The sequence below is a fragment of the Misgurnus anguillicaudatus genome, unplaced genomic scaffold, assembly GCF_027580225.2.
Source record: "Misgurnus anguillicaudatus unplaced genomic scaffold, ASM2758022v2 HiC_scaffold_29, whole genome shotgun sequence".
NCBI classification, from domain to species: Eukaryota; Metazoa; Chordata; class Actinopteri; order Cypriniformes; family Cobitidae; genus Misgurnus; species Misgurnus anguillicaudatus.
The window spans coordinates 10,199,164-10,266,423 of NW_027395279.1; the positions used below are offsets into that span (position 1 = coordinate 10,199,164).

The window sequence follows — 67,260 nt, forward strand, 5'->3', positions numbered from 1 at the left end:
AATACCATTTGAATGTCTTGTCTGTGTATTTCTGTTTACCGGTCCTAACATCCTCATCGAATTTTGTATATACAATAACACCAGTATACACAGAAATGGCAATTAAATGATCTCTTTCCAGATTGTGTTTTGGTCCAGAGATCTTTTTTTTACTGTTTTCCCAAACTGTTCCAAAGTCTGATATGTTAGCACGGATTTCTTCAGGTAGATATTTCTTCACCAATTTTTCCATTTTCCCTCTACAGCCATTATACTGGTCATCAACTGAATCCTCTTCCATATTTAATGGATATCTCTGTCTTTTAATACCCAGTCGGTCATCCTATATCCAATGAGAAACATTTTAATACGCTTAGTAATAATGTAATCATGATTGTATACTAATATACAGGCTCTTAATTTAATCTTACCTGTCCTAGGACAACTTTAGTGGTGACAATGAGAATAAGAGCTGCAGTGATCAACATCATGATTTAGTCTGAATCCTCAGATGAACAACGAATGGAGATCAGGTATGAATATAATACAGCGAAGAAGCTGCAAATGACAACAAATACAACATTGTGTTATAAATCCAAAATCTTTGCACAATAGAAAACAGCACATCACAACTTTTTATAGTTTTAAATGTACACATGAAGATGCATTCAATATACTTTATAAAGAGCCATTTAAAAAAAGCAAAAATATTTCTTTAACTCAAGCGTTACCTGCCCAGACAGCAGACGACTAGCGTGAATGTCTAATAATATCTGCAAACTATTAGTTAAAATTCACAGGCATCTTTGGTGGACAAAATCATTTACAGTAACAAACCTTTTCAGATGTTCAGACTTCAGGTGATTTTGTTCCAGTATTCTTCAATTTTCAAAGTATCAAAGTTCAGTAAAGTGGATATAATGTTGAGATCTGGCAATGAGCAAGAAACTAAGAGGGTTTTATACTTTTGAAAGTAGTAGGCGGGTCAAAGGTTTCCAAGAAAATGACATCTGAATATTTAATGAGTATTTTTTATAGTTATCATCTGTATAATGAAGGCTAGATGTCTTACAGTGGAGTTTAACGTCATTGCCTGGCAGCCATCTATCTCAGACAACTTGTAGCATTGTGTTTTAATGGTGCAGGTACTTTTAAATGATCATAACTTGCTCAATTTAAAAATCTTATGAAAATGATCATACTACAGTATGGCCTGCAGCCATATCACCCTGTAGCCCAAGACTGGTTGCACACTGAAGCTAAGTAGGGTTAAGCCCTTCTGGGATGGGAGACCTTCTTGGAAAGCCACGTTGCTGCTAGTGAGACCAGCAGGGGGTGCTCACCGTGTGGTTTGTGTGGGTCCTAACACCCCAGTATTGTGATAGGGACACTATACTTTCAAAAAGCACCGTCCTTCGGATGACAAGTTAAACAGAGGCAGGGGCGGACTGGCCATCTGGCACACTGGGCAGTTTCCCGGTGGGCCGACATACTTTTTGGGCCGATACATCTCATACTATCTCTGTCTGAGCAGCCCCGTTAGCGTCTTTTTTTCTAGACAGACCGGCCCACTGACATTTAAGCAGCAGCCCATTGTGACATTAAGCTGGTCCAATGACTGACCAGCCCAGTCATCGTTCTTTTTTAGTAAAGTCACTATTATGAAACATTTAATTGATGACAACAAAATAAAAAATAATGATTTAATAACTCCATAACAACGAATCAATCAATCAGAGTGCAGCTGCTCAATACAACCTTTATTTAATTACAGTTTATCAAACATACCATAAACATATTTGAAATGCAATGTTTGCACTGTCTAGCAATGTGTGTTTATATGTAAACTAAAACAAAATTTTGCATATCATAAAGTTTATTGAGTAGGCTTGCATGTTTTTCGGTTGGAGGGCTTTAGAAAAGGTCAAGTGATTTCCGGTAAGGGAACATAGGGACCATCTATGCTCACTGTTTTTTTGCGTTGCTTGGAATTTTTAGGTAACTAACGTTTGGTGTAATGGCAGACTCCCTAATCACAGTGCCCTGACTGAACAAGGCAGCTGATTGTTGAGTGGAATAAACTCAACATGTATAACATTAAAGCATGTCTGATTTATGAAAGCTCTTTAATTGCATTTTAATGTACTAGATTGAAATAAAGGCAAATCTTTATCACTTCATGAGTCTGTTTAAATTATTTCTGCAACTACAACCTACAGTACAGTACATAATCTAGCTGTAATACAAATGTTCACAGCAGGCCACCTTCTGGTGAAAGTTTATACCACTGTTTAAAATAACTAGAGATAAACAGCATAAACTATCAATATTATCCAACCAATGACAAACTATTTTAATAACTGATACTGCAGTAAAGTATTGACACTTAATGTTATAAAACAATAATATTAGCTCCAGAGTTTATCCAAGAGTTTTTGTAACTACAAATCTTTAAGTAACACAACCCAACTTTAATCTAGAGATCCTCTTGAATTTTTAGTGAAGTATTCTTGAATTCTTTTGAGAGTTTTCATCTCATGAAACTTCCGAAATAAGATTTTCTGGTTGGTTTTTTGCACCAATCAAAGCCAAACATTAAAGGAACAGTATGTAAGAAATGTATATCAATTAATCATAAAATGGCCTTGATATGTCACAATACATTAAGAAATCATTTTCATTTCAAATACTTATATCACTCACAACAGTGGTCTGGCCAGGATATTGTCATTTAAAAAGTGAAGTTGCAGCCCTCAACAGATATTGTCATGTTGTGTATTGGCCACCAGTTGTGTGATTGCAGTACCAGTTTTGCCCGCAAATGAGTTAAAATCTCCCAGAATCTAGAGCGTGCGAACAAAAGTGTGCATGCGACACAGTGCTCCAAATGGCAGAGAGGGAGGGGGAGACCTTGCGTGTGTGCGCTAGTGTGCCTCATTAAGCGCATGTAAGACAGAGAGAGCATCCTGATTGGCCTGTTTCGGTAAATCAACCAATCAATTTTCAATGTGGGCGGGTTTTTATCTCTTCTCCCAAAGCAAATTTATTTGTGTATCTAGAAACAGAAGCTCCATGGCAGAGGGACAGTGCCCCAAAAAATGAAAATATAAAACGCATTTTACACAAAAGTGTACCCCTGTCTAATAAGTGTAAAAAATAATGTCAACCTTGCACGCTATGTAACAGTGACTTTAGCTTTGCCCAAGGTGGGTTATATGATTGCAAAAGACATGTTGAGGTGAGTTCAACAAGTTTAATTTCATGTGCATTTTTTTTAGGCCGGCTAACTTAGGTGCCAAGGCTACATAAAAACAACAAACTCCTTAGACCTGTTTAAAGTTGCAATGGAATATAAATAAGAACAGTAACAATTGATCTACTTATTTTAATATAGTTAACAAATAATTGAGTAACACTACAATAAGGTTAATTTGTTAACATAAGTTTACTACATTAATTAACATGAACTAATGAATTGCACTTCTAAAGCATTTTTTTATCTTTGTTAATGTTCATTTAAATATTTACTAATACAGTATTCAAATATTGTTAACATTAGTTAATGCACTGCGAACTAACATGAACAAACTATGGACAGCTGTATTTTTTTTAACTGATGTTAACAAAAATTAACAAATACAGTAACAAATGTACTGCTCATGGTTAGTTCATGTTATTTAAGACCATATCGGCATACAAGTAAAGTCATGTTCTTTGGCTAAATGTTATATTCTTGTCCTTATTTCTTTTATTCTCCTGGGGGGAGTGGCTGGGTGTGTGGAAGGGGTTTTCAAGATACCTCCCTGAAATGACTTTTTGCAGGTTGGGATGTCTGCATCATACACAGCTCACCACCACAAACAGCATCAATGTATAAAAGCATGTCAGCACGGTGAAGAGGTTCAATTTCACAAGACTAAGGGGTGGTTTCCCGAACAGGGATTAGACTAGTCCTAGATTAAAATAAATGTTAGAGCTGTCCAAACTGAAAACAACTTGCAGTGACATATCTTAAAATACATCAGTGCCCTTTGTTTTGCCTCAAAATGCACACAAGTAATGTTTTCAGTAAGGCATGTTTGTTAAAACTAGTTATATTTCCTAATTAAACTAAGGCCTAGTCCTGGCTTAAGCTAATCCCTGTCCGTGAAACAACCCCTAAAAGTTCACTGTGAACATCAACACCTGATCTCAATCAAACAGAGCTCTATTAGGATACACTCTTAGAAAGATTTACACATCTTTGTGCATTAAGCTTTTAACACATTATGTGTCGCTTTGTGTTGATTTTGTGTTAAAAGTAACACAAAATGTGTTGTTTCAACAATAACACAGAAATGGGTGGATTCCGGGAAAACACATTTAATGTGTTGTCCCAGAATCAACTTTAATGTGTTTTTTAACATGTTTGTTCTAAGAGTGTAGATCAGTAAAAGCTGATGATCAACACTTCCTTTAAAATGCAGTTAGATATTAAATAAACTGATCTGAAATCAGGAAGTTTGCTTGTTAAACAAACCAACAAGGAAAGGTGGCGCTGAAAAGCTCCATGATAAAAACCTTTAGGTTTGGACTGGCAAATACCGATTGCAATAGGATTTCCTTCACTTCCACACAAAACTCCACAAGAAGTTTATAAACATACAGTACAGTGTTGGCAGAGTCGGCTGATTTTTTGTCTTAATCCATCCCTGTTTATAGAAAACACACACACAAACAGAACTTCCAGATTTTTTTCCAAGCATGTATTCTGGTCTTTATACCAAAGCGGTGTTCGGTGTCTTGTTAATGTCAATTTAGTTTTAACCTAAAAAAATATTGATTTAATGCTACCAGCAAATACACATTTTACCATCACTGCCATGAAACAGAGCTGTTTACATCACAAAAGTTTTGCTTCCACCTCCAAACTAGCAGCATGTTCAGCATTATAGACTGAAAAATAAAAAGTTTTTTTATTATACAGAAGATGCAAAAAAGTAATATATTACTTTCTTAATAAATAAAGAAATTAAGTTTAAAAAATCAACATTTTATGGATCTCTTTTATAAATGACACATACAGGCACATCTCATCAGATCTTGACTTATCTTATTTCAGTATCATTTTACTCCACTGCAGTTACATAAGAACAGAAAAAAAACTCTTAAATTCGATCAGTTAATAAAGATCTGTGAGATTAAACATTACTGGCAGATATGTTTGGATCAGATTAGGGTTGGTCAGTGGTCTTCTAGGAGACAGATTGGATATCACTGAAATAAGCATGCATGTTTGGTCTTATCACCATAAGTGTGGTTACTTCATGATAAATCAGCAAATGCTTTAACTTTTCAATGTTAAATGAAATAAACTGATCTGAATTTGGTGCATGGATTAATCTGGGGACTTCAATACTATTAAGTCCGTTGCATTCTCTTTCCTATTTTCTTACCATTTTCGCGTCGGTTTAGGGTTAGATTTACATAATGACATCCCTACCCAAACCTTTCCCTAACCCCAATGCCAGGCGACAACTGTTTAATTTTGCGTACCTAATAGTATTGAAGTCCCCAGTTCGTCAAAAAATGACGCGAAAGGTATACCCTCCGCGTCAACATATTGACGCATGGTCAAGTGTCGTCAAATATTGACGCCATGGGTGTGAGACCGTGTTAGCTTTATCTTCCTGGTCGGAGACCCTTTATAAAGCAGAAGACGACTTCACTGTGCTTCACACATCGCTGGACTGAACAGTGACTACAATAATATATACTAAAAAATAATAAAGTAAAATAATATACTATCAGTGACATCAAAACATCTATGCATTGGTTATAGAGTTAATTTGATCAATACCACATTTTCAATGACCTTGTTCTTCTAATAGAAAAATTTAGTTTTCAATTTTTAACTAAGCTTTTATAATTCGTTATAGTGAAGTTTAAGAAGGAAAGTTTGTGTTTTGATGTCACTGATAGTATATTATTTTACTCACTCTTTTTTTCAGTGGGTAGCCGTCAAACCCAAAATCTTCCTTATCAAAAATCCACCATATGCTGTATGTGTTTGTTTGTCACGAATGTAGACCATGTATGGGCGGCTGTGTGGAATGGACTCCTTACCGTTATTTCCTCCTATTTTAAGACTTTTAAATCTATTTAAACGGTTATGAGAAACTGTTATTAGTGTAGTCTGATGGGGTGCAGGAGTGCAGCAGTAGCAGTGTAGTTATGAACCAAAAGATGCTCATTGTAGTCACTGTTCAGTCCAGCGATGTGTGAAGCACAGTGAAGTCGTCTTCTGCTTTAAATACAGAGTCAAGGGTCTCTGACCAGGAAGATAAAGCTGGAAATTAATCCATGCACCAAATTCAGATCAGTTCATTTCATTTAACATTGAAAAGTGCTGATCTTATTTATCATGAAGTAACCACACTTATGGTGATAAGACCAAACATGCATGCTTATTTCAGCGATATCCAATCTGTCTCCTGGAAGACCACTGACCAACCCTAATCTGATCCAAACATATCTGCCAGTAATGTTTAATCTCACAGATCTTTATTAACTGATCGAATTTAAGAGTTTTTTCTGTTCTTATGTAACTGCAGTGGAGTAAAATGATACTGAAATAAGATAAGTCAAGATCTGATGAGATGTGCCTGAATGTGTCATTTATAAAAGAGATGTTTTTTTAACTTAATTTCTTTATTAAGAAAGTAATATATTACTTTTTTGCATCTTCTGTATAGTAAAAAAACCTTTTTATTTTTCAGTCTATAATGCTGAACATGCTGCTAGTTTGGAGGTAGAAGCCAAACTTTTGTGATGTTTCATGGCAGTGATGGTAAAATGTGTATTTGCTGGTAACATTAAATCAATAATTTTTATGTTAAAACAGTTCAAATTGTAGAGATATCCTTTGTAAGACAAAAAAAAAAAACATTTATAGTAACAAACCTTTTCAGATGTAAAGACCCTCGGGTGAATTTGGTTCCAGTAAGAAGTTTCAATGTATTAAACTTGAAAGTTCAGTAGAGTTTACAGAATGTTGCATACTTGCATGCACGAATGAGAAACAACTTATTGGGTTTTATATTTGAAATAATATTCAGACCAAAGGCACTCAATTATAAGAATCATAGTTTATTATCAAGATATTTCGTAGTTTTCATTATTTTTGTAATATTTTTTGTAATAATTACATAAAATCTGTCTAGTTATGCCAAGCTCTAGTACAGGTGTAGGCAACATCGCTCCTGAAGTACCAACGTCCTGCCGTGTGTAAGAAACTATGGTAATACGAATTGTTATCAATCTGTCAAAAACCTTGTTACTACACTTTAACTACCATAATTTAATTATCGCTTATTTATCACATTATTATAATTGCATGAGGGCGAGTAAATGAACGACTACTTGTCACGTAAGTGTTCCTGTAGCTCAGCAAAAGGTCATGGTTTCCAACCCAGGGAACACGCATACTGATAAAAAATTATAGTTTGTAATGAACTGTAAGTCTCTTTGGATAAAAGCGTCTGCCAAATGCATAAATATATATGATAAGAAGTTGACACAAAATATACATTTGAAATATTTTATTTGGTTTTTGTAACAAATTCAAACATAGCATGAGAAACCAGACAGCGGAGTAAAGCATTAAACCTAAGTAGTACCGGTCAAGATAACTCATCAGGGTTATCAGGGTTTGTTATCAGGGGTAAAGCTGTTTAAATAAGAACTATATACAAAAAATATAAATGTATTTATTTATTCTACTGTACCTACTTTATTTTATCTTGTCAAGAGATGAGTTGCTACAACAAATGAAGTTGACTTATTTCAACTATATTTTGTAATTTTTCACAACTCATTTCAAGGTAAATAATAGTAAATTAAAATGACTTGTATATCCGATTTTATTAAACTAAACAATTTAAGGCAGCAAAGATTTTTTACAGTGTACATAAGTGACAGAACAGCTAAATATGCAACAAATGCATTTAACTTTGCATATAATCGAGAAAAAAACCTAAATGATTATCATTCACACAAACTACTTAAAGCTGCAATCCTTAACCTTTATAAAAGCCATGCTTAAATCGAAATGAAAATATGTAAAGGCTGATCAGTCAGAAATAATGACATTGTGCTATTTAATTTACTTGAACAATGCACAGTTTAAATTACTTTTTATACCAGTGCTCTTCAACTCAAACACAGTGTTACACCAGTCACCCTTCTGACCTGTCCTGATATTAGTGACTTTAAATTTCTCATATGGGGGAATCAACACCCCTTTCTGATTAGGAAACTGGGAGTATTTTGACACATCAACACCGTAACAAGTCTGGATTTCAAAACAAGATTCATTTCCGAAATTAGTTGTTTCATTACGATCAATAGAAGAGGTCGCAAATGAGCCAAAACGAATCTCTGTGTTATTGACACCTTCAAATGTAACATTGGTACTACGAAAAGTTAACTTGCATCCCTGTTGCGTTCTCTTCAGAGTCTCTATTGCTCGTGTCAACCAAAAATGAAGCGAATACCATTTGAATGTCATGTCTGTGTATTTCTGTTTACCAGTCCTAACATCCTCATTGAATTTTCTATATACAATAACACCAGTATACACAGAAATGGCAATTAAATGTTTTTCTTTCAGATTGTGTTTTGGTCCAGAGATGTTATTTGTACTGTTTTCCCAAACTTTTCCAAAGCCTGATATGTTAGCAGTGATTTCTTCAGGTAGATATTTCTTCACCAAGTTTGTCATGTTCAATCTACAGCCATCATACCGGTCATCAACTGAATTCTCTGACATATTTAATGAATATCTCGGTCTTTTAATACCCAGTCTGTCATCCTATATCCAATGAGAAACATTTTAATATGCTTAGTAATAATGTAATCATGATTGTATACTAATATACAGGCTCTTAATTTAATCTTACCTGTCCTAGGACAACTTTAGTGGTGACAATGAGAATAAGAGCTGCAGTGGTCAACATCTTGATTTAGTCTGAATCCTCAGATGCACAACGAATGGAGATCAGGTATGAATATAATACAGCGAAGAAGCTGCAAATGACAATAAAAATACAACATTGTGTTATAAATCCAAAATTTTTGCACAATAGAAAACAGCACATCACAACTTTTTATAGTTTTAAATGTACACATGAAGATGCATTCAATATACTTTATAAAGAGCCATTTTAAAAAAAGCAAAAATATTTCTTTAACTCAAGCGTTACCTGCCCAGACAGCAGACGACTAGCGTGAATGTCTAATAATATCTGCAAACTATTAGTTAAAATTCACAGGCATCTTTGGTGGACAAAATCATTTACAGTAACAAACCTTTTCAGATGTTCAGATTTCAGGTGATTTTGTTCCAGGATTCTTCAATTTTCAAAGTATCAAAGTTCAGTAAAGTGGATATGATGTTGAGATCTGGCAATGAGCAAGAAACTAAGAGGGTTTTATACTTTTGAAAGTAGTAGGCGGGTCAAAGGTTTCCAAGAAAATGACATCTGAATATTTAATGAGTATTTTTTTATAGTTATCATCTGTATAATGAAGGCTAGATGTCTTACAGTGGAGTTTAACGTCATTGCCTGGCAGCCATCTATCTCATACAACTTCTAGCATTGTGTTTTAATGGTGCAGGTACTTTTAAATGATCATAACTTGCTCAATTTAAAAATCTTATGAAAATGATCATACGATGGTATGGCCAGCAGCCATATCACCCTGTAGCCCAAGACTGGTTGCGCACTGAAGCTAAGTAGGGTTAAGCCTGGTTAGTACTTGGATGGGAGACCTTCTGGGAAAACCACGTTGCTGCTAGTGAGACCAGCAGAGGCTGCTCACCGTGTGGTTTGTGTGGGTCCTAACACCCCAGTGTTGTGAAAGGGACACTATACTTTCAAAAAGCACCGTCCTTCGGATGACAAGTTAAATAGAGGCAGGGGCGGACTGGCCATCTGGCACACCGGGCAGTTTCCCGGTGGGCCGATGTACTTTTTGGGCCGATACATCTCATACTATCTCTGTCTGAGCAGCCCCGTTAGCGTCTTTTTTTCTAGACAGACGGGCCCACTGACATTTAAGCAGCAGCCCATTGTGACATTAAGCTGGCCCAATGACTGACCAGCCGAGTCATCGTCCTTTTTTAGTAAAGTCACTATTATGAAACATTTAATTGATGACAACAAAATAAAAAATAATGATTTAATAACTCCATAACAACAAATCAATCAATCAGAGTGCAGCTGCTCAATACAACCTTTATTTAATTACAGTTTATCAAACATCACAAACATATTTGAAATGCAATGTTTGCACAATGTGTGTTTATATGTAAACTAAAACAAACATTTTTCTTAATAAAAGTTTGCATATCATAAAGTTTATTGAGTAGGCTTGCATGTTTTTCGGTTGGAGGGCTTTAGAAAAGGTCAAGTGATTTCCGGTAAGGGAACATAGGGAACATCTATGCTCACTGTTTTTTGCGTTGGACTTTTTAGGTAACTAACGCTTGGTGTAATGGCAGACTCCCTAATCACAGTGCCCTGACTGAACAAGGCAGCTGATTGCACCTGCACTCACTTTTATTTATATGATTGTAAAGTAAAATAAAGTTTAAGGGGTGGTTTCCCGGAAAGGGATTCGACTAGTCCTAGATTAAAATAAATGTTAGAGCTGTCCAAACTGAAAACAACTTGCAGTGAATTATCTTAAAATACATCAGTGCCCTTTGTTTTGCCTCAAAATGCACACAAGTAATGTTTTCAGTAAGGGATGTTTGTTAAAACTAGTTAAATTTCCTAATTAAACTAAGGCCTAGTCCTGGATTAAGCTAATCCCTGTCCGTGAAACCACCCCTAAAAGTTCACTGTGAACATCAACACCTGATCTCAATCAAACAGAGCTCTATTAGGATACACTCTTAGATAGATTTACACATCTTTGTGCATTAAGCTTTTAACACATTATGTGTCGCTTTGTGTTGATTTTGTGTTAAAATATAATACAAGTTGTGTTAAAAGTAACACAAAATGTGTTGTTTCAATAATAACACAGAGATGGGTGGATTCCGGGAAAACACATTTAATGTGTTGTCCCAGAATCAACTTTAATGTGTTTTTTAACACATTCGTTCTAAGAGTAAAAGCTGATGATCAACACTTCCTTTTAAATGCAGTTAGATATTAAATAAACTGATCTGAAATCAGGAAGTTTGCCTGTTGAACAAACCAACAAGGAAAGGTGGCGCTGAAAAGCTCCATGATAAAAACCTTTAGGTTTGGACTGGCAAATACCGATTGCAATATGATTTCCTTCACTCCTACACAAAACTCCACAAGAAGTTTATAAACATACAGTACAGTGTTGTCATTTGAATTGGTTCTGCACTTGCTCAAATATTACGCCCTAGTTATTTGAGTTAAGTGCTCATTGTAAATATGTATTCATTCAATTATTTTTTGAATTATTTTATTGTCGGCTGATTTTTTGTTTTAATCCATCCCTGTTTATAGACAACACACACACGAACAGAAGTTCCAGATTTTTTTCCAAGCAAGTATTCTGGTCTTTATACCAAAGCGGTGTTCGGTGTCTTGTTAATGTCAATTTAGATTTAACCTTAAAAAAATATTGATTTAATGCAACCAGCAAATACACATTTTACCATCACTGCCATGAAACAGAGCTGTTTACATCACAAAAGTTTTGCTTCCACCTCCAAACTAGCAGCATGTTCAGCATTATAGACTAAAAAATAAAAAGTTTTTTTTTTTTATTATACAGAAGATGCAAAAAAGTAATATATTACTTTCTTAATAAATAAAGAAATTAAGTTAAAAAAAATCAACATTTTACGGATCTCTTTTATAAATGACACATACAGGCACATCTCATCAGATCTTGACTTATCTTATTTCAGTATCATTTTACTCCACTGCAGTTACATAAGAACAAAAAAAACTCTAAAATTCGATCAGTTAATAAAGATCTGTGAGATTAAACATTACTGGCAGATATGTTTGGATCAGATTAGGGTTGGTCAGTGATCTTCCAGGAGACAGATTGGATATCGCTGACACAAGCATGCATGTTTGGTCTTATCACCATAAGTGTGGTTACTTCATGATAAATCAGCAAATGCTTTAACTTTTCAATGTTAAATGAAATTAACTGATCTGAATTTGGTGCATGGATTAATTTCCAGTTTTATCTTCCTGGTCGGAGACCCTTGACTCTGTATTTAAAGCAGAAGACGACTTCACTGTGCTTCACACATCGCTGGACTGAACAGTGACTACAATAATATATACTAAAAAATAATAAAGTAAAATAATATACTAACAGTGACATCAAAACATCTATGCATTGGTTATAGAGTTAATTTGATCAATACCACATTTTCATTGACCTTGTTCTTCTAATAGAAAAATTTAGTTTTCACTTTTTAACTAAGCTTTCATAATTCGTTATAGTGAAGTATAAGAAGCAAAGTTTGTGTTTTGATGTCACTGATAGTATATTATTTTACTCACTCTTTTTTTCAGTGGGTAGCCGTCAAACCCAAAATCTTCCTTATCAAAAAGTCCACCATATGCTGTATGTGTTTGTTTGTCACGAATGTAGACCATGTATGGGCGACTGTGTGGAATGGACTCCTAACCATTATTTCCTCCTATTTTAAGACTTTTTAAACTATTTAAACGGTTATGAGAAACTGTTATTAGTGTAGTCTGATGGGGTGCAGGAGTGCAGCAGTAGCAGTGTAGTTATGAACCAAAAGATGCTCATTGTAGTCACTGTTCAGTCCAGCGATGTGTGAAGCACAGTGAGATCGTCTTCTGCTTTAAATACAGAGTCAAGGGTCTCCGACCAGGAAGATAAAGCTGGAAATTAATCCATGCATCAAATTCAGATCAGTTTATTTTATTTAACATTGAAAAGTGCTGATCTTCAGCGTTTGCTGATTTATCATGAAGTAACCACACTTATGGTGATAAGACCAAACATGCATGCTTATTTCAGCGATATCCAATCTGTCTCCTGGAAGACCACTGACCAACCCTAATCTAATCCAAACATATCTGCCAGTAATGTTTAATCTCACAGATCTTTATTAACTGATCGAATTTAAGAGTTTTTTCTGTTCTTATGTAACTGCAGTGGAGTAAAATGATACTGAAATAAGATAAGTCAAGATCTGATGAGATGTGCCTGTATGTGTCATTTATAAAAGAAATCCGTAAAATGTAGATTTTTTTTACTTAATTTCTTTATTTATTAAGAAACTAATATTACTTTTTTGCATCTTCTGTATAATAAAAAAAACCTTTTTATTTTTCAGTCTATAATGCTGAACATGCTGCTAGTTTGGAGGTGGAAGCAAAACTTTTGTGATGTAAACAGCTCTGTTTCATGGCAGTGATGGTAAAATGTGTATTTGCTGGTAGCATTAAATCAATATTTTTTTTTGTTTAAAACTATATCAATTAAAATTGTACAGATATCCTTTGTAAGACCAAAAAAAAACATTTATAGTAACAAACCTTTTCAGATGTAAAGGCCTTCGGGTGAATTTGGTTTCTGTAAGAAGTTTCAATGTATTAAACTGAAAGTTCAGTAGAGTTTACAGAATGTTGCATACTTGCATGCACGAATGAGAAACAACTTATTGGGTTTTATATTTGAAATAATATTCAGACCAAAGGCACTTAATTATAAGAATCCGTTCTTAAGAGAACTGAATATTTCTAAATATGAAGTTCCCACTATTGCAAGTGTGGATGTTTTCAGGACACAAATAGACTTTTATGCTGACTTCACAACATAAGTACACATGCTTTTATTGTGTTCCACAGTTACAAGAGCAGATAAACAAAACCCTGCTGCATTATATTATTTCTCATCAGTTCTAATAGTTTTTTTTTTTTTTGAGGCAAAAATGACAAAAGCAAAAAAAGTAGCATTTATCGGACTAAATACAGAGCATTTCAGTTATGCACTGCAAGTTGGTTGGAATAAAAGCGTCTGCCAAATCCATTAATGAAAATGGAATTAAAAAATAGGCATTCAAGTACAGTTACTTAATAAGAAACGACCTTAAAATGTTTTTCAATATTGCTTTAAAGAGCATCTATTATCCGATTCATGCTTTTAAATTGCCTTTGGTGTGTAAGGGTGTATTGGTAAATGTTAATGATATGCAAAGGTACGAATCCCAAAGTAAACAATGATGTGAGTTACAGTTTAACCTCCAGCTTAAATCTCTTTTCTTGGACTACAATAAACACACAGATTGTAGGAAAACCAACCGCAAAACAGTTTCCTTCCTCAGCCTGCTGATGTTGACACGACGGTCATTATCATAATTCCTCCCACTTCTGACATTCCTGTAAGTAGTTTATGTTTTCATGTTTAAAACCTTTACTACAGACTAAAACACGAGTTTTGTGCAGGGCATAGTAGCGCTTGTTTGTCGTTTCTACAAACACAAATGCAGACATGATTTTAATGTTAAAGGGCCCTATTTTAACGATCTAAGCGCATTGTCTAAAGCACACAGCGCAACGTCTAAATGGGCGTGTCCGAATCCACTTTTGCTAATTTAACGACGGGAAAAATGGTTTGTGCGCCGAGCGCATGGTCGAAAAGGGTTGGTCCTTTTTTTAATGAGTAATGGTAGTATTTTGGTCGTAATGTGCAATAAACCAATGAGAGTCTCAGCTCTCATCCCCTTTAAAAGCAAGTTGCGCTGGTGCTATGTCTAATATTTATTTAGATTACGGACTTTGTAAACCGAAAAACTAAACGGAGGAAGAAGATCCCTAGTTTAAGATTAATGTTAAATAATTGTGTTGTTTTTCACTTGTATTGAAATTGTTATTTTTTATTAAAAACTTTAAAACCCTTTTTCTTTTAGTCATGGAAGTAAAAAAGCAGGCTTGTAATTGCTTTAAATGTATGGCTATCCAATATCATCAAAAAATAATTTACAAGTATGTAAAAAAGGTTTGTACTTATTTGTAACAAACAGGAGATAAAGAATTTACAAACGTGCGAAAAGCCGTTTCAGCACTTGGACAGCGTCAGTTTTTTTTAAGCATTACTTAAAAATGTTTCTCATCTTACCATATCCACAAGTACAGAGTCATCATATACAATAAATCCGTGAGGTAGCATTTAAAAAAAAACATTTAAAAAAAAACATTTCAAAACAGATGCATTTGTTTAAAGCAAAGCATTTATTTACTTACCAGGCCGCAGGTGAAGCAGCTCATTGCGCCTTCTATCGTCTCATAATCGGTCCTCATTTATGTCCAAGAGACTCAATAATAATCTTTTACATTCAATCTTTGATCTTTCATATTTAAAAGCGTTTTTGTGCTGCTGCGAATTCATGTTTGTGATATGCAAACCCGCGTATTCGTCCCATTTATAGGCACATATTACTAATGCGCTCTTTAAATAACAAAAAACACTATTGCGCCATTGACTTTAGACTTTAGATCAGGTTTTTGTTGGTCAATGGCGTAGTCTATTTTAGTTGCCTCAAAATAGCAACGCGCCAACAATGCGCCTGAACACACCTCGTTTTCAGACCAGAACGCCCATGGGCGCAAAAGGGGGCGCAAATGCATTTGCTATTTAAACAACGTTGCGCTAAACGTGAAAATTATAATTGTGCAGGGTGGAAACTAGCAAACGACACTTGCGTCGTGCATTGCGCTGCATTGCGCCGGCTGTAAGATAGAGCCCTTAGTATTCTTAACTTACCAATCTGTTACGTTCTCTATACAAAATAGTAGCAATGTAATATTCGATTTTATTTCTGTAGCGCTTTTCACAATTGTTAATCGTACCAAAGCAGCTTCACATAAGAACACAAAAAAGCAAAGAACAACAAAGCATATCAGTTTTAAATATAGTTTAGGATGGAGTACTTGAAGTTACATGGAGTTATTTCTTATTTAAATAATGTAATAATTTTCCCACTCTAATTATGAACACACATTGAATACATAATAAAAGTCTATTTGTGTCCCTCGAACGTCCTGACAGATAAAATATTGTGTAATATAATTTTCATGATTCACTTTTGTTAGAAATAGAATAGTGTTTTATGTAATATTTCAATTCCTAACTATACACTAGTATTTATGTAATAATAAAGAAGTTATTTGATTAAGGTGATATCTTTGATTTGCACTGCATTACATAGTTAATAAATGGTATTGAGTAGGCCTGCAACAGTGCAGTAGTGTCAAAATACATGCATGCAGGACAAAATGTGCATGAGTGGACACAGCCACCCAATTGACTCTACAAAATGTGGAAGGGAAACTGTTTGTAGGTGGTGCTAAATTTGACAGTGAAAGTGAACCTGCTGAGTATCAAATAGTGAAAATATTAGAATGATAATAGATTATAGAATTAAATAAACAGTATGCAAAATACTATAAAACATTTAGCTCCAGTACCTGATTCTGATAACAATAAGGTACTTGAGGCAAGTAATGTATTGTAAATAAGTCACGGCTAAAGGAGTTGCAGTCACTTTGCTTTGTTGCCCTTCAGCAGTGACAAATTCACAATACAACACAGCCTCCTCTACATTATTGCTTATACATTAACTTGTAATGTGCACTGTTCATTTGCATTGTAAGGTCTCGCTTTATCTAGAGCAGTGATTCTCCTCAAGCGGGCCTCAATAAACTTCCAAGGGGGCCTCGAAATGACCTAAAATTATTTAGAATAAGACAAAATAATACTGAATATCAAGATATTTTGTAGTTTTCGTTATTTTTGTAATATTTTTTCTAATAATTACATACAATCTGTCTAGTTATGCCAAGCTCTAGTACAGGTGTAGGCAACGTCGCTCCTGGAGTGCCAACGTCCTGCCGTGTGTAAGAAACTATGGTAATACGAATTGTTATCAATCTGTCAAAAACCTAGTTACTACACTTTAACTACCATGATTTAATCATCGCTTATCAATCACATTATTATAATTGCATGAGGGCGAGTAAATGAATGACTACTTGTCACGTAAGTGTTCCTGTAGCTCAGCAAAAAGTCATGGTTTCCAACCCAGGGAACAGGTATACTGATAAAAAAATTATAGTTTGTAATGAAGTCTCTTTGGATAAAAGCGTCTGCCAAATGCATAAATATATATGATAAGAATTTGACACAAAATATACATTTGAAATATTTTATTTGGTTTTTGTAACAAATTCAAACATAGCATGAGAAACCAGACAGCAGAGTAAAGCATTAAACCTAAGTAGTACCGGTTAAGATGACTCATCAGGGTTATCAGGGTTAGTTATCAGGGGTAAAGCTGTTAAAATAAGAACTATATACAAAAAAATATAAATGTATTTATTTATTCTACTGTACCTACTTTATTTTATCTTGTCAAGAGATGAGTTGCTACAACAAATGAAGTTGACTTATTTCAACTATATTTTGTAATTTTTGAAAACTCATTTCAAGGTAAATAATAGTAAATTAAAATGACTTGTATATCCGATTTGATTAAACTAAACAATTTAAGGCAGCAAAGATTTTTTTACAGTGCACGCAGGCGATAGAACAGCTAAATATACAACAAATGCATTTAACTCTGCATATAATCGAGAAAAAACCTAAATGATTATCATTCAGATAAACTACTTAAAGCTGCAATCCTTAACCTTTATAAAAGCCATGCTTAAATTGAAATGAAAATATGTAAAGGCTGATCAGTCAGAGATAATGACATTGTGCTATTTAATTTACTAGATCACTGCACAGTTTAAATTACTTTTTATACCAGTGCTCTTCAACTCAAACACAGTGTTACACCAGTCACCCTTCTGACCTGTCCTGATATTAGTGACTTTAAATTTCTCATATGGGGGAATCAACACCTCTTTCTGATTAGGAAACTGGGAGTATTTTGACACATCAGCACCGTGACAAGTCTTGATTTCAAAACAAGTCTCGATTTCAAAACAAGATTCAGTTCCAAAATTAGTTGTTACTTCACGATCAAGAAAAGAGGACGCAAATGAGCCAAAACGAATCTCTGTGTTCTTGGCAAAATGATATTTAACACTGGTACCACTAAAAGTTGACTTGCATTCCTGTTGCGTTATCTTTAGAGTCTGTATTGCTCGTGTCAACCAAAAATGAAGCGAATACCATTTGAATGTCTTGTCTTCGTATTCCTGTTTACCGTTCTTAACATCCTTATTGAATTTACTGTATACAATACCACCAGTATACACAGAAATGGCAATTAAATGATTTCTTTTCAGATTGTCTTTTGGTCCAGAGATGTTATTTTCACTGTTTTCCCAAACTGTTCCAAAGCCTGCTATGTTAGCATGGATTTCTTCAGGTAGATATTTTGTCGTCACCAATTTTTCCATTTTCAATGTACAGCCATCATACAGGTCATCAACTGAATCCTCTGCCATATTTAATGGATATTTCGATCTTTTAATACGCAGTCTGTCATCCTATATCCAATGATAAACATTCTAATATGCTTAGTAATAATGTAATCATGATTGTATACTAATATACAGGCTCTTAATTCAATCTTACCTGTCCTAGGACAACTTTAGTGGTGACAATGAGAATAAGAGCTGCAGTGGTCAACATCCTGATTTAGTCTGAATCCTCAGATGAACAACGAATGGAGATCAGGTATGAATATAATACAGCGAAGAAGCTGCAAATGACAACAAATACAACATTGTGTTATAAATCCAAAATCTTTGCACAATAGAAAACAGCACATCACAACTTTTTATAGTTTTAAATGTACACATGAAGATGCATTCAATATACTTTATAAAGAGCCATTTAAAAAAAGCAAAAATATTTCTTTAACTCAAGCGTTACCTGCCCAGACAGCAGACGACTAGCGTGAATGTCTAATAATATCTGCAAACTATTAGTTAAAATTCACAGGCATCTTTGGTGGACAAAATCATTTACAGTAACAAACCTTTTCAGATGTTCAGACTTCAGGTGATTTTGTTCCAGTTCAGTGAAGTGGATATGATGTTGAGATCTGGCAATGAGCAAGAAACTAAGAGGGTTTTATACTTTTGAAAGTAGTAGGCGGGTTAAAGGTTTCCAAGAAAATGACATCTGAATATTTAATGAGTATTTTTTTATAGTTATCATCTGTATAATGAAGGCTAGATGTCTTACAGTGGAGTCTCTAACGTCATTGCCTGGCAGCCATCTATCTCAGACAACTTGTAGCATTGTGTTTTAATGGTGCAGGTACTTTTAAATGACCATAACTTGCTCAATTTAAAAATCTTATGAAAATGATCATAGGATGGTATGGCCAGCAGCCATATCACCCTGTAGCCCAAGACTGGTTGCACACTGAAGCTAAGTAGGGTTAAGCCTGGTTAGTTCTTGGATGGGAGACCTTCTGGGAAAACCACGTTGCTGCTGGTAGAGGTGTTAGTGAGACCAGCAGGGGGTGCTCACCGTGTGGTTTGTGTGCGTCCTAACACCCCAGTATTGTGATAGGGACACTATACTTTCAAAAAGCACCGTCCTTCGGATGACAAGTTAAACAGAGGCAGGGGCGGACTGGCCATCTGGCATATAGGTGCATAAAACCAATGACCAATTCATTTGAAAGATCCTTCTTTTTAATTTAAGTAAACACACTTTATTTACTAATTCATTCAGTGACTTAACATAATTACACCTGAAGATGGCGATCAATGAACATTCCCTGGCCATATGCATAAGGACACAACATTTTAAAATAACAAATAATAAAGAGTAAAATTGTATTGTGTAATAATTCTAAGAATGATGTGACTTTAATCTTATTTCCAGACTTTGGTTCATAAGGGTCCCTTAATGTCTTAACTATTTAAAAATGCTGGATAGCTGTCCTAACATAGTTAGGAGTGACAGCAAAGAGGCAAATATGATACCGTATGAGCACCAAACGACAATAAAACTGGTCTAGTCATTGTGTTTTATATAGTCATGCTCAGGGGCGTCATGCACCAATTTTTTTTAAGGGGGCACAGTGTCAACAGCTCACAGAAATTTGTGCATACACAGACATCAAACGAAATATTATAGAGCTTTCAGTCTTTTCCATGGCACTTACATTTCTAACAATCTGAAAACCCCTGCTTTCATGCAAAAACCTCCAAAATAAGAGTGATGACTAACTTTAATATCAAATACTGTTCAATCGGAATAATGACACATTTGCATCATTTACGTCCAAAACGGCATGTTTTATTTAAGTCTTAATGGCTTGTTTAATTGTGTCATTAATGCATTTTGCACAACAACTACATTATCATATAAAATTAATGTAATTTTAAATCCATAAAGTATATAAACAACAAAAATGACATAAGCTATAGCCACGTGATTGATTTTAATGTTCAATAATGATTTTAACAATATGTTTAGATAAAATTATTAGAGGAACGCATTTTTGAATAAAATTTTACCTCATGTGAGCATGTGAGATTGCATTTAATTCTGAACAATTATCTCTTAGGTAGCCTACTTAAAGCTGCAATTTGTTATGAAAGCCATGCTTAATATAAAGAGAAATGAAAATATGTAAATGCTGATCAGTCAGAGATAATGACATTGTGATATTTCTTGAGCTTGACTGATGCCGCTGCACAGTTTAAGTTACTTTTTACACCAGTGCTCTCCAACACAAACACAGTCTTACACCAGTCATTCTTCTTTATAGCAGTGACTTTAAACTTCTCATATGGGGGAATTAGCACCTCTTCCTCTTCAGGATAGTCAGAGTATTTTGACACATCAGCACCTTCACAAGTTTTGATTTTAAAACAAGATTCATTTCCAAATTTCACAGTTTTTTCACGTTTAAGAGAGGAGGATGCAAATGAACCAAAACGAATCTCTTTGTCCTTAACAGTGTCAATAAACTTAACACTGGTAGCACGATAGGTTTCCTTGCAGTTTCCTTGATTTTTCCGCAGAGTCTTTATTGCTTCAGTCAAAAAAAAGTGAAGTGAATACCATGTATATTTCTTGTCTATGTATTTTTGTCTGTCAGTCCTAACATTATTATTGAAATCTTTATATACCAAATCACTAGTGTACACACTAATTGCAATAAAATGGAACATATTCAGTTTATCTGGTCTAGGGACTTTTTCTATCCCAAGCATCCAAGCTTTCCCAAAATTTATGTTAGCACAGATTTCTTTTATTAGATAGTCTCCTTTTACTAGAGCTGACATGTTCGATTCACAACCATGATACCAGTCATCAACTGAATTCTCTGCCATATCTAATGGATATATCTGTCCATCAAGAGACTCTCTGTCATCCTATAGCAATAAGAAATAATAACATAACATCATCAGTTAAAAATTGTTTAAACAGTAATATACATATACAGTCTCATAATTCAGTCTTACCTGTCCCAGGACAACTTTACTGGTGAGGATGAGAATAAGAGCTGCAGTGGACAACATCCTGATTTAGTCTCAATCCTCAGATGCACAATAAATGAAGATCAGGTATGAATACAATACAATGAAGAACAAAAGACAAAAAGTACAACACTCTGTTACAAATAAATTATCTTTACACAATACTAAACTGTGCACATCATATCTCATCTTTTTTGATTAATTAAACATTTTGTAAAGTAAATTAAAGTGTATAGAAAGTAAAGATATCATACCTGTATGCATGAAGAAAGAGTGGCAATGAGGAACAAACTGAGTTTTATACTTTCTAAAAGTAGTAGGCGGGTCAAAGACACACTAAATACAAAGAAAACATTATCAGTTCTTGAGAAAACTGATCACACCTGAATATTAAATGAGCATTTGTTTCACAGTTTATATTACATCTGATAATTATATTACCATTATATTAAAATATATACATTAATAAATAATACAATAAAAGTCAATGGTGCCTCTACACTCTTAGAAAGGATGTGTTAATTTCAAATCATTGTGCGGTAATCTTTTAACACATTATGGGTCATTTTGTGTTAAAAGTAACACAAAATGTGTTGTTTCAATAATAACACAGAGATGGGTGGATTCTGGGACAACACAGTTAGTGTGTTGTCCCAGAATCAACACTAATGTGTTTTTAACACATTCGTTCTAAGAGTTTAATCGGTTTAATTACAAACATTACTCAAAATATCTTCCTGTTCATCAGACCAAAGAAATTCATACAAGTTTGTAACAACATGGTAGCGAGTAAATGATGATAGAATTTTCATTTTAGGTGAACTATCCCTTTAAGAGGTCTTGCTTTAGGTATCTTTAGGTATCTCTTTTCATTTAAAAATTATTTTGTCCGTTACTCAAAGATAAGCAACAATCTGTGACAAAGTGTTTTCTTGTGTTTTCTTGTCCAAGCACATGGCTTATGACCTTCTTTGTACTGTGTTCTGTGTTTGGAAGCACATGGCCATTGACATTAAGATCCTCCACTTGTTGTGAGCTAAATGTAAACGCATACTGTAGATAACTTCAGTGTGGCACAGGTGTCAAATTACAGCATTCTTTAAATACAAGTCCGGTATTTCACACTTAAAGCCATGTTTCAGATTGTTTCTGATGAAATAGAACGGTTTTGACTGAAATTTGAACATATGATGCTGGCCCGAGAATTTTCGGGTGATTCTTGTATCACCCCCCACCTCTATAATGGCTACATAGATGCACTGGAACAATCCTTCCTAAAATGCATTAAACTCTCGTTTACAAGGATGTGAAACTCACCGAGTGGTCAGGGGTGTTCACTGATATGCTCACACAAAAATCACTGCAAAAGATGCTTTCCAACAGGTTTTATTGTAGTTTTTGTCCAACTCCATTGACTTGTATTAGTTGTGCTGTGAGGTACAGTATTACTCCGCCGCTGGAAACGTTGTTTGTATTTTTGCAATTGGCAAAGGTGGATTATCGTCACCAACTGGGCTGAAGTGTCTATTATTTAAGCTATCAACGGAAGAATGTACAGGTGTGAGGCATTTGGAAAATAGGTTCACAAGTTTACAACCAAACGGCAAAACACCTGTTGGAAAGCATCTTTTGCAGTAATTTTTGTGTGAGCATCAGTGAACACCCCTGACCACTCGGTGAGTTTCACCTCTTTGTACACAAAAGTTTAATGCATTTTAGGAAGGATTGTTCCTGTGCACCACCTGGTACCCATGGAACGATGCTTGACCTTTTCTGCTCTGCAGCAGATCTTACAACCTCTTTTTTTTTTTGGTGCAGAAAGGGTTGTAGACTCCCTTATCACCTTCTGACACAGCTCTGCTAGTTGCTGACACATCTCTGCTGGTTGCTGACCAAGCTCTGCTGGTGGATGCTGTGAAATGTCAGTGGATGCTATTAATAATAGTATTTGTATTTTATTTATTAACATTTTATATTCGATTTTTTTAAAATAAACTTGATTGAACTAGATAAATATTATCTCTCTTAGGTTATTTGGTCATTTTTTGTGTATTTCTTACCTTCTTCCACTGTATGTTCTTCCTCTGTCATTTCCACCAACTCCTTTAAAAGCTGGCCTTTGTTGTCATCTTTATCTGTAGCTCCTCCAAAGCGGTCCCTCTATCTTGAGTCAAGAAGAGTGGCCTTTCTCAGGAGCTCTTGAAGTAAAGCAGACTTATACTTTTCATCACACATTTTTTCTTAATGTTTGCTGTCAAAATTGTGTTCTTGCAACGTCTTCATTTTAAAGGTCCAATACAGGTTTCACTGAAGACACAGTCACGTAATTTTCCCCGGACAGAACATCTGTAAAGCCACAGGTTTTAGTGCTGTATTAATGGACTCAAGAACAGACACATCCTGCCATGTTGGGTTAAGGTGTCCATGTTTTCTGTCATCAATCAGGACATGTCTGATTGCAGGAAGTTGCTCAAGAATTATGTTAATCTTTTTCTGTTTTGTACCCCATCGTGTGGAGACATCCTGAGAAAATATGAATACAAAATTGTTTGCTATCTTCTTAATTATACAGCCTAGAAAACTAATCTAAACTGACCCATTTTCCAGGTCTCTTTTTTTATCCAGCTCATGCTGAAAGTGCTTACCAGCCTCCTACAAAGTCCTAGGGCACGGCCCATGCATTCCTTTTCACTTGCTATGGCAGTTACAGCTAAATGGAGATTATGGCCAAAACAGTTAAGCCATGGCCAGCCCAGTTTGGCTACTGCAGCAACAATATTGGCACCATTATTCTCATCTAATGCCCAATCTGTTAATATGGAACTAAGACAAGTGTATCAAGTGTATGGTTTTATGGAGCCTGTCTTGTTTCCAGACACTTTGATTGTAGGGTCCAGCCAGTTTTAAGGTAATACTGTCAAGCTCATGTAATGGGGTCATATTAGAACTTGACCACATGTTTGTAATGGCAGCAAAAAAATCTATTCCATTCAGATCCTTGATTATAGAATCCTTCACTTCCCTGTATAAATTTGGAATTGCTGTTTTGGAAATGTACATTTTACCTTGAAGTTAATAATGCCAGCACCCCATATGTTCTCTACCCTGTCCAGGTGCGTGAACCAGCTTCGCCGATGATCGACGTAAGAGTCCTGGTGGACATTAAGGAGAGCTTTGTTCCCGCTTCTGCTGCTGAGGGTGAGCACGGCCGGGAGACCCACCAGCTCTGCCCTGGCCCTCCGGGTCTTTGGCTCCTCCAGGCTCCCCGCACGGCTCCGCCCAGGACTCCTCCCTGCCAGCTTTCGTTTCTAGCATCCGTCCCCAGGGTGGGTAAGGTATGTCCAGCAACCTGGCTCCTCCCACCAGCAACTCTACCCTGGGGCCACCATCTGACTGGTTTCTGGCTCCTGCTTCAAGGTCAAGGTAAACTTTATTATCCACAAGTAGGAAATTCATATGGTCAGCCTACTGCCTAACAATAAAAACATAAATACAGAAAACATTAAAACATTTAAACATTAAAAACATAAAAGAACAAGGTCCAGACCAGGGGCGTCGCTAGACCCCTTTTACTTGGGCACGTGTCCCAGTGTAAATCTTATGTGCCCCAGTGTAAATCTTAAGTAAAAATTTTAGCAGTTATCTAGTGTATTCATTTACAAAGATAATCGCAGCAAAAACCGATCTATATGCATTGTAGTTATGTTTGTAACAATGCAGTGTGTTTTTATGCAGTCACACTTGTAAAAGCGCCGCAGCAGTCGCACTGACGCATGCACACACATGTCTTCCTTGTTATGTGAAGTCCCCCCTTCAGAAATACGTAACAAGTTCTGATTGTGTAGTTTGTTTAGTGTGCTGTGATTCGATAGCAGCTTAGCTTAGCTGTAATGGTTTTGTTATGTGTTCTGGTTGTATTCTGTGTATTTTCGTATTTTGACTTTTATTTTGACATCCTGTTCTGTTCTGGCTTTTATTTTGAAATACATCCTGCCATGTTTCACTTCACACTTCCTGTCTGTTTGTATAAAGCCACTTCCTGTACTCCAGTTCAAGGCTGATTATTACATCGCCACATCCTGTTATTATCTGCCTGTTATCTGTTAATCTGTTTTTGTACCTGTTATCTGTTCCTGTGTCTGACCTGAGCCTGTTTATCTGGATTTTGCCTGTATTGCCGCCTGCCCTGATATTGTGCCTGTCTTTGGATTCTGATTTTGGATTTACCCTCTGGATTTGTTTGCTGGCCCTTTTTGGGATTTTACAATAAAACACCTTTTGCATATGGATTCTCATCTCACTCGCTTTCTTTAAAGCACCCCGTTACATTAGCAGAGCCGTTTGAGCCAAAGCTGGTGACTGACGTATTCCTGTGGGTGGAGTTTAGTCAACAAACTGTTTTACTGACGTCCGTAAAGCAGGAAATGGAGGGCTGTAGTCCAAACCGGCCATTCGTTGTAGGCTTTTAAGAGAAATTCTATTGAAGAAAATATATCCTCTGGCAGTGAACTTTGAGCTTTATCATTTTACAGGTATTATTTATGCTATTATAGCAACATTACACACTAACTAGGGTTTAAAAAATGATATCAGGAAGAACGTGACCTTTAAGGGAGGTAAGATAAACTACATCCTCACCCAGTCAGGTCTCAAACATTAGAGGAAAAATCTCAGGAAACCCTCTGTCAAGTCTATTAAAATGCATAGTTGCTGAGAAAATCAACACATGTATGTGATATTCTGTTCTGTATTTTCAGATATGAAATTAATATTTAGCTCACTAGCTTTAGGACACTACATAAACAGTTAGCAGTGACTGAGATTATTTTAGTAGCAGTCATAAAATGACTTGTTTCTTGAACTATTGTTATTGTAAAAATGTTCTTGTAAAAAGTTATTAATCATTGTAATTATTGTATAATATAAAATGCAAATATGAAAGTAAAATATTTCTCTGCTGCCATTATTTCCAAATATTTATGCCACCAAACATGTTAATAATGTTAAGTATAAGAAGATGATACTAAAATATTTTTAAATAGGCTACATGTTATCTTTCCCAGTGCTTTTTACAGTGTGGGAATAGTGGCTTAAGCAAAGAAAATTGTATATAAGTGTTGCACACAGCAGGCTTTAAAAAAAGTCTAAAAAAATAGGGGGCCTGTGCCCCAGTAGAGCTTTATGTCCAGCAACGCCCCTGGCCCAGACAGACAAAACAATAAACATTGAAGAAACATGACAAGCATGTATGAATAAGTAAACTAAACTAGCTGAGTGCTGTTAAACAGCCTACTGCCAAACCGTAAAAACATAAATACAGAAGACATTAAAACATTCAAAAAACATAAAAGAACAAGGTCCAAACAGGCAAAACAGTAAACATTGAAGAATCATGACAACCATGTGTGAAAAATAAACTTAACTAGCTGAGTGCTGATACACAGTATGCTCATATTTTAAAATGCCTAAGAGTTTTTGAGTCTATTGTTGTACAGTCTAATTGAGGCACAAAAGACTTACTTTACCTTGTGGTCCTAATTTTCCTTTGCAGAAGTCTGCCACTTCACCTGTTGCTTCTTAAGAAACTCTGATGAAGAGGGTGGGTCGGATCATTTAGAACAGTAATTCTTAAAGTGTGGTCCACCAAAAGATGACCTAAATTAGGCAAGTGTTTACAGTGCTTTATGTGGCCCAAAAGAAGTGCAGGTACTCTATTTTTTGTTTTGTTTTTTTGCTGACTCGACTCCGATATTAAAGGGGTTTTATATTTAGCAGTCAACAGAGACATTGTAAAAAATACCCTTAGAAGAGCTACTGTTAGAAAGAGCTATTATTGAACATAAATAAAATGTGCAAAAGGTAGATATGTGAGTAAAATTGTTCAGATAGATAGAGCTTAAAAAAACTTTAAAATGACACCAAGACCATGATCTATGGGTTCAAGAATAACAAAATACTGGGCATTTGAAACTAGAAAGTTTATTTTGTCCCATTGTTTTTCATTTTGTGGGTGGTAAAACTACTTTGCGTGTCGTTCAAATTCATTGAATTTTCGTTCACTTGTAGTTTAGCAATTAAACTAAATGTCTATTACAATTTCAAGAATGTTTTTACCCTGCACATCGCCTGAGGAAATCCGAAGTTGCGTCAAGGGGAACCAAACTGTATGCAGTGATATAATTCTAGCTTGGTGGGATGTCAGGCAGCGAGTCCTCTGATTCTGACCTTGTTCTTTTACTACTCAGAGCAGGGGCGTTGCACAAGATCTCGGGCCCTATGCATAGGCAGTCCTGATGGGCCCCCATGCCCCACCCCATAATATATTCCAGACTTTTCAAGGGCCCTCTCTTTCTTTGGGGCCCTGGTAATCAGTACTGGTTTTACCCCTAGTTCGACGCCCCTGACTCAGAGTCTAAAACAAGGAGGGCATATTAAGTGTTCATTGTATTTTAATTTTAACCGAGCAGCTATGGTTGCGCATTTTACACACAAACACACACCTCCCCAGACCTGACTGACAGCAGCAAAAGCGGCGCATGCGCTTTTAACTTGTAAACGCAAGGGTGTATGGGTAATGTAGTCTGTTCTCTCAGTGGGATGAATTAGGAAGCATACATTTTAAAGGCGCTCTGAAAAGCGGCAGCGCAGCCAAAGGATTAAATTAAACAGATGTGCAAATGAGCATTCCTGTACGCCAAAAGCACCTTCTGGGAGCACGGAGAGGTGGTGGTACGCTCAAGAGCTATATTTGGAAGTGGCGGTACTGAGTACCGGCGCGTTCCAGCCCACTTAAAGCACTGAGTGTTTATACAATCGTCACTTATTTAAGTAGATTTTTAATGCACTTGCGAAACTGTGATATCAGCTCTTGCCATTCTGTTTTAATAGCGTAAAAATGGATCGGTGGCTAAACCAAAGAGGAGTCAAAAGAAAAGATCAAGCATCAACTGAAAGCAGCTAAAATCCACAGATCTATTAGTTTTTTAATGTACTAGTTTTTGTTTCATGTGTAAAATCCCTGTAATTTCAGTGATTTAGGACATTTAAGGGGAATAGTTATAGTTACATAGTTACAACCATAGACTTCATATACCCACCACCTCAGTTTTAAACAACCCAGGCTCATTGGAAATACGTTACTCTACCTACATTTTTGCAAAACCTAAAATACGTAGCTGAAAGTACATTTCCCTGCACTTTTTGGGTGAAACGTCCACTAGAGGTGCTATGTGGTATACAGCGAGTCATACTTGGCCCGTTTCAGATGCATGTTTATTAAAGTTTATAAAAGGGACAATGTTAATGAAGGATGTTCAGACTTGTCAGCATACACTCATTTTGACATCAATTAGTAATTATTTCCATGTTTTTGAGGTGCCAAGAGCACATATCTTCTGGATCGCACTTCCTCGAGGTATGGTAACATGAGCCACATGAAGTTTACAGCTCTGTTGTTTATCAGTTTCTTATACAAGTTAAGGTTTTTAATATGGTTCGTTTCCAAATAAACTGAAAATGTCCTACTGACCTTCATTTCTATTTTGATTATATTGTTAACTTCTTAATAAACCTCAAACAAACGTGTACATTTGTCCTCACATTCTTTACTGTAGTTCCCTCCTGCCTCATTATGCAGCTCATTATGCAGCTCATTATGTGAGCCTTTGTTTGCTAGCTGTCAATCAATCCTTCTCGCATACAGCCACTCTAAACAAAAAGTGTCTTACAATTTCTAAATCAATACATTGTTTTATGTGAATAAGTAGGCAGGATGATTTTCACATCATTTTAAAGAAAAAACTCTAGGCTACTAGATTCTGTTTAGGAAAGTCTTGTTAAAACAAGTTTAGTATGGGTTTTGTGAACTTATATCAGTGACTTAAAATTTTTGCTTTTTTAAAAACCACGCATAAACCTTTTTCTCTGAAAAATACAAACATGTACATACATGTAGCTCATATAATATTTTAGCTCAGTTTGTGCTGAACACAGTGGTATGAGACACTTGCCATTATTGTGTTTTAAAGCAACTGAAAAAAGACCAAATGTAAGAGCATGTCAGAACCTCTGACAGTGTCCCAAAATGGTCGGACCCCAGAGCATCCTGCAAACACAGAAAATATTATGTCACCATATTATTCCCCCTATTTATTATATGATTATATAACTAGTGCAGTATTGCACCTGCTAGTGCAGTTGTTTTACCTGCTTTTGACTTGGGTTTTGTGGTCACTGCGATCCTAGAGAGGAAGGCATTGCACTGTTCCACCTCCTCTCCTAGTGTTAATCCAGCAACATCCTGATATGCCATACTCCATTTCACCTGGTTAAAAATTAGGAAAGAAAGAAAGAACCAGATGTTTGCAGATGTTTAATTTATTTTCTATCACATAGCAACTTTTCCTTACCTCACATTTAAAATCATGGGCTTTGGTATGAAATACTAAAAGGAAATGAATGTTAAGAAGGTGTTGGAGCTCACATCTATGCTAAATTGTTGGGAATTAAGTATGAAAAGATATTAAAGATTCTGCTTTAACAGGACAAAACAAAGTTCTTTACATTCTTACCATTAATTGTGACCACAGCAATTGTCTTTCCTGGACAGACCCTTAATGACTCTGGTGAACAACCACAGATTTTGTCAGACATTTCCACAGGTACAAGCCGCACTGAAAAACATCATACAGTAGAGGACAATTAAGATCATTTCTTTTGACTGAGTAACATAAGATTGTAATGGATCAATAGTGGTGAAGCACATTGTTGAAAAAGTACATGAGAATGTACATGTTTAAAATGCTGACTGACACGGAGTATCCACATACATTCAACATCAAACAAAAAGGTATAATTGAGATAGTAAAGCATATTACTGTAGCTTAACTATTCTGAAAATGATATATGATGTACATACACAAAACTTACCACAATGGGAAAGAGCCGTATCCACCACAACAGTTGTTAAAGGCAATGGCTGGAAGAATTCAGCAGTCATGGCATCTATGCTATGGAGGACATGTCTGGTGTGCATGACGACGTCACATTCAGCACAGAAGAAGGGGCGAGGTCGACAGTCACAACACTGGATAACAGCTGGACTTCTCCCACAAACATTTTCTTGTGCCACAGCCGTGTTCAGCAGACGGGGTCTCTCTGCCCTCCACCTCTCTGAAAAGAGACTTTGACTCCAGTTTGAGGAAGCCAGAAGAGGATCTCTTGGTGTTCCAGGAGGTGATGCCTCTGAGAAATTGTTCAGTGATCTTGTAGAAAACACTAAAATAATTAAAATACTGTAGTATACGAAAACAATACTTTTATATTTCCCTTTATACATATATATTTACAGCATCTAATTGTACTTCATGTGTAAAAGGTCCAGTATTCAAGCTAATAAAAGAAACTATGTATTTACATTATAACCCACTGTCATATTCTGTATATGTACAGATATAAATGATCATTTAAACACACTGAAGTACACCAACAGTCTCTGGAGCAAAGCCCACCTCACAATGAGTGTCAAGAACTTTGGGAGGATCAGTGGTCCGAATGTGATCTGCTTAAGAGGATTAAAACAACACAATGCAACATTTATATATAACATTCAATATAATATACATATTTACAAATTCCAACTTGTCCCAAGGCTAGTGGCACAGTCTGGTTACAGTCTGTAATGGTGCAAGCTCACTGTTAAACATTATAGCTTGAGAGAAAAACTAGAACACTTTATTTTCCCAAACCCTAATGTTAACAGTCCAATAACTGTATGGTTATCTATGCGTCATGCAGATGATGACAGCAAATAAGAATGCTCAAATAGAACCGATTATAAAGAAAGCATCTGATTGGCTATTGACAATAGCCTTAGGGGTCAATCACACCAAACGCGTTTTAAACGTGTGGAAACGCAAGGGCGCAAATTGCTAGGCAACCACAGATGCAACTGTCATGTCAATCAAATATTGAAGCGTGAGCACTCTTTTGCTATTATGACAGATATTAGCAGAAACTTTACAAAGAGGGCACTTGCTCTGGCCTTGATGCGGGGTGAAAGTGCACAAACATGCAGGAGATAGTGAGTGACCCCGTCACTACAACGGAAGGCCTGCCTCTCCCCTCATTCAATTGGACAATGGAAAGACGCGAATGACGTCAGACGCTTTTCCGCTCTCAGCTCCTTTAAACAGCACATGCTGCGGCCAGCAGCAAAAAACGCAAGGCGTTCGGCGCAAATAAACAGTGTGCATAACACTCACTGCCCATAGAATATCATTCAAAAAATGCGTCTACAACTGCCATAAACACGTTTGGTGTGATTGGCCCCTTAGAAGTAGAAGTATTCATTCATTTTATACACCTGTAAGTACCCAAACAGTGTAGATCCTAAAAATATATTTTAAAATGTAAACAATACTGACCTTTCCTTGGTTGATTACTGCTTGACCTTGCATAGACAATATTTCCCATCAATGTCTCTTTTCTCTAATGCACCCTCGACTCAGGTGTCTTCACTGGCGCTGCTGCTTCCTCTTCTTGCAGCTCACCAAGAGAGTCATCAGGACTTTGGAGCTCATCCTTCAGTTCTTGACCATCAACCAAGTTATCCAAGATCATGAGATATTATTGGAGCTCTGAATGGATGGACATGTTGATGGGCAGAAACACAAACAGAAAGACTCACAACAATGAGAACAACAGATAAAACAAATATAAATGTAAACAGAGAGTGCTACAGTGAGACTGACAAGTACAGTTTAACAAAACACATGTGACTATTAAAAGTGCCTTTGTTTTTGGTTTGTTTGTGGTGGTGGGGGTATAAAGAGTTTGAAGCTTGCAAATTTGAAGGACATAAACAGAAAATAAGTAAATAACTAATAATACACACGCGCACTCACGCACGCACACAAGTCAACATAATAACTTAGTCTTGTCATAGGAAGTAGCTAGGTAAAGCTGCTTTTTCCGCCTGTACTTCGAATTCATGGACGATGCCGGACTTTTGTGCTGCGTATGGATGTTAGGGCTACTAGCACTATGCATTACAGTTATAAAAAGTAAATTTGCATAATATTAAAACTTGTATTTTTTCTGGACTAAATGCTAAATACATATCTGACTGTTGAAACGAACCAAAAGAAAACAAAGAAAATCGCGTTCATGACGATTTATGGTGATTTTATTTCTGTTACACAATTGCCTACAATGACGCTGAAGCGAGGTTCCCCTGTTACAAAATGGCGGCTGTAGTTGACGCATTCGGTCCAATGAACTGCCGTAGCCAAGGCGACATCTAGTGTACATATCTATGCTCAACTTACCGAGTGGAATATCGCAATGGACATGGGGATCGTCTCGTTCGATGACGTCAGAGTTATTAAATTACAGGATTTTAAATAAACAAATTAATAATCATACAACACATAAATTAATCAAACACAATCGCAGTATAGTAAAATGTATATTTATATCTATATTTGTTAACATCAACGAGCCTCTGATAAAAATTATTTACCATCCAGCATGGTACGTCTAATCAAAGCTACCTAATGGCCGTTTCACACGGTACGCGGTAAGCGGCAAAATCGCCGCGCGGCTTTAGCTTTTCTCTTGTATTGGAAGCGTTTTGTGCAGCATATAGTGCAAATATGTTTATCTTCAACGGCGCCTGTCATGAAGTACCATGTCCGGAGAAGGAATAGGATTTTGGGTGCACGAGCAAGGCATGTGGACCAACTCCGCTTCACCTCTGTAACCGCCCCCATTTTGCCGCTTCCCGCACGTCTCCTATTGAAAAAGAACTAAACACTCGCGGTTGCCGCGTACCGTGTGAAACGGCCTTAACAGTTAGATGAGCAGAAAAAACGCTTAAAATGCTACTCTCACGTGCCGTGGAGCGTTGTTAAAGTCACCTCTGAGTGTTGTTTTACCTGCAGATGATCGCTGTTTTAATAAAACTCCTCTCTGAATGTTGTTTTACCCGCATTTGAGCGTAAACTCACCGCTGAATGCTACTGAACCTGCAGCGTTGTTTAACTCACCGCAGACCGCGCTAGCTGATACCTATTTGAGATCAGACTGCGCAGTCCCGGCGCCATGGGCGGGCTTTAGGGGGCCGGGCCCGCCCTGTGAGTCACTAGTGCCCGCCCTGGACGAACCTGCGGTCTCCCTTCACCTGTTCACCAGCTCCATGTTTTTATCAATAGGCCACTGTTATTAATTAAAAGTTATTGTTTTGTACACATATAACTCATGAATAAAAATAAAAATGTGTTTGGTCTGATTTAAAAAAATATATATATTTTAAACGAATTTGATTGGTTTGTCAGTAGTGAGCGCGGAAATGTTTGGTTGTTTGCTAAGCGCGCCACCGCTTAATGTTAAGACACGATTGAGTGCTGCCTGCAGTGAGACTGACACGTTATGGTTCTGCTGTGATCTTTCACTATTTTCGCTGCTGAAACAACAAAAACAGTCAACATTGCGTCTAAAATGTAAGTGGCTTAATATTAATTACTTGTAGTGAACTGTCATTAAATCTGTCACATTTTCAACCGTGATATGATGCTGCTTAACTGTATCATGTTATTAAAAAATCCACATTTTTACCGCAGTATGTTCAACCCACTTTGTTAACACACTTTGTGTTTGCTGTGCTTATTTGTTTAACTTTGCGTTTTTACATTATGCACTTTCGGTCGCCGTTGATTAAAGGATGCAGAATCATCATCCTGTTTTGGTGATTGTTATTGGCGTTTTTTTAATCAGACTAGGCTACTTGTTCGGTCGAGCAAGTAAAATTCTCTTTCACTTGGCCTTTTAAAAAATCCACTTGCCTCTGATATTAACCGGACAAGCGTTGATGTCGAGCCCTGCGACGTGTTTTATTTGCGTTTAGATTGCTTCAGTAAGCTAGGTCCAATCTTTACGACTTCTCCGTATTGCGTTAATGGAGAGGTATGTTAGTTCTTCCTCGCTTTTTTGTCCACTTAATGCATAACTAATGATATTATGCATTGCAGTGACGTTGCTCTCATTTGTGCCCCCCCTAAAAAATGAAATGCCCGTCCGTGAATTTGTGTCTGGCGCCGGGTCTGAGACTGCGAGCGAATATTAACATTTAAAACCCAGTTGAATGGCCAGATAAATATGATCCGGGTCATAAAAGAACAGATCAATTGAGATTATGGGGGTCAATAAAATATATTTTTTGTACCAGGGTAATTAAAGCCGGGTGTCCACTGCTCACTAACTTGCTGTACGTTTCACCGAGTACATAAAACAATCACCTGACTGAAACGTACCGTTACGTTCTGGCAAAACTTTATTATCTTTTGATATTATCTGTTCGGATTAACAGTTACAGTTAACTCATAGCCTACTCGAGTCTCGGTAGTGAGACACCTAGACACATGTAAAATATTTTGTCTGGCTGTTCAAGAATAGTTTGCCATATAGTTTTGTGCGGTTTGGTACGTATTACGTAATCAACGCAATATCATTATTGTGCGATTCCCTGCCGTTTAATTTCATCAAAACACAAAAAACGAAAACATACAAATGCATTTTTATTATAAATTGTTCCGTTTGCGAGGCAATACCATACTCTTTCGGTAACTTACCTCGAGTAAGTGCGATGACCTCGAGGATGTGCGATCCAGAAGATATGTGCTCTTGGCACCTCAAAAACATGTAAATAATTACTAATTGATGTCAAAATGAGTGTATGCTGACAAGTCTGAACATCCTATATTGTCCCTTTTATAAACTTATAAACCCTAACCCTAACCCTTTTATAAACATGCATCTGAAACGGGCCAAGTATGACTCGCTGTATACCACATAGCGCCTCTAGTGGACGTTTCACCCGAAAAGTGCAGGGAAATGTACTTTCAGCTACGTATTTTAGGTTTTGCAAAAATGTAGGTAGAGTAACGTATTTCCAATGAGCCTGGGTTGGTTTGAAAGCACATGGCCATTGACATTAAGATCCTTCACTTTTTTAAGCTACATGTTTACTTCACACCATAGGTACAGGTGACTGTAATGTTCAATTACAGCATTATTTTTATTATTTATTTTCATTCTTACAGGTGCAACAACATTCTTATTAAACTTCTCATACACCAGATCTAATAATTGTTAATGATTTGGAAAGCTCAACATGACAAAAAGTAGACAGAGGGCATTGGATGTAACCAGGTTTAACACTTTCTGTATCTCACAACTATTTTATATATTAATAAAACATAATGATAAGCCAATTTGGCCTGCTGTCAATAAATAGGGGCTAAACTTTGCCACAGGAAATGAACAAGCAACAGTTTCTGTCCGTGGTTTGACAACTTTGTCTCAGGCACGAATATAACATGAGAAACTTTCGGAGAGTTGAAATACTGTAATACAGCAAAAAAAAAAAAAAAAAAAAACATGACTTGAAACGTCAGCTTAACACTGCAACGGTCAGTCAGCAAATTACATTTTATTTCAATAGCTCTTCTATGAAGGTATGTGGTTTGTAGCAAAGCAGCCTTATAGAAATATCTATTGAAAGATAAAAGATCATATTCTCATGATTTATATCATACAATAGATATTATACAAAGTCTTATGGAGCAAGTTCAGATAAAATGACTGAATAGAGTAAATTGTGTGTTGTTTTGAGAATTGAACATGTAAACGTTATTGTAAATCTAAGTAATTGAAGATCTTAGTTGTTTGCCAAAGACTTTATTAAAAACCAATAAAAGTTTACTCGTAATCAAATCCATGATGCAAAACAGGGCCCTGACACATACTTTACCAAAAGTCCATTTAAAGCAAGTTATCGTAGTTCGCTCAGGTTGCAGAAACATACTGTAAATCTAGATTTCTGTAACAAAAACACAATTTTTTATTAAATTTATTATTAAAAAAAACAGCCATTTTTAAAGTGCAGGTAAGACCAGCTTGATCAAGTAAATTTCTCCTTAAATTAAGTATTTCGAATCGTGTCTCTCCATCCTTTGAAAATTCTGGTCATCCTAGTTTAACATCAAATTATTTGGAATGGTTATAATTGTATAGTATGCAGGTTTGTATCAAATATTTGTAATCAAAACATTACTTAAAATAAAGTGTTGTTAAATTATCATAAAGCCTATGATGAGAATAAGTATATCATGTGGTAAGAATGGTGAGAGACTATGGTTAACAAGAAGATAAACATACAGGTTCAGCATAATACACTGACGTGACACATTGACAAAAGAGGAAGGAAAAGGTTTTTGAGGTGTATTTTTTTCCCAAAAAAATGCTTTTTAGTCATTTTAACATCTGTTTTAAACCTGGTTATTCTAAAGTATAGATATCACTAAAGTATTTTACTAAAGTATAGATATCCCAGTACTGTATTAATAAAGGTTTGCAAGGGTCATCATGGTTATCTGTTATCATGGTTCTGTTAAATTTTTATAACAAATATTTTCTGTTGTGCTTTGAAAAACATCTTATCATTGTGGCCATACCAAAACAAGCTAAAATCACATGCTTAAATGACCGGCCCCCAATTTTTCACCCATCCTAAGTGTTTAGAGAGGCTTATCAGACACCCACATTTGTTCTGTAATGCCTGATTCATAAGATCCTCTACAGTTTACCACAAGATGATAAACAAGCAAAACGTTTTGTTCGCGGTTTGATAGCCTTGTCTTAGGCACGATGACTGTCGAAAGAAGCTTTTTTAATGTACAGAACAGAAACGGATTATGACTCTGGGCTCAAACACCCCTCAGCGCCAGTGTTGTACCATCATCCAGGATGTACAATTGTGCTAAAACAGCATGTAAAATGCACACAATAATTACTTGCATGCCGAAAATTTTTAGATCCGGTGATTGTTGTTACCAGAAAAATGTGGAGCGGTGTGCGTTTTTCTGTATTTTAAGATGAATTTAAAAAAAGATTTTTACAATGTTTAAAATAAAAACATATATACAGAATATAAGTTTAGTGTGTTGTGAATATTTCCTAATTGTACGCCTTTTGTGAAATTGTGGCATTTGGTAACACTTTACAATAAAAACATTTATTATTCTTGTTAATGCAGTTGTTCATTTCAAGTTTTGATTGAAGTACAGAGTCATTCTGACACAAGGTGTCACTGTGGCCTCAAAGCTTCAGCACTGGCACTCTGAGATTGATTGCTATGTCTGAGGTAAAACACTCCCCCCTCATTAGCATACAAACAAAAAAGTGGAAATATTAAATGTAGAAATAAATAAATATGGAAAAATTACAATTATACACAAATAAGGAAGTAAAAAATACTCATGTATTTTTTTTTATAAATTTCTTTGTATATTTATTGTATTTGTTAATGTTATTCACTTTTATTTAAACTTTACAAACTTGTCTACTTTTCTACAAACACAAATGCAGACATGGTTTTAATGTTTTAGTATTACCAATCTGTTACGTTCTGCTTGGTCATCTGCATTTTTTTGGATCAGATTCTGCTCGTATTGATAAAGTAGTAAAGATGATATTAACTCCTGTCAGCATTGCATTGTGAGCTGATCTTCCAAAAATAGTAAGGAGCGTCACATTTCCGGTTGAGAGAGAGGACAGAGGTATTCAGGCCAATCACAACATGCTGGTTAGCTGACCAATCAGAGGACACTGAGCCTTTCAGAATGATGAGCTTTGTACAAAATCAATGTATTTCAGGGAGGCAGGGCATAGAGGAGCAACAATAATGTGTTTTTTTGAACCACAAACCACGCAAGCACATTGTATTACACAAAATAGCGTTATTTTAGCAATGTAATAGTTTCAATTTTATTTCAATAGCCCTTGACACAATTGTTCATTTTACCAAAGTAGCTTCACATAAAAACACAAAAAAGCAAAGAAAAAGTTTAACATGCTGTATTTTTTTACAGTGTATGTGATTAAAAGAAACATGAAACGTGCGCGTCAATATATAGACATTGTTTATTGGTTACATGAGACAAACAGCATTTTCACAACTTCTGTGACTGACTGATTGGCAGTCACGGCAACAATGATTATCAGTCAATCATGGGTAACTAGTTTATTTTTTAACATGGCATTTTGGTAACAGGACTGAAAGTAACAGTTTTTAGCAAAGATTTAGCAAATACAAGAGAAATAGCTGCATTAAATATGTGCTAATAGCATGAAGACAACAAGAAAATTCTAGGGATTTACCAATTTTTACTTTTAATTAAAATAAATCGATAAGATCAAAGAAATGATATAGGTAACATGACTTAACATTTAGATTAACATTTACATTCATAGCATCAAAATCATAAAATATACAGAAAAGAAAATGAAAAAAAAAGACTTTTGGTATTCGCATGGCCTTCAGAAGACCAGATTATGTAAGTTTCTATCAAAAATGTGACTTGTGGAATATTCCTAAATTTGTTGTGGGATTTGTTGGGTAACACGACTGAGTGAAATCCTGGGGACATAATTAAAATGTGCATTTTATCTAAAATGTTATGACTTTTTCAATGGTAAAAGATATCTGAAGAATTTTATGCTTTATATTTAAAGTATAAAACAAATGCTGTGCTTCAGTGTTCTATAGTTTTTAACTAACATGCAGAACACTTTACCTAGTAATACAATTTATTTTAGATTTAGTTTTAGGGCCAGATTTAGGGAGCACAAATTAAGTCCGATTCCAAAAAAGCACAGATGGGATTGGAAATATCTGCAGGTTATTTACTAAAATGGCACAAATTAAATAACACAGGCGCAACATCTGATTTCCATAATGTCCAATGCAATCTACTTATAGCAGCGCAAATTAATTCAGGGTCGCAAACAAGCTGCAAAAACTGGAGACGTTTTGAAACACCTAGTTGAAGTTCAAAACAGTGTGCGAGCGTATTTTACAGTATTAAACACGTATTTATAATGATTTCATCAGGCTCCAGAAACATTTAAAAAAGAACACAAAGCATGGCCTTCTCAGTAAAAGCTCACCGACGTATTTGCAACTCTTGCGTCATCACAACAGGGAGTTCAACGCATCACTCTTTCTGTTTAATAAACGTTGTGCAATTGTTGGGGCTGAACGCAGCCCAGGTATTGTGTGAAGACTTCTAGTGACTCTAGCAAATAAAAATAACGTAGCTTGGCAAGCAATTGTTTCGAATAATACGTTCTTTTGGAATTTCAAATAAACTGTTACGTGTTAAAAAAATCCTCTGCTATCAGCAACAATTACAGCCATTTCAAGCCAAAAAGGTTTTGAGATGCATTTTAGCATTAAATAGTGGCACAAATACCAGTAAAATCACACACGCAAACATGAGTAAATTGCATTGCGTGAATCATTTAAATAATCTCCTATAAATTTTGTGCCTGAAGGGAAACGTATGCAATAAGTTCAGTCGCAAAATTAACTAATTATCCACTGCGTGTCTTTAATAAATTTAATGCCAAAATGATAGTTTGCCCTGGCGCAAGCTGGCCCATAATGTCCTGGGGACAGAAATGGCACCAATTCGGTGGAATGCCCCAAGTACAATGAATCCTTGCAGTTTAAATTGATAATCATAACCCAATGCATGTAAGCATAGCAAAATGATACCCCGAAATATAATTTCATACCCTAATATATTTATATATTTTTACCTGCTCCGTAGAGGTGCTAATTTAGTTAACTCATCTGTTGGTCCTATTTGGGGGAATGGACAAACAAACAAAACAGTATTGGTTGGATAAGAGGTTGCATCACTGCACAGTAAAACGACAATAAATTGATGAAATTGCTGGCAGAAATTGGTAAAAAATAGCATGCACACGGTTTACCTAAAACGTAGAAATGATCAAATAAAGCATGGGAATGATTTCCCAAAAATAAGGAGCTTGTTAAAATCACGTATTAATTAACTGTAGAAATAAATTCTTATGGACAGGGTATATTTTTTCCTGTATGTTATGCGTGTGGCTTTATAAGAAGTTAAAGTAATATTTAGTATAATAAAGAGAAATGAACGAAAATGTAAAAGTTAGTCAGCCAAAGCGACAGACATCTGTGAGATATCTGGGACTCGACTGATCCAACTGCACAGTTTAAGTCACTTGTTATTCCAGAGCTGTTCACCACAAACACAGTCTTACACCAGTCATGCTTGATTTCAGTCACTTTAAATGTCTCATATGGGGGAATCAGCACCTCTTTCTGGGAAGGAACCTCAGAGTAATTTGTCACATCAGCACCATAACAAGTCGTGACTTCAAAACAAGATTCAGTTTCAAATTTGATTGCTTCTTTACGATCAAGAAAAGATAATGCAAATAAGCCAGAACGAATCTCTTTGTTCAGAACATTCTCATTAAACTTTGCATTGAAAACACCATAAGTTAATTTACATTCCTGTTGTGTTTTCTTTAATATCTGTGTCGCTTCTGTCAACAAAAATTGAAGTGAATACCATGCGTATTTCATGTTTTTGTATTTTTGTTTACCACTCCTAACATCCTGATTAAATTGAGTATTTACTCTACGACCAGTGTACACGGAAATGGCAATTAAATGGTTTCTAGTCAAGTTATCTTTTGGTTTAGAGATTTTTTCTTCACTGGTCTTCCAAGCAGTTCCAAAGCCTGATATGTTAGCAGCGATTTCTTCTAATAGATATTTTGTCTCCACCAGGTTTGCCATCTTCTCTGTACAACCATCATACCGGTCATCAACTGAATTTTCTGACATACTTAATGGATATATTGGTGCTTGGGAAGCAGCTTGTTCGTTATCCTATAGCAATGGGATAAAATAATAATAAATTCATATCTATTGTTATCATGTTGATCATACAGTAATTATAAATTCATAATTCAATCTTACCTGTCCTAAGACAACTTTACTGGCGACAATGAGAAAAAGAGCTGCAGTGGTCAACATCCTGATTTAGTCTGAATCCTTTGAATGGAAATCAGGTATGAATATAGTACAGTAAAAAAAATGTTAGAGCCATTTTTACTTTAAAAAAATAAATAAAAAATAAATGTTAAATGTAATACAAAAACATTTACAGTAACTAACCTTTTTTTAGAAATTGCGACCTTCAGGCGACTTATGTTCCAGTGTTTGATGAATGGAGTAGCAAGTATATCAAAGCTATGGTTTAGTAAAGTAATTATGCTGAAACGATGCAAACTGTTGAGATCACATCTGCAGAGTGGCAATGAGGAACAAACTGAGGGTTTTATATTTGAAAGTAGTGTGGGGGGGGTCCCAAAGGCTATGAAGAAAAATGAACAACACCCATTTAATATTCAGAGATATTCAAAGTTTGCTTTTCAAACATTAGGAAATCATATGATACAGTTATGTCTGTCAATATCTGGCAGTTTTTTTTTAAATGACTTGTTCTTCGTAAGTTTTCTTATTATTACAGTTTTTTACGATTGCTATGACACCTTTTTCAATACTTTTAACAAATTTTCTAAACTCTTAACGCACTAACACACCTAAAACACACAACTGGCAAAACAGTTAATTTTATCCTCAAAATCACACATTGTAAACAAAACTCTCACACTGTTTACAAAAACACTGTAAACATGTCCCAGAATCAACTAGTAATACCGTTTATGTTTAAGTCTGTCCTTATACAATAGACCAACCTGATCTCACGAATTTCCGTGGCATAGTCACGGAATTTTGTGCTCATTTTTCCGTGGCATTCTCACGGATCTCCGCATTTTTCCGTGGCCCTGCTACGGACTGTCTTTTTCCGTTGCATTCTCACGGATTGGTTACTCAACTGTTTTGTCCTATTTTCTTACCATTTTCACTTCGGTTTAGGGTTAGATTTACATGAAATGACACCCCTACCCAAACCCAACTCTAACCCCAACGCCAGGCGACAATTGTTTAAAGTTTAGAAAATATAAAAGAATAAATCAGAAAAAATAGTATAAACCAATAGTTAAAGTGACATCCTAACGCAAACACCAAATCTAACCCTAAACTAGGAAACTAGGAAAAATAGGAAAAAGCAGTTGAGTAACCATTCCGTGAGAATGCGGCGGAAAAATACAGTCCGTAGCAGGGCCACGGAAAAATGCGGAGATCCGTGAGAATGCCACGGAAAAATGAGCACAAAATTCTGTGACTATCCCACGGAACTTTGTGAGATCAATTTGCAATAGACAGTAGATTGTATTGATTATAGACTGAGTTTTGCACTGCAGTGTCTTTTGAAAACTTGTTTATATTTTTGTTTAGTTGGGTTTAGTAAATGCATGCATTATGTTTGTTTTGCTACAGTAATTCAAGACAAAAATGAATCATCCATCTTAGAGTACGGTTTATGAAAAAAAGTAGACAGAATTGTTGCAGTAAAGACTTTACAGTATTTACAACAGGACATTACTGCAAGATAACAAACATATTCAATATTACTTCCATTTATAGTAAAAAAAGCCACTGAAAAATAAAGTCAAAGGAAAATCCTATCATCTTATCTATTGCGTTTTTATTTGGCCACATGTTCTCATTCGCATTACACCTGATATCTTCTCTGGCAAGGCATCTTGTGAGGAATCCATGTCTTTTGCACCATCTATTGCATCCAGGTGGGACTGGAGGATAGAGTTGGGGTACTCGAACTTGGACTCGGACTCGAGTCCGGACTCGAGTCCAATTTTGAATGAACTCGGACTTGTCACGCACTCGTGTGAATTTGTACTCGGACTTGACACGGACTTGGACATTTTGGACTCGGAAAATATCCAGAGTACAGTCGAGTCCGCGTCATGTGTAACAATAAAACCAGCATAAACTTGAGATGGGAAATTAATTAATGTCTCACTGTCTCATACACACTGCAAACTTTCGGGGGTGACAACCGCATTTAAATGCGGGAGTGAATCCCCTAAATGTTCGTTTCATGTCTGTACGGAACAAGACTCACTCCCGAAAATGTGATGATTGACACAGAAATAACCATAGCAACGTCCTACCGTCTCACATGCTTATCACTCACAGCTTTGACCAAAATAATCTAACAGCATTGTGTTTTGCAATAAACCTGCATCTTGGTGTTGTGTTCGCTTCTTTTGTGATGCTGCTTTACAGCGCGCGGTCTTGCAGTGTTGCCAGGTCCTCGGCTGTTTTGTACGTAAGTATCGTTTTGGCGCTTAACCATTTATGGTTTTTGGCTCATGAAGCGATCAAGTTTTTGGTGTTAATAAAGTGTGAAGGTGCCGGTCCCAATATTTTGATCTTTGAAGTAAAGCATTTAGATTTATTTTGGTTTATTATTGGATTTTTCTTGTTCGCTGTTTTTTTAGTGCAAGATCAGGCAACATTAGTCAGCAAACCTCGTGCCTGTCATTTTCTGAACCGCACATACAGAAGACTTTTTCCCCTTCTAGGAATTTGTTTTTCAGAAGAGAGATCTGTTTATGATGTACGTTTAAACACTAGTATTAACTACTAGATAGTCCTGTTATTTTACTGCAACACACTGGCAGGCAGCAGCCAGTCGCATCATACGTGCAGACAAACACACAAATCACACACAATGCGTGGCTACCACGATGTCCTCAAAGTCAGCAATAATTTGTTTTACTTACGAAAATCATAGAGAATTTATTTGCAAGACATCTGGTAAAAAGAAGATACCTCTATATCCCTTTCTTTTCTTTGAAATAATTTTTGATAGGAAACTAGTTGACATAAAATAAAAATGTTCAATGGCAATGACAAGAAGCAATTGAGGTATTTTTATTACATTTTTATATTGCCATTGGTTTAATGGGTTGAAAGGTTAAAGTATTAATAGAAAGTAACAATTTACAATACAAGTTTTGTATCTTTTTTCAATTGAATTACTCTCTGGACTTGGGCGGACTCGACTTGGACTCGGCCTTTAAGAACTCGGACTTAAGTCCAACTCGGACCCTTTTGGACTCGGTCTTGATGTTTAATGACTTGGTCTTGACTCGTACTCGACAAATGTGGACTCGGACCCAACTCAACTGGAGGAAAACCTCTCTCTTGTCCTGGTGGTCTTCCGTTGACTCGTGCAGACATATTATTTTTGTGTTGCTCATAATCTTCCTTTTCCACACAAGATCAACCTATAGAGGCCCTCCTTAACTCTACTGTATACCATATAGTCGTGCAATTGAAAGAACCTGAGTGTGTTTCATAGGTGGAAATCAGCTGTGATTTATATATTTGCATAGGTATTTGGTACAATACGTTTTTTTCAATCCCAATGGAATAAAATACAGGAGATATATTTATGTTTCAATTCATCATATGAACAGCTGTTTACTTTGACTATAAGTGAGGTTTAGCACATGATGTTATCTGTTTTGACATGCTGTGTGAAAGCATTTGTAAATTTGACTTTCAAAATCTATTGTTTTGGTCTTGTTTGAGCTTGTCTGTAAAAGAAGTTAAAGCATTTTAAATTTGTGTTAATTATATGCATTTTGTGTTAAAGCAACAAGAAAAGTGTTAATAGTTTTAAACCACAATTACTCGTCTAGGTCCGGTCTAGCGCGACCTCACGCAATACATCATGACGTCAAGAGGTCACAGAGGGCGAACGCGAAACTCCGCCCCAGTGTTTACAAGTGTGTTGAAAGAGGACTGTTCCGACGTTGTATGTTGAATGATACTAATTAATGTCTTTGTGTCAGTTTATTGTTTAAAATGGTCCGCAAATGTGCGTTTCATATATGTAACACGTGACCTCCCTATGTCACTACGCATTTACGTGAGGTCGCGCTGGACCGGACCTTTTTATTTTGATTGTCAAAAATGACAATCGTGATATATTTTCATATAAAAAACATTCTAAAATTGTACATTTCACAAATCACGTAAGTGACCGCACAAGAGCAAGCACACTTTTGCAGTTCCTCGGGAAATGCATTTTTCTAGTTTAAGCTACATGCTGACTTCACCCCAGAAGTGTGCATTTAATGTGCCACAAGTGTCAAAAAGCACAGTTATTTCAGTTCCTTATTTCAGTTCTCATACATCAGATCTAATAATAATTTGCAATTCTGCAAGAACAAAAAAAAAAAAAACGCATTTTAATTCAGCTGTGTCAAACTGGTTTAAATCAGACAAGAGATCTCATACAGAGCCTTATAGGGAAATGTCTGATATAAATGAAAAGAAATTGCTAATTTTGAGAATTGAACATGTAGTATAGAAATATTGCCAAACTATTTTTTTTAGAAACTAGGGACAGCTAGTTAATAACTTGTGGACTATTTAACTTAAATCTTATGGAAGAGGTTTCTTTAATTATTGTATTTGTGGTGAAATGCTTACAGATAATTAGGTGACATTGTATTTTATATGGTTTAAAAAGCTTTCATACTGTAAAATCATAAAATAACTCAAAAGGGCAAACATTGATAGTTGTAAATATGGTTCACAATGAATATAAATTAGAATAGTTTCTTATATACATTCTTAATATCTCATTGTAATAATAGATTTTATTTTTAATATGATTTTGTTTTTCAGAATGTTATATTGCACATCTGCTGTCATATTTGTATGTATTATTTAGTGATATATACAAGGGTGGAACCTAAATTGCATTTTTTTCTTCCAAAATTGTATTAATAAAAAACAAGGTACAGACAATACTAGAAATGTACACATATAATACGACAGTAAATTAACTCTTTCGCCGCCATTGGCAGGGAAGCGTTTTCTCTTGATTGACGAGATATCTCTTCAATCAAGAGAAAACGCTTCCCCGCCAATGACGAGTATTTCCGTCTTTCCGCAATACCGCTATTATCCACCAGGTGGCTAATTTTTCCGCAACTTTTTAAACCCTGAAGTATTGCCCTATGGCAAGCAGCTGCATGTCCATGTCTGTTTTAAAGATCGCTCTGAATGGGAACTCTATGAAAAGTCCGTCACAAAAATTGAATTATCTCTGCTATTTGCTCAAAATGTGGTGTTTTTGCAGAAACCTACCCATATTCAAAAGCTGATTACAAAAGAACTACTCAAGGTAGGATGAAACGTTTTTTTTTTTTTTAAAGCAGAGGGTCTGTTCTTTCATTTGATATATTGTATGTTTATATATTTAAAGAAGAACATTTACTGGAAGGCATTAAACTTTTGCGAAAATCATGAAAAACGCTGGCGCTGGCTGGCAACGCTGGCAGCGAAAGAGTTAATGTCAAAATAGAATAAATAAAAAAATGCACATAGTATTCATCATGCACAAACAGGTGCTGGTCATAGGGGTTTAACGCAAAAATCATGGTTCTGTGGGTACCTCGGTTTTGAAGCCACGGTTCGGTTCATTTTTGGTACAGTAAGGGGGAAAATGCATACATTAAACTGCAGGTTGTTTATTACTAGAAACTTTTTTAACAATTTGTTTACACTTTTTTTAAACACTTTTTATTACTTTTTTTACATTATTTTATAACAGTAGGTAAATCTTTTCTTAACCTTCTCTTAAACTTTTTCTACTAAAACCTTGCACTAAACTAACAAATTCAATTCCTGAATAGCCTAAATTTATGAACTATTAGCCTACATTTTTGCACACCAAAAAAAATTTCTGTTTTGATTTATTTGGGATTTTTTTAAGTCAAAGTATTGAATTGGCTATGTACCATCTCTGTATAAAAAATAATATGCTCTATGTGTAACTGCATAGCAAGCAACATGATGATTTACTTATTATACACTCATATTGAGATTAGTGAGTTGCATATAGCCATCTTTTATCTTTTGCACGTTTCTCCTAATCTTTGCTTGTGTTGCCAATGTAAGCTGTGACTTAAACTAACAAACCCCTCCGCAGCTGAGTAACAGCTGAGTAAGACTGGGTTACAGCTCTTCTCTGTCCCGACTAACTGATCGCATTGTGTCAATGATATGATTGACGTGAGGTGCAAATGAAAAATCTGATCATGCATTCCTTATTCTCGCTGTCACAGAAAGCGCGACTCATGATTGCGTAGCAACGAAAGACGCGCCACCTCTCACGCACTTTTGAAAGAACAAAACAGCGCGTTGACATGCGTTTAACACGCGCGTTTAGACGCGACACGCAAACGTTTACATCAATAATCAAACGAATATACAACTAAGTAAATAAAAATCTTTCTGCGGGCCGAATTATGTTATATGTTTGACAGAAGACTTGTGCTGAACGTGGAGACTTCCGCCACTTACAGTTTTTTACGATTGCTATGACAGATTTTTCAATACTTTTAACAAGTTTTCAAAACTCTTAACACAGTTAGCACTACATCCACCTATGTAAGCTATACTATTTACACATTTCTTGTTGGTTTAACACAAAATGCATACAATTAACACAAATTTAAAATGCTTTAACTTCTTTTACAGACAAGCTCAAACAAGACCAAAACAATAGATTTTTAAAGTCAAATTTACAAATGCTTTCACACAGCATGTCAAAACAGATAACATCATGTGCTAAACCTCACTTATAGTCAAAGTAAACAGCTGTTTATATGATGAATTGAAACATAAACATATCCCCTGTATTTTATTCCATTGGGATTGAAAAACAACTTATTGTACCAATGCAAATATATAAATCACAGCTGATTCCCACCTAGGAAACACACTCAGTTTCTTTCAATTGGATGACTATATGGTATACAATAGAGTAAAGGAGGGGCTCTTTAGGTCGATCTTGTGCGGAAAAGGAACAATATGAGCAACACAAAAATATGTCTGCACGAGTCAGCGGAAGACCACCAGGACAAGGGAGAGGTTTTCCTCCAGTCCCACCTGGATGTAATAGATGGTGCATTCCCAGACATCACACCTGAACACTGTCAGAGGTGGAAAAGACATGGCAAAAGGTTCTTCACAAGATGCCTTGCAAGAGAAAAATCAGGTGTAATGTGAATGAGAACATGTGGCCAAATAGAAACGCAATAGATTAGATGATGAGATTTTCTTTTTTGCTTTATTCTTCAGTGGCTTTTTCTGTTTGTATTTGTTTATTTTTACTTTTTACTGTAAATGGAAGTAATATTGAATATGTTTGTTATCTTGCAGTAATGTCCTGTTGTAAATACTGTAAAGTCTGTACTGCAACAATTCTACCTTTTTTCATAAACTGTACTCTAAGATGGATGATTCATTTTTGTCTTGAATTGCTGCAGCAAAACAAACATAATACATGCATTTACTAAACCCAACTAAACAAAACTATAATCAAGTTTTCAAAAGAAACTGCAGTGCAAAACTCAGTCTATAATCATACAAACAACTGTTTGTTGTATAAGGACAGACTTACACATAAACTTATGCAGTTTTTGTTTTTCCATCTTATGTTTGTGTTTTTCATGAGATTGTGTTATGATTGACTAAATGTTTCTGTTGGAAGAGAACATGTGTTGATGATCTGGTATAACTAGTTGATTCTGAAACATGTTTACAGTGTTTTTGTAAACAGTGTGAGAGTTTAGTTTACAATGTGTGATTTTGAGGATAAAATTAACTGTTTTGCCAGTTGTGTGTTTTAGGTGTGTTGGTGTGTTAATAGTTTAGAAAATTTGTTAAAAGTATTGAAAAAAGTGTCATAGCAATCGTAAAAAACTGTAATACATTCATGTGGAAACACGAAAATTGAGCTATGTTCCGCACACAAAAGATTCCATTCGGTGCACATGTGCACCGTGCCGAAAGCCATGTACCGAAAACAGTCCGGTACGAATACACGTACCGTTACACCCCTAATTAGAATATCATCGAATATCATCAAAAGTTGATTTATTTCACAAATTCCATTCAAAAAGTGAAACTTGTAGATAGGGCTGTAGCGATACACAAATCTCACGATATGATCCAATGCATGGTATTCATTTTGCGATTTGCGACACACACACACACACACACACACACACACACACACACACACACACACACACACACACACACACACACACACACACACACACACACACACTTAAAGGATTATTAGAAACACCTGTTCAATTTCTAATTAATGCAATTATCTAATCAACCAATCACATGGCAGTTGCTTCAATGCATTTAAGGGTGTGGTCCTGGTCAAGACAATCTCCAAACTGAATGTCAGAATGGGAAAGAAAGGTGATTTAAGCAATTTTGAGCGGTGCATGGTTGTTGGTGCCCAGCCCATTCTCACCAAAAAGAGTACAAATGACACCCAGTGTGATTATCGTGCAATAGATACGCCAAATTCCGCTTTTGCGTGCATATGATACGCCAGTCCTTCCCATTCACTTATACGCCGAATCGTTTCGTGTCGTTTTATTTATTGTTTTCTCATTTGTTTTCTGTTTTTTTTTTTCATTTTCGCTTGGGTTTAGGGTTAGAACAACTGTTTGTTATTTAAAAATGACATCCTGACCCAAACCCCATCTCTAACCCCAACTCCAAGCGACCATGGCTTAAATATAGACAAAAACATATAGAAACCTGTATAATAAATAACCGGCTTAAACAAATCTGAAATCTAACCCTAAACCCAAGCAAAATGGTTTAAAAACAGAAAACAAATGAGAAAACAATAAATAAAATGACACGAAACGATTCGCCATATAAGTGAATGGGAAGGACTGGCGTATCATATGCACGCAAAAGCGGAATTTGGCGTATCTATTGCACGATAATCACACTGCGTGTCATTTGTACGCATCTTGTGAGAATGGGTTGTGGTGCCAGACGGGCCGGTCTGAGTATTTCACAATCTGCTCAGTTACTGGGATTTTCACGCACAACCATTTCTAGGGTTTACAAAGAATGGTGTGAAAAGGGAAAAACATCCATTATGCGGCAGTCCTGTGGGCGAAAATGCCTTGTTGATGCTAGAGGTCAGATGAGAATGAGCCGACTGATTCAAGCTGATAGAAGAGCAACTTTGACTGAAATAACCACTCGTTACGACCGAGGTATGCAGCAAAGCATTTGTGAAGCCACAACACGCACAACCTTGAGGCGAATGGGCTACAACAGCAGAAGACCCCACCGGGTACCACTCATCGCCACTACAAATAGGAAAAAGAGGCTACAATTTGCACAAGCTCACCAAAATTGGACAGTTAAAGACTGGAAAAATGTTGCCTGGTCTGATGAGTCTCGATTTCTGTAGAGACATTCAGATGGTAGATGGAATTTGGCATAAGGAGAACATGGATCCATCAGGCCTTGTTACCACTGTGCAGGCTGGTGGTTGTGGTGTAATGGTGTGGGGGATGTAGTATTTGATATAGGCCTATTTGCTTTTCAGAGATGTTTTCCTTCTAATAAAGTTTTCCATATCCACCCAAAAACCTTGCTGTATACACAATAGTGTTGGGCGATATGCCCCATTTTGAGATCGTTCTATCGTCAGCATGTGAGATCGGCGATACATGATAGTATCGGGGGGCAGGGCAGGAGTTTACTCATTAATTTATTTGTTCATTTTTTACTCATTATGACAAGTCACTTGATTGGTTGACAAAAAAAGAACAAGAGCAACATCGTCATGACCGCAACCTTCTTAAAACAAATACCACTGTGTGGGAATTTATTTATAGATGCTATTTCTAATACCACATTCTAGTTTACCTGTTACAACCCTCCTTAGCCTCAGGTTCTGAAAAAGTCTCTTTTGGTTTGAGCCATTCCAGTTCAATTGAGGGGCTAAAGAATGGCCAATTAATGTTGTTAGTATTCTCCTAGTGGAGGAATGTCCAAACTCAGTCCTGGAGGGCCAATGTCCTGCAGAGTTTAGCTGAAACCTCCCTCAACACACCTGCCTGAAGGTTTCTAGTCTGTATTTGAAGACTTTGATTAGCTGGATCAGCTGTGTTCGATTAGGGTTGGAGCAAAACTCTGCAGAAACATCGGCACTCCAGGAGCAGGATTGGACACCCATGTCTCAGTGGCAACTTGGGCTTTACACCCCGCAATGGTTCCTGGATAGGCAGTCTAACAGGAAGGAAAATACCAAAACATTACCAAATTTCACATTTGCAATTATTCTGATTTTTTTTTTTTTTTTTTTTTTGACGCAAAACTCTGTACACTCATTTTGACATTTGTTAACTATATGCAATTATTTGAATACAGAGTGCAAAAAAGTGTTGGCCCCAGTGTTTGTAACAGTCACACTTTAATGTTTCAGATCATAAAACAAGTTTAAATATTAATCAAAGATAACACAAGTACACACAACATGCAGTTTTTGTATGAAGGTTTTTACTATAGGGAAAAGAAAGTCCAAACACACATGACCCCCCATTAACACATAAATGTGGTTTATTACACCTGAGTTCACTTTTTCTAGCCACACCCAGGCCTGATTACATTTAAATTTAGTCATTTAGCACAGTGGATCTCAATTCCAGTCCTCAGGACCCACCTCCCAGATCATGTTTAAAGCAGAATGGAACATTGTGTATGTACGGTATGCAGCAGAACAACTTATATGCAACAAATGCATTTAATTCTGCATATAATCTAAAAAAAAACAGTATCATGCAGATATACTGAAAACTGCAATAATTAACTTTTATAAAAGCCAAGCTTTACATAAAAAAGGGAAATAAAAGTATGTAAATGCTGATCAGTCAGAGATAATGACATTGTGATATTTCAAGTCTCGAGTACAAAACAAGATTCATTTCTGAAATGAGTTGTTACATTACGATCAAGAGAGGAGGACGCAAATGAGCCAAAACGAATCTCTGTGCTCTTGACATCATCAAATTTAGCAGTGGTACCATGATAAGTTGAATTGCATCCCTGTTGTCTTTTCTTTAGAGTCTGTATCGTTTGTGTCAACCAAAAGTGAAGTGAATACCATTTGTATTGGACGTCTTGGTATTTCTGTTTACCGGTCCTAACATCCTGATTTAACTGACTATATCACACATAGCAATTTTGTTCTGGCCAAGCTCCGGCCCACACAACCAGTTTTTCCTCGGCCGACTTTCAACGAAGAATGACGGTCCTACAGTGGCCCAGGATTGGATTACAGACAAACCATAACTGGCCCATGTTTCAGACAGATAATAGCCCATAACCGGCCCAGACCTGGGCCAGAACAGGTTCTAACATTGGTACCAGTTCTCAGACATAGGTTAACCATATTAAAGCCAGCATTTAACCAGATCTTCCAAAACTGAGCCATAACTTGCCCAAATTATATTAATAAATAAATCACACAAAAAATTACTTTCAAATTATTTGCCTCTTTATTAATCAATAACACACAACACGACAGCCACGTTGTATGTGTTAAAACTATTCTAATTTAAACTGCCAGCAATAAACAAAAATACTAGTTTGTTCAAATACATAATTGGCATGAATCTATCACCAACAACTTAAATTACAAAGCAATTTCATCTTTAGTAAAAAATAACCCATTTATTTTAACCCATTTATATAACCCTATTATTTTTATAGATGGATATACGATTTATTTTTTAAGACGTCAGAAATAAGAAGGTGATAATAGTTAAGGCAGCTTATATGTTTTGTCTGTATGCATTTCTCTGAAATTCGCAGTGATTCACATCAGAAATACATTGACAGTTATAAAGGTGAATCCTTAATATTTTACATTAAAATATCTTTATGTGTGATAATTGTCAGTGCAAATAGGGAGAGAGGAGGGCGAGGAGAGAGAGCAAGGAGAGAGAGAGAGAGAGAGAGAGAGAGAGAGAGAGAGAGAGAGAGAAAGAGAGAAGCTTCTTAAGACAGAGAGAGAGAACGCTTTCATAAGCAGGTGAGAAATTCTGCCCTACATAGGTAAAAGGCAGTAACTTCGTTTTTGGTCAAAAATTAGTTATTAATATTTTTGGGACATTCAAAACCTCCTTTATCATGTGGATAAGTATCTTGAATCAATTTTGTTGTTTTTTCAAGAAAATAAAAATCAAGAAGAAAATAACTGACATCAAAAGTCACTAAAAAGTCTAAACTTTAAAGTCATGTTTCTCAGTTCTACACTTAAGCGAGTTAAGGTCTTTTGCCTTTGTAGGGCAGAATTGTTCTGCTAGTGAAGTCAAAATTTTTATTCTTTCTTATAGCTTTACTGGATTAGCCTTCAGCAAACATATTTTGCCTATTTTTGGATAAGAGAAGTTAAAGTGTCATTGTTAAAATGTGTTATATTACAGTTTCAAAATGATAACACAGAGAACCTTGCTGTGTTCTCTGTATTGTCATTTTGAAACTGTAACATAACCAATTTTTACAATGACACTTAAACTTCTCTTATCAAAAAATAGGATGAGATAGGATTTAAAAAATTGTAAAAGGATTAAAAAAATTAACTTTATAAAGCTGCCGTAAATGGAGAAAAAATATTAGCAGTTGACCATTCTTTGATACCCCTAGATTTGGGCTAAGCCCCCAATGTCTACAATCTTTGGCTCCGTCCCTTATTGTACCATCATCCAGGCTGTACAATTGTGCTAAAAGAGCATGCAAAATGCACAAAATAACTACTTGCATGCCGAAAATGTTTAGATCCAGTGATTGTTGTTGCCAGAAAAAAAGTGGAGCGGTGTGCGTATTTGTTAATGTTAATGCAGTTGTTTATTTCAAGTTTGGCGTGAAGTACAAAGTCATCCTGACACAAGGTGGCACTGTGGCCTCAAAGCTTCAGCACTGGCACTCTGAGATTGATTGCTATGTCTGAGGTGAAACACCACCCCCTCATTAGCATACAGACAAAAAAACAAATAATGTAGAAATAAATAACTATGGAAAAAATACAATTGTTACATAAATAAGGAAGTAAGATTATAAACACTCATTTGTTTTTGTTTTTATACATTTCTTTGTATATTTATTGTATTTGTTAATATTATTCACTGTTGTTTACATTTTAATTTACTTTTCCTCGTATATTTATTTATGTTTATTTTTTTATTATTTAATCAGCTTCAGAATTCCATAGGGGTACAGTACATCAAAACACTGCCAGCAACAGCTAATATAGGATTGTTTGTGATACTTTGTCTTAGGTACTCTGTACTTTTGACTATCTACTTTCACAGATTTAGGAGCTGGTTTTAGTGCAAAAACACTTTGGGGTGGTTTCCTGGACAAGCATTAGCTTAGGCCAGGACTAGGCCTTAGTTTAATTAGGAAATAAGAGAGTTTGGTTCCAAAACGCGATAAACGCCTTTTTTTAAATAGTTACCACCAAAATCATTATTGTATCAGGTCAGGATTAAAAAGTAAAATCTTAATTTTACGCAAAATCTGATATCTACGTTGTTATTCTGTCATCTTTTCTCCCTTTTTTCCCAAAACGCTATAAACGGCAGTCCTCCTTTTCTGCAGAATGCAATAAATCCGCTCAACAAATCACAGGGCACCATTCCCATTGTAAACAGCAATGGCTCATTTACTTTGTACTTCGTGATCAACAAACAAACAAAAACAAAATAATACTTTTAATGGCGTAGTTTTCTATTGCGGGGAAGAAATGTAAGCCACTCTGGCAATGGAAAATGCGACTGTATCAAGCTTTTGTCTTGCATACACTTTTACCCCAGGGGATCTTATGAAAAACTTTCCATTATTTACCCAAAGTCAACAGAAATCAAGCAGGACCAAAGCTGATCGCTGTCAAAAAAGTTCAGCGACAACGTCCTAATGATGACAGCAGCAATGAGAGTGTTCTTAATATGACAAAGTAAGTGTTTTGATTAATGTTTATTTTTTTAATCAATCTATACCGCTAGTCAACTAAATGAATATAAAATGGCAAAGATGAATGCACATTTATATATTGATTCAATACATTTATTACATTTTGAAAAAAAAAACTTGTCATGGATTTATTGCATTTTGCGAAAAGAATATCAGTTTTTATAATAAATCTTTAAAAAACAAATTGTGGATTTGAATTTTTAATGTTATTATAACCTAAATATGCTATATGAAAGTTTGTAACAAAAAATAGTGGTTTTCATCACTTTCTTGGTATAGAAAACACGTTTTTTTACCCAAATTAGTCCAAACGGATTTATTGCGTTTTGGAACCAAACTCTTCACATCTACCGTAGTTTTAACAAACTAAAACATTACTTGTGTGCATTTTGAGGCAAAACGAAATGTCAGTGCAAGTTGTTTTCAGTTTGGACAGCTCTTATATTTATCTTTGTCTAGGACTAGTCTAATTCCTGTTTGGGAAACCAATATTCTTAAAGCAAACATTTAGGAGTACTGAAATAAGGACTAACAAATTGACAAGTTAGGGGTTATTTTTAGCTTCGAGATGTTTTGTGAATGCAGACCCTGTTCATTGGAAAATGATGTCAACATGATACGTTGCTCTACAGTTTTTTATGATTAAAGGGCGTATTGCCGGTTAACCACCACTGTCGATTAATGGGTACATAAATCACTCCATGAATTTCAAATCTTGTAGTAGGAGATCTTTAAAATTTGAGAGAAAAATATCTGACAAGAAAATAAAATTTATATGATTTTTGTCATTATTGCACACCCCTAGTTTGTGCTGCAATGTAAAATGTACAGAGCTCGTGCCTCCTGAACTGGAGTTTAAAACCACAGGGATAGGCCAAATAAATAAAGCACCCCATTAAACACTTGAAGGTGCGTTGTAAGTTAGTGATCCTATATATGTTAATTTAAATTGACTGACTTCTTCAAACATCAAGTTTTACAACATTTCAGATAATAAAATAATATAATGTACTTCACATCACTGAACAATGCTTTACTGTATTGCAAATGATGGTGATGAGATGAATTGAACATGTAACTACTAATAACATTACAGCAAAGATAATTAAGTGTATTCTGCTCTGTTGTAACCTTGTCATCTAGTGAGACATTGCTGTAATGTTATCAATGAACATGTAATTACTATTTATAGACATGCATATACTACAATAATAAATAACTGGACATAAACTATTGATTTAAAATATTTTATTAGCTCATTTGTAACAAATGCAAACTTGAACAGAAACAATAAAGTGATACATTAAGCTGTAACTCTTAAGAGGAGTTTTACACTTTGTGTCACAACTGACCAATCAGAATGAAATATTTCAGAGAGCCGTGTCATAAGAACCACATAAAAAATAAAATATAGGCAAAGTGCAGTTATTAATATGCTTTCGGATTATTCGTATAGTTTAAACTTTGTGAAACTTGTATTTCAAACAGTTTAAGTTTTTAAAAGCAGCTGGCAAGTTGTGTGAAAACTTAATATAAAGGAAGAGAAAGAAGAATGAAGTTGTGAAGGCTGGTCAGTCAGAGATAATTTAGATATTTGATATTTATCACATTGTGATATTTCTTGAGTTGACTGATGCCATTGTACTGTTTAAGTTACTTTGTGTCCCAGAGCTCTCCAGTACAAACATAGTGTCACAGCAGGCTCTTTTCTTGATTTGAATGACCTTAAATTTATCATACGGAAAATTAATCGGCACCTCTTTCTTATAAGGTAAATAGAAGCATTTTGACACATCAGCACTATAACATGTTTTAATTTCAAAACAAGATTCGTTTCCAAATCCCATTGCTACGTCCTGTTTAGTAGAGGAGGACGCAAATGAACCAAAACGAATCTCTGTGTTTAGAACAGTTTCATTATATGTAAGTTTGGTACCAAGATAAGTTATCATGCATCTCTGTTGTGTTTCCTTAAGAATCTGTATCGCTTCTGTCAACAAAAAGTGAAGTGAATACCAGTTGTGGGTTCCGTTTTGTCTACCACTTCTAACGCTCAAATTGAATTTCCCATATACTTCATTTCCAGTGTACACCGAAATGGCGATTAATTGGTGCATTTTCAATGTTTTTGATTTAGGAAATAGTCCTCTAATGTTTATCCAAGCTGCAAATTGAGTTATGTTTTCACAGATTTCTTGCTTTAGAAATTTTGGCTTTACCAGCTTTTCCATCTTCATTGTACAGCCATCATACATGTCATCAACTGAATCCAGCGCCATATCCAATGGACATATCTGTCCTACATCAGGCTGTCTGTCATCCTATTGGTATGAGAAATTAACAAGCATTATTACCTGTGATGTGGGGTTATTTATCATAATGTATTTATACCACACTTTTTTACAATGTTACATTGTTTTAAATATATTGCACAGTCATATACAGACTCATAATTCAGTCTTACCTGTCCTAGGACAACTTTACTGGTGACAATGAGAATAAGAGCTGCAGTGGTCAACATCCTGATTTAGTCTGAATCCTCAGATGTACAACGAATGGAGATCAGGTATGAATATAATACAGCGAAGAAGCTGCAAAAGACAACAAATACTAGTGTTATAAATCAAAAATCTTTGCACAATAGAAAACAGCACATCACATCTTCTTATAGTTTTAAATTTACAAATGAAGAAGCATTCAATATACTGTATAAAGAGCCATTATATATCTATATCTATATATATATATCTATATCTATATCTATATCTATATATATATATATATATATATATATATATATATATATATATATATATATATATATATATATATATATATATATATATATATATATATATATTTCTTTAACTCAAGCGTTACCTGCCCAGACAGCAGACAAATAGCGTGAATGTCTAATAATATCTGTAAACTATTAGTTAAAATTCACAGGCACCTTTGGTGGACAAAATCATTTACAGTAACAAACCTTTTCAGATGTTCAGACTTCAGGTGATTTTGTTCCAGGATTCTTCAAATTTCAAAATATCAAATTTCAGTAAAGTGGATTTGATGTTGAGATCAGGCAATGAGCAAAAAACTAAGAGGATTTTATACTATTTGAAAGTAGTAGGCGGGTGAAAGGTCTCCAAGAAAATGACATCTGAATATTAAGTGAGCATTTTTTTACAGTTACCATCACACCATCTAAGATTTCTATAACAGCTTTTTTCTCTGTGTCAGGATGTTTGCAAGGTTGATGTAATAAAGATGAAACTGTGACTGTGATAGCTCTGTTGTGAGCATTAGACATACAGGTTAATAAAAATTATTTTATAATTAATACGTAGTGACGTGAGACACTTGACAACCTGTGCACATGCGCAGTAACTGAAACGTAAATTTTTCCTGTGTTTTCAAAGCTTTGATTGTGTATACAGTGTGCGATATAACGTATACATTTTCACACAATTGACTTATCTCTATATCGCAGTTCTCACTGTCCTAAAAACAGACTGATGTCTTCCTTGTTCTATGAAGTCCCTCCTATAGAAATAAATATAAGAAGTTCTATATAATAAATGTAAAATTTCCTTGATTTTTCTTTTGCACTCAGGATTTTCAAGTAAATTTCACACTTGTGAAATTAAGTAAAATGTATATTTCAAATATACATACTCTCTATATGTACTCTCCATTTCAAATGTAACTCTCCAAATGTAGTCCCATGCAAAGCATGCTGGGAACTACAAGTCCACTGCCTAGTAAGTTATATTTACTAAAATAATTTAGGTAGTTTCAACACATAATATCCTTATTACAAATTTAATTAGATTTTACATGGGAAAATTAAGTTGCATTTACTCAATGTGTCAATTTAGAATTACCTAAATGACTTACATTTTTGTGTTATTTTAACTCAAGAATTTTATTTTAAAGCTGCAGTCGGCACAATTTTTTTGTTCATATTCACTGAAACCGACACTATGCTCCGATAGAACAACATAATTAGACTTAAGAAAAAAAACCTGGGCTTCTACCTCCACTTAGAGCCTGTTATTTGTTTGGCAAAAATCCACCGCTCCTGGTTCATCTGGTCCAATCAATGCAGGCCGGTTCATCTGGTCCAATCAGCGCAGGGCTGTGTAAAATCTGCCTGTCAATCACAGTTCCTGCACACACCACAGATCCACCTCTTGCATGCGTTACAATATCACATGCATCCGCCTGAAGTTCACAGGTGTGTTTGATTGAACACAGAGTGATGGCGGAGAGAACATACACTAACAAACTTCCGATACCTTGGTTAACAACAAGGGCTAAGAGAACAACCAAGGAAAAGACGGAAACGAAGATAGAAAGCGATAACCGTAATAAAACTAGGATCAATATCGGACCGGCATTTAAATCCGGATCTATGAGATTTTAAAGGGTTCAAGCTGGATGCAGAGCTTGCCACATTTCTTCTCGACAGGTAATTCACGAGTTCGCCCTTACATCTAATCTAATTGCGAAAGTAAGCATTTTTTGGCGTGCTGTCCTGGGGGAGGGCTCTGGATCTGGAGTGAAGCTTGAACTCCGAATCCGGGGTATGGCCCGAACCCAGAGAACTTCCCTATCTGGATAGAACAGATTTGAGGTGGTGGAGGGATGTCGGTAAATGATCTCAAGACTGAGGTAGGTAGGATGCCTGTATATGTAGTGTTCGGCTGATTACCTAATGAGATGTACCTGTTCTCAATTAGTTAATTATCTGATCGTGCTCCTCCCGAACCTTGTTAAAAACTTCAGAAAATGCCAATTATTATTATTTATTAACACATCTACTTGGGAAAAACAAAATACATGTAAAAACAAACACTCTGAGGAGATTTTTCCCCATCACAAGTGGAAACAAGTAACAGTCCCCTTTAGAAAAAGATAAAGAATAACAAGGTTTTTTTTAGACTAGGGCTGTCAAATTTAACGCGTTAATAACGCGTTAATAATGCGTTAATAACACGTTAACGCAAATTCATTTTAACACCACAAATTTTATTAACGGCGATTAACGCAATTTCTGTTTGACCCTTGGTCCAGCCCATAGTTGAATGAACAGAGACGCAGACAAATGTGAACCTGTCTAAATGAGTAAAAGTTTTTCATAGAAATAAGAACATTAAGCAAATCGTCTAGCAAATCCAATGCTCTAAATGCTCGTTGGACATCTGATATGATCTTTATTTATAAGTCTGAGAGGTGTAACGTTACTGTCCTCCTGCTTAATCTAATACAAACATGCGTCTCAATTCATTTTGGTTTCGCTTTTATGCATGACTTATAAAATAGACTGCAGGACTTGCTTGATTTTAAAAGAGTCATTAAGAGAGATAAAGTTTGGTACCTGATTAATGTTAAAGAGTTATTAAAAACGACAAGACTCAAAAGCGATCTCCTCACGGACTGACTGACATCTGAAGCGCGTGACCCGGATATATAGACATCTACACAAAATTACAGTTTTACAAATATCTGTTTTGATAAGAATTCACGCAGGTAGGATCTATAATCTGTTATGTCTTAAGTAAATGTTTGGTTAACTGTTGGGTAACAATATCTGATGTGTAACATTATATTAGATCACTTAGATTTTAAGCAGTCTGTCTCAATGTCAATCAAACAAAAGGAAAAAAAGTTGATGATGTTTTTGCTTTGTGTGTGCTAAATCTTAAGTTTTACCAGTGATTTTAAGGTATTGATGTGTTAATTTAATGTATGGATGTGGTAATTTTGTGGTAATTTTGTGGTAATTTGACTCTTTCAACTTCAAACAGGTGTAGTTCTGTCATATTTTGTTATTTTTCAACAAATCATGCATTGTTCTATGTTTTAATAGAGAATGTCAAAATATGAACAACAATTTTTTTAAACTTGCTAATTCCGACTCAACTTGCCAGCACAGGTCACAAATGATGCAGCAGCAAACAAAAATGGAGAAAGAAAATTCTTCTGAAAGGAAAATTCATATGCAAAACAATGGCTGATGATTCTGTTAAAAAAGTAAACAGACTGTTGTTAACACATTTGCATAAAGCATTAGAGTATTAAAAACCTAAATAGTGTTAAATTAGGGTACATTTAGAATGGATAAAATGTGCGATTAATTTGCGATTAATCGCAAGTTAACTCATGAAATCCTGCGATTAATCTAGATTAATTTTTGTAATCTTTTGACAGCCCTATTTTAGACATAACATTGCATATTAAATTTGCCATCATGAATGTGTCTTACCTCTCAGTTTTGAATTGTAATGTATGTAATGTATTGCATATGTGTATGTATATATGTATGTATGTATATCTGTGTGTATACAGTACTACATATTACATTCATAATATTGCAAATGTATTATACAATCAGAATGAGAAACCTGTTTAGGAATTTGTGTTCATCATTCATTTTCCTGTAAAGAAGCCCTTAGAGAATTGTAGAAATTACAGACACTACTTCAGTGTGAGAAAAATATAAGAAGATGAAGATACATTTGCTGTTAGGCAAAAATACTGTAGTACCAAAAATAAAATTTTGTACCTAAAAATAAGTTCTACATTTACTAGGTCTAATGGAGACTTGGCTTGTGAATCTTTGTTTGCATTTCCAATCAGGCTGTGTGTAGCCAGTGTGCTCTTTCCAAAAACCATGATGTGCCCCCTCTACTACCTGCTTGGAATGTCTCTTACGCAATATTCAGCTTTTTGTGGATTTCGACCTGTACAAACACATTTATTATAATATAACAACTCAAATTGGCAAAGCTTGTATTAACGGGTAATTGTATACATTTCTTGAAATAAATAATGTACTTTTTATATTTCAGTAAAAGTCATTTGACTGTTTTGAAAAAGGATATCTAAAATCAAGTGTAGGTGCGGGTTGAGTCTTGGCACAGGCAGATTTTCCCTCTGCCCCTCCAAAAATGTCTAGCCAACCATAAAAACAAGTGTTTCTTTACACAAGTAGCGTCTCTTGTTGACAAAATGCTATTTATTTAAGATCCTGCCCACCAATATCTGGTTCTCTTACACATACACGATCTATTCAGTAGTATTTGACTCACCGGAAAAGTCTATGTTCTCTACGACAGCAGTAGCGCCCCTAATGGGGGCCCAGGGGTGCCATGGCCACCCCCAAAAAGATACTGGCCACCCCCAACCAGAAAGAGTGAATTTAAAAAAAAATATAACTTTAGTTTTTAAATGAACTTGGACATTGATAAAAGACTATATTAAAAATAAGTGTAATAAACTTGCATGATGTGTACTGTAGAAAACCCCCTCAACCACTACCCCTCTTGACTCATGTTGTGGTGACTACAACGCACCCACATGGTAAAGTTTGAGGGGAGTAATGTGGAGAGACTAAACTTTCAAAGCAGCTGACTCAACGCTATGGACTTTATGAGCAATAGCACAAATAAATACATTAAAACAAACTTATAAATTATATAAACAGTGTGTTTCATGTTTTTCAGGTTACGTCACTTTAACAAATATTATTCTTGTTGTCTTTTTGCAGCCTTTTCACTCCCTATTTTCCGGCCCTTCAGGGTAAGATTTGAGGAACCCTGCTGTACAAGTATTATTACTGATAATATTTTTTTCTCATTGCTATAGGATCACAAAGTGGCTGTTGATGGACCAATATCAAAAATAGTGAAAACAAATAACTACAGCATACTCTATTTTTAACAAACATATTTTCATGGTAATGTAGACTATGGGCCCTATTTTAACGATCGAAGCACATTGCCTAAAGTGCACAGCACACTTGACGGGCTTGTCGAATGCCACTTTTAATAATTTGACGACGGGAAAAATGGTTTGTGCGCCGAGCGCACGGGCGAAAAGGGTTTTTCATATTCTCATATTAATGAGTAATGGGTGTGTTTTGGATGTAACATGCAATAAATTTATGAGAGTCTCAGCTCTCACCGCTTTTAAAAACCAGTTGCGCTGACGTTATGTCTAATCCCTATTAAGATGACGGACTTTGTAAACTGAAAAACTAAGTGGAGGAAGAATCCCCAGTTTAAGAATAATATAAAAATTGTGTTGTTTTCATTTTTATTGAAATTTTTATTTTTTGGATTAAAAGTCGTTTTCTTCAGTCATAGAAGTAAAAAAGCAGGCTTTTAATTGCTGTAAATGTATTGATATCCTACATAATCATTGTAATCTCATAAAATAATTTGCAAATATGCAAGAAAAGGTTTGTATTTTTAAAATACAATCAAGAGATAAAAATTTACAAACCTGCGGAAAGCCGAAGCGTTTCAGCATTAGAACAGCTCCATGGGATTTTTACAAAGCATTAATTAAAATGTTTCTCATCTCACCATATCCACAGGTACAGTGTCATCATATACAATAAATCCGTAGGGTAGCATTTAAAAACATTTAAAATAGATGCATTTGTTTAAAGCAAAGCGTTTATTTAAACAGCTCACTGCGCCTTCTAACGTCTCATAATTGGTCCTCATTTATGTCCAAGAGACTCAATAATAATCTTTTACATTTCAATCCTTTAATCTTTCATATTTAAAAGTGTTTTTGTGCTGCTGCGCATTCATGTATGTGATAAGCAAACCCGCATTGTTTTCCCTTTTATAGGGGCCTATTGCTAACGCGCTCTTTAAATAACAAAAAAAACATATTGCGCATTGACTTTAGACTTTAGACCAGGTTTTGTTGGTCAATGGCGTAGTCTATTTTAGTAGCCTCAAAATAGCAACTCTCCAACAATGCGCCTGAACACACCTCGTTTTCAGACCAGAACACCCAAGGGTGAAAAATTGGGCGCAAATGCATTTGATATTTAAACAACCTGGCTCTAATTGTGAAAATTATCATTGTGCCGGGTTGAAACTATCAAAAGACAATTGCGGCGTGCATTGCGCTGGGTGTATGATAGAGCCCAATATCTAGTACAGTAGTTCATAATCTAGCAATTCACTTGAGATGATTTGATAATTATAATATGGCTCAGATGGATATAAAATGAGAATAGTTTATTACTAATTGTTTCTTATTGTTTCTTCAATTGAACTACGGGACACCATTGAGCTACAGGAACACAATAATAACTTCATGTCATCACAGTTTTAATATTCACACTTAAAATGTAAGCTCACTTGTCTTAGGACAACTTTACTGGTGACTATGAAAATAAGAGCTGCAGAGGTCAACAACCTTGACCCCTTACAGTTTGCCTCCTAATAGATCATTGGATGATGCAGTGGCCTTGGCTTTGCACAACACTCTTTAACACCTGGACCAGAGTGGAACATATGAAGAGCTTGGTTCCAAAACGTGATAAACGCCATTTTAAAAAAAATGAGTTACTACCAAAATCAGTATTATATCAGGTCAGTATTTAAAAGTAAATTCTTAATTTTACGCAAAATCCAACATCCGCAGTGTTATTCTGTCATTTTTCTCCCTTTTTTCCCATAACGCAATAAACGCCACTCCTTCTTTTCTACAGAACGCAATAAATCCACTCCACAGCGCACCATTCCCTCCACCCACTGTATACAAAGAATGGCGGCGCTTTGAGTACACGGAATCATAGTTTTCCTCATCTACTTTGTACTTCGAGATCAACAAACAAACAAAAGCAAAATAATACTTTAATGGCATTGATAAACCTGTGTTTTTTTTCTGTGACGGGAAAGATTGTAAGTTATCAACTTCCAATAACTTAAGCGAGAGATACTCAGGAGACGGGTGCTTGTTCAAGTTTATGTGATACTAACACATTGACCCCAGAGGATCTTATGAAAAACTTTACATTATTTTACTCAAAGTCAATGAAAATCGAACAGGACCAAAACATTTTACAGCGGATCGCTTTAAAAAATGTTAAGCGACAGTGTCAAGTATAACCGCTGCAATGACAGTGTCATTAATATAACAAAGTAAGTGTTTTGATTAATGCCATTATTGTTTATTTTTATCAGTGTATACCACTGTTCAACTAAATAAATATGTCATGGCAAAGATGAATGCACATTTATACATTAATTGAATAGATTTATAGCATTTTAAAAAAAACTTGTCATGGATTTATTGTATTTTGTTGAAAAAAAGAATTCGTTTTTATAATAAATCTTTGAAAATCAAGTTATGGATTTGAATTTTTTATGTTTTTAAAACCTAAAGATGCTATGTGAACGTTTGTAACAGTAAATAGTGCTTTTCATCTTGTCACTTTCTTGGTATAGAAAACACGCTTTTACCGAAATTTGTCATAATGGATTAATTGCATTTTGGAACCAAACTCTTCATATAAGAATGCTTTTCTTGGACTATAGTTCTGCCTTCAATACAATTCGACCTAGTAAGCTAATTGAGAAGCTGAGATGTGTACTGTAAATAACACCCTGCACTCCCCCTCTTGACTCACGTTGTGGTGACTACAACGCAGCCACATGGTCAAGTTTGAGGGGAGCAATGTGAAGAGACTAAACTTTCAAAGCAGCTGACGCAACGCTAAGGACTTTATGAGCAATAGCACAAATAAATACATTAAAACAAACTTATAAATTAAATAAACAGTGTGTTTCATGTTTTTCAGGTTGATCTTTAGTTTACAGGTACAGTACAGAAACTGAACCTTATAAAACAAAAGTGTTGGGATTTGTTTCGCGTCTTCTGTCATTCTGTCAGCTGGCCTGAGCATCAGCAATGCTTATTAAGTTAGTTTTTCGTGTGTTATATAAACATTGTTTATTGAATCACACTCTAATACATGACTGTTTGGCTTTTAACTTTATGTTTAAGATTAGGTATAACTTTCTGGTCTAAATTGAGCTATTTCTGTTGCTCACATGTGGATTGAACAATATATATATATATATAAATATATATAAATATAAATATATATAAATATATATATGTGTGTGTGTGTGTGTGTGTGTGTGTGTGTGTGTGTGTGTGTGTGTGTGTGTGTTTTTTGGTATATACAGTATTAAAGCAATAAGCCCCAAGAAGCAGTGGGTTGCCAGTGCATTTTATAACAGCTAAGGGGCGTTGTTAGGCATGACGCAAAGCGCCCCCTTAGCTGTTATAAAATGCACTGTAACACCACTGCTTCGCGGGGCTTATTGCGTTTATAATACGGTTACTTCATATGCCTAGCAGGGTTTTATAAAATGTCTCGAATGACTAGAATTTCACGCGCGAGTGAACTTAATGTTCAAGCATCCAACTATGCGCGAATAGCACGTCTTTGCCCCCCTCTACCGCGGCTGGTGGAAATGCACCATTACAGTTTGCCTATCATCCTAATAGATCAATGGATGATGCAGTGGCCATGGCTTTGCACATCACTCTTCAACACCTGGACCAGAGTGAAACATACGTAAGAATGCTTTTCTTGGACTATAGTTCTGCCTTCAATACGATTCGGCCTAGTAAACTAATTGAGAAGCTGGTCAACCTCTGGGTTTCAACCACCACCTGTATAGATTTTCTTATTGACAGACCACAAAAGTGAGGATGGAGGGTAACATCTCAACTGAGCTCACTTTAAGCACAGGAACACCTCAGAGTTGCTTTCTCAGTCCAAAACTCTTCACTCTTTACACACATGATTGTGCTACTAACGAGAATAACATCACGATTATTAAATATGCTGATGACACAACTGTCTTGGGCCTGATCAAATGTGGGGATGAGACTGGTTGCATGGAGCTGGTTGACAAAATTCTGGCTTATGGTGATGATAATGATCTCATTTTAAATGTAGATAAAACAAAATAACTAATCATGGATTTTAGAAAGAAAAATCTGTTTTAAAGGGGACATTCCACAAGACGTTTTTAAGATATTACATAAATCTTTGATGTCCCCAGAGTACATATGTGAAGTTTTAGCTCAAAAAACCATATAGGTAATTTATTGTGGCATGTTAAAATAGGCACTTTATGGGTCTGAGCAAAAATGCACCGTTTTTGTGTGTATCCTTTTAAATCCAAATGAGCTGCTCAGGTGGGTGGAGTCTCAAGCGCTCGTGCTGTAGACAAGGCATTGCAT

The 67,260-nt window shown here is 35.6% G+C and overlaps 3 protein-coding genes and 2 long non-coding RNA genes across 8 annotated transcripts in view; all 5 read right to left on the reverse strand.

Annotated features, from left to right (window-relative positions):
• LOC141362941 (ecto-ADP-ribosyltransferase 4-like) overlaps positions 1-425 on the reverse strand; it is a 1,359-nt gene extending 934 nt beyond the window's left edge. The window contains exon 1 of the mRNA XM_073865236.1: positions 1-425. This exon is cut by the window's left edge and continues 934 nt beyond it. Within this exon, the coding sequence (XP_073721337.1) occupies positions 1-280 (280 nt within the window). The 5' untranslated portion in view covers positions 281-425.
• A 16,796-nt stretch (positions 426-17,221) lies between these two features.
• LOC141362735 (erythroblast NAD(P)(+)--arginine ADP-ribosyltransferase-like) lies at positions 17,222-18,648 on the reverse strand. The gene is made up of 2 exons (XM_073864936.1): positions 18,592-18,648; positions 17,222-18,503 (listed from the first exon to the last, which is right to left on the reverse strand). The coding sequence occupies exons 1-2, from the start codon at positions 18,646-18,648 to the stop codon at positions 17,778-17,780; spliced, it is 783 nt and encodes a 260-aa protein (XP_073721037.1). The 3' UTR covers positions 17,222-17,777.
• A 1,355-nt stretch (positions 18,649-20,003) lies between these two features.
• On the reverse strand, positions 20,004-57,788 carry LOC129423980 (NAD(P)(+)--arginine ADP-ribosyltransferase 1-like). Of its 3 annotated transcripts, none has more exons than XM_073865088.1 (2): positions 57,653-57,784; positions 20,004-21,359 (listed from the first exon to the last, which is right to left on the reverse strand). In XM_073865088.1, exons 1-2 carry the CDS (start codon positions 57,707-57,709, stop codon positions 20,622-20,624), a joined length of 795 nt encoding a protein of 264 aa, XP_073721189.1. In that variant the 5' UTR covers positions 57,710-57,784; the 3' UTR covers positions 20,004-20,621. The 3 variants fall into 3 exon arrangements, 2 of the variants coding, with proteins under 2 accessions (XP_073721189.1, XP_055036500.1); XM_055180525.2 differs by lacking the exon at positions 57,653-57,784 and adding an exon at positions 21,450-21,526; XR_012368417.1 differs by lacking the exon at positions 20,004-21,359 and adding an exon at positions 56,450-57,509 and having other exon boundaries at positions 57,653-57,788.
• On the reverse strand, positions 29,657-32,336 carry LOC141362888 (uncharacterized). Of its 2 annotated transcripts, none has more exons than XR_012368446.1 (5): positions 31,889-32,336; positions 30,880-31,023; positions 30,393-30,727; positions 30,035-30,136; positions 29,657-29,787 (listed from the first exon to the last, which is right to left on the reverse strand). It is a non-coding gene; the product is annotated as an uncharacterized lncRNA (long non-coding RNA). The 2 variants fall into 2 exon arrangements; XR_012368445.1 differs by having other exon boundaries at positions 30,393-30,740.
• On the reverse strand, positions 38,427-41,672 carry LOC141362873 (uncharacterized). The gene is made up of 3 exons (XR_012368434.1): positions 41,539-41,672; positions 41,341-41,415; positions 38,427-41,250 (listed from the first exon to the last, which is right to left on the reverse strand). It is a non-coding gene; the product is annotated as an uncharacterized lncRNA (long non-coding RNA).
• Positions 57,789-67,260: the final 9,472 nt, after the last annotated feature.

Bases quoted from the DNA above. Each gene is read 5' to 3' on its own strand.
- LOC141362735 (XM_073864936.1), bottom strand. From the start codon at position 18,648: ATGTTGACCACTGCAGCTCTTATTCTCATTGTCACCACTAAAGTTGTC. The intron at 18,504-18,591 runs GTAAGATTGAAT...CATTGGATATAG, and splicing joins CTAAAGTTGTCCTAGGACAG to GATGACAGACTGCGTATTAA.
- LOC129423980 (XM_073865088.1), bottom strand. From the start codon at position 57,709: ATGTTGACCACTGCAGCTCTTATTCTCATTGTCACCAGTAAAGTTGTC. The intron at 21,360-57,652 runs GTAAGACTGAAT...TTATTGCTATAG, and splicing joins GTAAAGTTGTCCTAGGACAG to GATGACAGAGAGTCTCTTGA.